Source organism: Nesoenas mayeri (assembly GCF_963082525.1).
Source record: "Nesoenas mayeri genome assembly, chromosome: 1".
Taxonomy (NCBI): domain Eukaryota; kingdom Metazoa; phylum Chordata; class Aves; order Columbiformes; family Columbidae; genus Nesoenas; species Nesoenas mayeri.
The window spans coordinates 4,635,079-4,706,236 of NC_137541.1; the positions used below are offsets into that span (position 1 = coordinate 4,635,079).

The following is a 71,158-nucleotide window of genomic DNA, read 5'->3' on the forward strand; positions in this document are numbered from 1 at the left end:
GAGTGCACCGAGATGTGTGTCAGATGATTTTGGACGTAGATAGCAGTGAGGTCTCTCAATGTGCTACAGGAACCTCCAGAACACATCTCAGCCTGGTTTGCAATTAATGACCACAGCAGAGCAGGTGAATTGCTCTAGGAGCACACACTTCTCTCCATGGACGGTAGAAGCGATCAGAGGTGACTGGCTCTTTGTAGACACCCAAAGTGACATAAATCCTTCATAAATACTGCCCACGGCTTTGCTGTGGATGGAGGCAAACACAGCAGGAGCCACGGGGGGCTTCCACACATCCTTCTTGCTCAGCATCCCCCAGGGAACGCTTCCATCCAAGCCTCCCAGATGATGCAGATCCTCCTGGGATGCTGCTTCATAACAGGGCATTTTATCACCTTTTGATCAAAAGCCCCATATCACGAGCTAAACTGCTATTAGCAGGGTTTGACAGTAGGGATAAAAAAATATCCTTTCTCCTCAGCTATGATTAATCTGGTGCATGCTGCTGCCTACAAGCGCCTCCTCCTCGATCAGCAGGAATACAAACCACCATGTTTTCTTCCTGAGACCTTTGTGTTGTAGCTTCTTGCGCTCCTTTGAAGAGATTCCCCAGCAGGTACCTGGCTTGAAGGCTCAGATCGTATATTAGGAAACATTTATTTCCAGAAAGGGTTGTAAAACACTGGAATAGGCTCCCCAGGGCAGTGGTGGAGTCACCATCCCTGGAGGAGTTTGAAAGACACATAGATGAGGTTCTTAGGGGCATGGTTAGTGTTAGATTTAGGTTGTAGTTGGACTCAATGATCTTAAGGGTCTCTTCCAACCAAAATGATTCTATGATTCTATGATTGCTTGCAACTCTTCAGAAGCCTCTTGGTCACTATGGCAATGGTGAGGTTGTCACTGGCCTGGGCTTGTTGCATCATCATGAGACGAGTCAGCCCCAGAATCAAAGCCACAGCCTCTGCGGTGCTGTGATTTAATAACCTGCAATGATGAGATAACGATCCAGGCCCTTAATGAAAGCTGGGTGTTAATAAGACATTAGGAAATAGTTCAATAGCAAAGTCCAGGGGATAACGACAGGCTGTGATTTCCAGAGGGAGAGCATCTTCTGCCTTCAAAGGGTTGAATAGACTTATCTCTAGGGGGTTTCATATCCATCATTGCGGCTCTGCAGGCAAGAGAGCAGGACAGCTGCATCCCAAATGCACCATTAACTGGGAATTTAGCTCTTCATGAGCACAATCAGCTTCAACCACTGGGCACGCCCATGGAAATGGCTCCTCTGACAATCTGTGCGCTGAGGTATTTTAGCTCCTTCCTGCTGGATCTCCACCTCTCTGCATCCCTTTCCAGCACAAATTAGGTCTGGATGAGGTGTGAACACATGGCATTTCTGCTGATTTATCCACTATGGTAACATATGCCAGCAGGATGGGTAATATTAATATCTGATCAGGCAGCTGGGACAGAGTAACCCAGCAAACACACTTTTTCTTTCAGACCAGTAGGATTTTCATGCTGGATCGGTGCCTTGTCCCAGGTGGCTGTGGCATCTTGCTTAGGGACAAGGTAACCTAAAGTCAAGTTTAACCATCAGGGGATTTACACCTTCAACCAAATCCCAGAACTTTTATAGTGTGGATGTTTTGCACCCTAAAATCACAGGGTAAATGGGAAGGTGTTCCTTTGATGTAACTAAAGTACCTGGGAGTAGGAGGCACAACCCAGCGTCAGCCTAACGTGAATATTGGCTTCTCGGACTCGCTGACAAGTGCCAAGACCTGGATTTTGGCTCTCTGACTGATATTCACCCTTCGACCCCTTCTGTTGGGCGCAAGCCTAAAATTTTGCAGTCAGATTTCACTTCAAGCAGAACTGGTATCAGATTCCCAAGACTGTAATATCCCCAACCTCTTGCCATCCAATTACCCTGTAACCACTTTTAAAAACATGTATTTGCCTCTGTAACCTATGGAGTCAATTATCTTTATGATTTACTCCATGTATGGGGTGAGTTTTGTTTTGCACTAGTCTTGTAAGGTCAGGAACTTTCACAGGACGTTGCTTAATCCTCCTGGACCCGTTTCTGAGCAGACTTGCCAGCGTTGAGAAATGTCCCTGCTCCGATGGTTGTTGCAGGTTCAGAACGTTATTTCCAAATGTTTTTTTTTTTTTGAGAATTACAGAATGTAATTCTTAAAAATTAGAGATGAAACTCCTTTCCTGGAATTTTAAATAAGGAGATCCATCTGGGAGGCTCTTTTGGGGTCGCTGGACACCCATCTTATACCTCCCCTTGAGCTTTATTGGGTTTTCCCAAGGTTCTTTCAAAACCTGAGCACAGTCAGGGGCACCCATCTCTCTCTGGGGATGATGGAGGGATCTTTGGCTGATTTTCCTTTTAATTTAGGGAATTGAATTTAAATCCTAGCCTTCATCCTTCCTTCTTCCCCAGTGTCCTGGTTTTGTTAAAAAACAAGTTTCTCTTTTAGTGAATTTGCCTGTTAGCTAAAGCTTCATATTAGCTGCATTTTCCTGGAGAACCAGATACATGTTTTGGTAAATATAGCAATGGAATGCTAACTTATTGATAAGGCCAGATTCACATCTCACGAGAGGGGCAACGAGAAACCGGTGACCAAGAAACTGACCAATGGTGTATAACATGCCATTCGTGTGAATACTCCATATAAAAGTGGGAGATCACGAGGATGTCGTCCCTCTTTGCCCTTCTTCGTCCCTTCTGCTTATGGCCGACATTAGGAGAGGACCTTGCTAGTTGTCCCTGTGAACTGAGGCCTAGTGACAGACTGAATCCAGCTCCGGTTGGCTGCAGAGTCCAGTCCAGGACTTTGGGTGCCGGCTCTGTAGTTGCTGAGACTTTCAAGATTGGTTTTGTATATTTTGTATTATTTTCTCTATTCTTATTAGTAGCATTAGTAATACAGTTTTAATTTTTCCAACTCTCTTCTCTCTGTCCTTCTTTCCCTCCTGATCGCCTGTGCTGAGTGGGAAGGGGGGAGAGGGAGGAGCAAAAGGGGAAAGCGAGGGGAGAGGAGGTTAACAATACATCTGCCAGGATTTTATTGTCACCCCGCAATCAAACCCTGGACACCCATGTTCATCTTGGCCATGCAATATGCTCACAGCTCTCCCAATTCCTTTCCTATCTACCTTTAACTCACCTGGTTATAACCAAACTCCTCTCATTAGGGCACAAATCTGCCAGGCCAAAAGAAACTATGATGTTTGAACTCTCATCCTGCTGCTTGAAGGGCTTCTAAATGAAAAGGAATTACAAAAAAATAAATTGCTTTTAGCAAGGTTGATGGCATAGCATGACAGAAGACCTGGGGCAGGTTTCTGCGTTGCACTGAGTGTGATGGTGACAACACACAGGGGAGCTCAGAGCAGAGGGCTGAGCAAAAGCAAGCAGGTCTCCAAGCTTTCTGGACAGGTTCTTAGTTGAACACAACCAAAAATCACTTAAAGAAAACTATAGGAAGCCTCATTTTTGCCAGTGGACACTGAAATTATTATTTTTTGAACCGCCTGGGTAGTACCCACTGTTGCAAGCAAGGTCATGCACTGATTTTTGCTGCTTGTTGCTTTAGTGTTGGCAAGTGTTTGAGCACAAGACCTATGGGGAGAGGCTGAGGGAGCTGGGCTTGTCTAGTCTGGAGAAGAGGAGGCTTAGAGGTGAGCTCAGCACTCTCTAGAACTACCTGAAGGGAAGTTCTAGCGAGGTGGGGATTGGTCTCTTCTCCCAGGCATCAGCAATAGGACAAGGGGCCATGGGCTTCAACTCTGCCAGGGGAAATTTAGGCTGGCTATTAGAAAGCAATTCTTTGCAGAGAGAGTGATCAGGCATTGGAATGGCTGCCCAGGGAGGTGCTGGACTCACAGTCCCTGGAGGTTTTTAAACTGAGATTGGATATGGCACTTAGTGCCATGATCTAGTCAATGGACTGGAGTTGGACCAAGGGTTGGACTTGATGATCTCTGAGGGCTTTTCCAACCCAATTGATTCTGTGAAAAGTGGCCTCGTGCGTCTCTTCAACCCCTTGGTGGCTTTTCCTGCCTCTTGGCTACCGGTAAAGACCAGATCAGCTCCCAGCACAGTGTTTGGTGCTGATACAGCAGGGCTGAGCAATGCCCTGTGACTCTGTGGGGATTTCCCCCTCTCGGGCTCAGCACTTGCGTCTGAGACTGAACCCCTTTGAATTTTCCCCTTCTGTGCTTGCAGCTATTTTTAAGAAGAGCTGCGCCCAAAGGCACGCGTGCCGCAGCCCTCGGCGCTCGCTCTGCTTGTATTTCAGCACTTGGCATCTAGCAACGAGCTGAATTTCTGACGATCGGGGAAGGAAGATGTTTTGTGAGCACATGGGGTCCGGTTACAGTGCGCAATAATTTCAAAAACTGGACGGCTTGTCCCCAGCTGGGGGAACGGGTGTATTTCTCCGGTGTTTGCAGGATGGATCAGGGGCAGCCCCAAGCACGGGATGTTCCCTGACTTGCCCCCATCTTGCACCCCGGGCAGGGTTCAGCCCTCCCAGTTGCAGACCCAGGAGCTCTCCTCTGATTTCAGGGTATGGGACTGCAAGTCCTGTGCTGAGCAGCAGCCCGTCATCACGGCAGGAAACCCTGCCTTGAAATTATATCGTGAAGAAATGATTTTGCCCAATTTCTGTTCCTCTTTGGCCAGCGGTGGGGTTGATGTTGCAGGTTTGATGCTGTTGAGGAGGGAAGTGTGTGATTGTGAGGGCAGGGGAGGTGAAAGGCAAGAAATGAAGAAGGAAAAAACTCTTTTCCATAGCAGAAAAACCCTGATGTGGTACAGGGGCTGATGTGGGGGCTCATCATGGTCCCCCGAGGCAGCAGGGCTTGGGTGGGATGAGGGAGAATGTGAAATGGGAAGAGGGAGTGGTGATATCCTCATGATACAGGCAATTCACTCCTCGTTTATTTATTCTTGTAATCGAAATACCTGCAAGGGGCGAGGGGGTGATTGGAAAGTGCAAACACAAAGGACCATGAACTCCAGCTGCCTCGCCAAACCCAAACATCTTTTATCGGCCTTTTGCAAACCCTCTTCTCCATAAGCTTGACCCCAAGCAGCTTTTGCAAACTTCAAACCCCTGCAAAGAAAACACCATCAGCAGCAAAACCAGCTCAGCATCCAGTGGGCAAGAGAAGGAGGCAACCCCTTGGATTCATCCCTGCCCTGTTTGAAAGCACCCAGTTCCTCTAATACATTGCAAACAATTTTCTTGGCATCTCCAGGATCCCACTGATTTTTTCCAAAGTGCAAAGCATTAAACTTTTAAAATAAATGTATAAATGCCTCTTGGTCAGCCCAGAGGGATAATTTTCTCTGTTGCAAGAGGGTGTTCTTAATGCACCAGCAAGAATTTGGGCAGCTGCTGCCTGACTTTTGCAACCTCCCTCCCAGGGTATGGAGAATTGTTTGTGCCCATGTCCCCGACTGGTAAACTGAGGCTGTGCTGGAAATTGCTGTGGGTTAAGCTGCCCTGCTGTTAACTGAGCACAGGTATGGCTGTATCTATATGGGGATCTATGCACAGATCCCAAACATCACTTCCAAATTTTAACCGTGCGAAGGGCTGCTGGGGTGCAGGTTGGACCTCGCGACTCAGATCCCACTGGGCATCACGCACACTGTCCCCTCCATGCCACATCCTAAGGAGATGATTCATGCTGGAATGTAGACATGAATGTGACTTGTATTGTCCTTTCATGTTGCCTTTAGAGGCAAAGAAACAAAAAAAAAGGAAAAGAAAAAAGAGGAGGATGAATCATGGCTTAGTCAGAGTTGGGGCTCGCAGGAGCAATCACTGCTGTTGCATTTTAGTGCCAGGGGAAGGGTGCCAGGGGAGGGTGGCGGGTGGCCCCTTGGTACTGGTAGGTTCTTCCAAAGAGGATGGGGATTTTAATCCAGGATTGTTATTTTTGGGCTGTATTCACAGCCTAATTCCACTGTTTGGGGTAGGTTGCTAGGTCCGTTGGGTGAGAAATAAAAGGGGGAATCGAGGAGCTTGGTGTTTTGGAGAAATCCTCAGCCTGCATACCCGTAAGAGATAGGTATCCCATCCTCACAAAAACACACATTTTCACCATTTTCTGCCAGAATCCCTTCCTTTGCTCTGCCCTCTCCCACCCCTCTGGACCTGCCACTTCCATCCCTTGGTTGCTCGAGGTAATTTTTTCCCCATCTACCATCAGGACCTTCAGACATCAAGCCCTGGCATTACATTTATACCCTTGTCCCTTTGCATTTATTAAATCCCTGCAGATTCCTGCAATGGGGTAGGTAAGGCAGCATCTCCAGTGAACACTAGGTGATTTATTCCTCCCTCCGCATCTTCCATCACCCGGCAAAGCAGAGGATGCAGGACAGCATCACTGGGCATCCCATGGCACGCTGTGCCCATGGTGGCTCTGAGCAAGCTGACATTCCTCTTACTAACAGCATTTGGCCCCGACGGTGTTTTGATTTCTCAAAAAAACGCTGAGCTAAGCACCCTGTGGGCTCCTTTCACAGCAGCTGCGAGCGACAGCTTATTTACCGGCCCAGGCTCTATTTATAGGGAGCTCTGCTTTTACATAGAGAGGGGGAAATAAACCCTCTTGGTGCACCTAGTGCTGTCCTGCTCACCACCCTGTCCCTGCGGTGAAAAAGCGCCTTATAAATAGTAATGATGCTCCTTCCAGCTGACCTCGCTTGGAGCAGCTGGGTGCTCGTGCCTTTGAAAACCAGGCCATTTATTTAGGAGTTGAAGCTTTCCGCTCCAGTTATTTGAGGAGTTTTTAAGCCAAGAATTACTAGGTGGATCTAATTTGAAGTGACTGTGATTTTAATTCAGGCGGGGTTTTTGCTTTCGGGCTCCTTTTGATATCGTGGGGGTGGTGATCTTTGAAGCGGAGGAGAGGGATGGAGAAGGAGAGCCGAGCTGCTGGAGGAAGCGGGATGCCCAGATTCCTCGCCCTGCAACATCACGTGAATTTTCTTCCTTCTTCTGACTCGGTTTTTAGCCAGGAACCAAATTTTCATTGCCCTCCATGGAAAAATGTCTGGGATTTTGGAAAAAAACCCCAAAACAACTCCTGTCTCTTCCCAAGGATGGATTTTGTGCATGGTGGTCCAGGGAGCACCGTTGTGTCTGACCCCCATCCCCACCTTTACCAGCCAAAGTGCTCATTGCTTTCACCCTCTCCCATCCCACACCCAAATCTCTGGCTCTTTTCCAGCTCCCTCATAGTAGCTGCTTTTTTTTTTTTCAGTGATTTTTTTTTCCTGCGTAGGAGAAGGAAGAATTGTGCATTTTTTACTCCATCCATCTTGACTCCATGTAAGGAGGTAGCCAAAAATACGTTCTTTCTAGATATGTTATAAAAATACAAGCCTTTGCTTCCAGAGGAGGAAAATACCCTACATATTAAAATTTAAAAAGGCTATTGAACACTTTAAGTAACCAAGATGCTCCTTATTGAGCTTTAAATTTTCAAGCAAAATTTGCTTTATTAAACCCCGTCCAAGCAGATGCTCCCACCTCTTTCTACAACCTTCCCAGCTAGGATGTATTCTAATATTTCCTCATTTACCCCATAGCTGGAGTTGGGAGTGAGGGGGTGTGAGCACCTGCACATGTGGGGCTTCAGTGTCTCCAAAGTGGTTTTTCTGAGTGTCCCCTGGATGTCCCCAACCCCTCAGTGCTGGGAAATTTCAGTGTTTGGGGGTTGTTATTGATGGGCTGATTGTCATGGCCTGATAATAAAATGAGAGTCATAGAATAATAAGTTAAATTAAAAATTTAATCACAAGTGTGATGGGTGCGGTTGAGGGACCTGGGGGGTTCAGCTGGAGAACAGGAGCTGAGGGGAGACCTTCTGATCTCTGAACTGCCTGAAAGCAGCTTGGAGCATGGAGGGGGTTGGTTTCCAAGGAACAGGTGATGTGACAATAGGAAATGGCCTCAAGTTGCACCAGAGGAGGTTCAGATTAGATATTAGGAAAAAATTATTCCCAAAAAGGGTTGTCGGGCATTGGAACAGGCTGCCCAGGGCAGTGGTAGAGTCACCATCCCTGGAGGGGTTTGAAAGACACATAGATGAGGTTCTTAGGGACATGGTTTAGTGCTAGATTTAAGTTATGGTTGGACGCGATGATCCTGAGGGTCTCTTCCAACTGAAATGATTCTATGATGATTCTATGAAGTTATGAAGAATAATATACTACAACGCGTTAGAAAATAATAAAAGGGGAATATTAAATATAATAATAAATAATAAGAATAAAATAATAAAAATGACAAAATAATATGATCATGCCCCTTTGAGAGTGAGACTTCCCTGCAGAGCATCCCCAGCGCTGCTGTCGCTTCACACCCCCCCTCGAAAGCCGCTTTTTGCGGGGAGGGACCGAGGCGCACCGGGGGGATAGTGGGACGGAACGGTCTGATCCGCCGCCGGGGCGCCCGCCCGCGCGTTTTGCGCGTCCGCGGAGCGGGGCGGAGCGGAGCGGTGGCCGCGGGCGGAGGCGGAGCCGCCACCTCAGCCAGGGCATCCCCGCCGGGGGAGGCGGCCCCGGCCCGGCCCGGCAGAGCCATGTGCGACGTGAGCGACGTGCCGGAGCGCAGACCCCGGCCCCCGCAGCCCCCCGACCCGCCCCCGGCCCGGGGGGAGCCGCTGCCAGAGCCCCCGGCGCGGGAGTGCGAGGGGGCGCCTGCAACACCCCCCGTGCCACCGCGGTTTAGTTAGTTTAGTAGTTTGTGGGTTTTTTTTATTTTAACTTGTTGTCTTTTTACTATTTTTTATTTGTAGTTATTTTTGTTTTATTTCTTTTTAATTTTTATTTTATTTTTTGTTTTCTTTTTACGTTTAATTTTCCTTTGCTAGTTTTCTGCTTTTAGGGGTTTTTTACTTTTTATTTTCATTTTACTTTATTATTTTATTTTCTTAATTTGCATTGCTTAATTATTGCAATTTTCCTTTTTTTTTGGTGTATTTTAATTTTACCATTCGCTTTTTTATTTTCTAATTTTTTTTTCTATTACTTCATTATTTTTATTGGCTTATAATAGCAGTTTTTATTTTTTTATTTTTTCTATTTTTAACGTTTTCTATATTTAATGTTTTTACGTATTTGTTTTCTATATTTTATGTTTTCTATATTTGATGTATTTCATGTTACATACATATTCATTGGGTTTTACGTTTTATTTTTTATCTATTTTATTTTTACACCTTTCCGTTTTTAATATATTTCATTCAAGTTCTTTTTTGGCTTGTGCACACCCCCCAGGCACCCTCCTCCCCCCCCCCCGCTGAACACACACTGAGCGCCGGTCCCATCCACCCCCCCGCCTTGCAGAACAAAGGCTCCCCGGTCCCAGCGGCGCCTCCTTTGTCCCCGCTGCAGTGCGGGGGGCGGGCGGCAGGCGGCAGCGCGGCCCGAGCCGAACCGCATCCCCCCCTCCGCTCCTCCCTCCCTCCCTCCCTCCCTCCATCCTCCTCCATCCTCCTCCTCCTCCTCCCCCCCCGCCCCGGAGGGCGGGAGCCGCCGGCGCCCGGCCGGCCCTGTCGGGATAGAAATAGGCGGCGGCTGCCGGTGCGGACTCATCGCAGCGCAGCGAGGGGAAGGAGAAGGAGCAGCGAGAGCAGCGGCGCCGGTTCCCTGCAGCAGCCAAGAGCCGGGCAGGGCCAGCCCTTCCCCAGCTGCCTCGCCTTGAGATTTTTTCCTCCTTTTTATATTTTTTTTGCAAAATAAACGGGATTTTTTTTTTTTAAGTTTTTTTCTTTCTTGCATCCAGATTTATAGCAAAATTAAGCGGCAGGACTCGCCCTCTCTTCCCTCCGAGCACGCAGCGGCTCTTTCTGCCGGCTTTTGTGCCCTGAAGCCCCGTCCCTCCTCTTCCTCCTCCCCTTCCTCCGCCGTAAAGCCTTAACGAGACTCCGAGAAGCATCCGAAAGCGCCGCAGCCGCTTGTTCCAACCACCCTGCACAGCGACGACTGCAACAAAAAGCCTTTTTTAAAATTATTTCCCCCCCCCCCACACTTCCTATTTTTTTTTCCCCTTCCTGCCCCCCCGCAAACGCACCAAGGTGGACGCGGAGCGCAAAAAGACCTTTGTTTTAAAAATGCCCATGGAGCTGACGCAAAGCCGCATCCAGAAGATTTGGCTTCCCAATGACAACCGGCCGGCTCTGCCCCGCCGCTGTGAGTACGGGCACCGCAGCATCCCTGCGGGGTGGGGTGGGATGGGAAGAAACAGCCCCCCCGTTTCCTCCTGCGTACCCCGGGGGGTGCTCTTTATTACGCCTTTTCCCATAATATCCATGCAGCATCCCCCTCCTTCCTCCTCCAGCATCATCCCGGTGGCCGCATCCCGCCCGCTGCCATCCTGTGACTCACTCCCAGCCTTAGGAGGTGGAGGAAGGTGTAACCATCACATGGCAGCTCCCCGGCCCCGTGGAGGATGGGGGTTGAGACACGCATGTCCCAATTTCACCCCCCACCCCCTCCCTTCCCGCCTCCAGCCTTGGGATTAAAAGGGAAGGGAGCAGGTTACTAACTTTGGCGCCTGGGTACCAGCTCAGCTGGGATTTTCAGGATGTCCTGCACCTTGATCTGAGATTTATTAGTGAATTATTAAATATTTTTTATTGAGGGGACAGGCAGGATGAGGGCAATGGATTTTTGAAAGAAAAAATCAGCAGCTGTTTGTACTTTACCACTTTACACTGTGCTGTGATAGGAGGCACGTGGAGGGAGGGCAGAATTCAATGCTGAAATTTCTGCAGTGATTTCCCCCATTTTCAAAGCATCCTGAGTGTTTAAAACTAACTTTCGTGCTTACAAACGAAAAAATGCTTGGGTCATCCCGGTGTTACTATAAACCAAATAATGAATCATAATACAATGCCAAAGCTCAAGAGGCAGCTCTTTTAGCTCGCCCAACAGCTACACTGACAACCTGCCAGTTGTGCAACTCCACGTAACTCTAAATAAGCGGGATGGAGAGCCAGGATGGAGGAGGTGGCACTTTGCAGCCTGGCAAGGGATGGAAGTGGCTTGGGCAGTTGGGTGAATCAGTCTTTCCGATGCTTTTCTTGAGCAGGCTTTTTTTTTTAAGTCACTTCAGACATTTATTTCCCTTGACCGGAAAGTTCTCCCTTTAAAAAAATAAATAATATACCCTGTGAATTTGCCACATGTTGTTGCCCCACGGCTATGGGTCAGGCACGTAGCAAGGGATGTCTGAACCCTGTGGCAGATGTTTGCACATGCAGCCTGTGCTTAGCAAGGGCAATTCTGCAGCAGAAGCTGCCGAGGAAATGGGCTTTTAGCAACAGGCTGAACATCTGGGTTGCCACGGGGTTTGGCTTTTAGTGGGACAAAATATCTCCTGGCTTAATGCTTTGCAGATGTATCGGTTTAATCTGATTTTTCTCAAGGACTGACACCTTTGAAAGTCCTTCGTGTATGCGTAGAGCATCTTGTTTTGCGCCTTTATTCACCTGGTTTCTTGGAGGAGGGAAATTCCTGCTTGGTGGAAGAGAAACCTGACATAATATTAAGGCAGCAAGGGGCTTATTAATACCATAATGTGGCTTCTAATTATTTTTTCTCATGGTGGAACTGAGGCACTATGAGAAGGGTGTTATTGTGCTTTTCTTTTTTTATTTTATTTTGTTTTTTTTTAAACTCGAGGTGGCTATTTTAAACTCGAGGTGCTATTAATTCCTCAGCAGCAACAAAGAGCAGAGCCACAAATCCATATGGGAGTGGAGGTAAAAGAGAGACGTGAGGCTGATGTGGTCCCCAGCAGGGAGGAGAGAGCAGGAGCATCCCTGGGAGCATCCTTGGAAAGCTCCCGCTTGGCTGCTTCCCGCGTGTTGAAATAATTAGCCCGATTGTCCGCTTCCTCGTCAACGGGAGGCTTGAATGGATGCGAAGCGATGCCTTCATCTGGCCTTTTGACGGCGATCCATTAAATTGCTGTCAAGCCGCACGTCTCTCACGTAGGGGCTGGGAAAGTCAAGTCGTCGCAGGCGGCTGGATGGGCAGAGCCAGGCGAGGGGAGGGGGCTCGGGTGGGATGAAAGGGGATGCTGCTGCCTTTCTCTCATCGTTCCGGCTCGGCAGGCGAGGGTATATGAAAATACGTCGGCAATGTGCATGCAAAACCACAGCTCACACGTCAGCGGGGTGATATCAGTTCTACGCGCGTGTGTGTGATAAGCAGCGCAAAAACTTGTTCCCGGTCCGTCCGTGAGGCTGTCAGGGAATTGCAATGGGAAGAAGCTGGGAAAGGGGAATGCTGAGATGAAGGTACAACACGTGGGGTGGGCTTGCAGGAGCAGCAGGCTTGTGGTAGCACTTCTCATGAGCAGACAGTGAAAACACCTGAAATGGGGAAGTGGCTATTTTATCTAACCTTTTATAGAAGCAAATTTCCTTCCCTTTGTTTTCTTCCTTCCACCCACTCTGATGAAGCACTAGACTGACTTTCTAGCGGACAGAAGGCACATGTGATGAGCTACTTATCAATATCCTGATCGAGCCTTTTGAAAGTCATCACCGACCTTGACTTACCTGCATAGATGTTGATAACGAGTAATGAATATGCACTGAAGTCACTGACAGCTTTTCAGCAGTGGTGAAAAGAAATGATGAATTAGGTCTTTGTGAAGCCCTGGGAGCAAAACATTGGTTTCTGTTACATCCCTGATGCAAAGTTTCCTGGAAGCTTTTGTGATTTAGCTGGTTTTGGGCTCAGGTTCCTGATAAAAAGCTGCACGGTTGATGCTTTGGTGTTTTTGCAGGTGCTTCCCAGGTCTGTCAACAGATACTTTTTCATGGTCCAAGGGGAAACTGGCTCTTTCCTTTGGCAGCAAACCAAATTTGGGGGAGATTCCTCAGATACAGGTGTTTGACTCCTGCTGCACCCATGTGTCCATCAGCTCTGGAACCTTCTCAGCTGTCTGGAGCCAGACAGACATGAACAATCCCAGTATTGTCCCCATCCTCTTGAAGAGCTCTTGTTTTAATGGTTCCAAATCTTGTCTGCTGGCAGGTAGGGCAAGAAGTAACTACTTTATTCAGATATTATTCCTTTCCACCTCCCTTTATTTAATGTGTGGTTGTTTATTGTGCAAAAAAAGATTTGCACCCATGGCCTGGTTGAGGATGTGGGACTGTTAGAGAGGAAAAAAAATACATTTTTCTGGATATGTTGCACAGCTGCCTTGGTACCCCAGTGTGTGAAATCAGCACTTGCTGCTGCAATTAGTGGGAGCTGGTCTGGGCTTTTGAAATGTGGCACTGGGGATGGAGGCCACACAAAGGGGGCAAATGTGAGGAATGTGGAATATTTAGGGGAAGGAAAAAACCAAACCTCTTTTAGGTAGTTTTCTCATGTCTCGCCTGGTGAGTCTGCTTCGGTGAGATGGTCAAGCACATGGTGGGTGGCTCTTCACTGCCCATCTGGTCACCAGTGCTGTGACTCTTCCTTGTGACCTTAATTCAGTTTCTTTAGCTGTTGGATTTTCTTACTTTATTAGGGTGGGAGGGAAATCCCATATGCTCCGCAAGCTCTCTTGTTCTCATCTCTCTCTCGGTTTGTTTTTCCTTCTCACATCTCTGCTGAGGAAAATCTACCTCAACACACCACTCATCCCTGGGGAGCCCCTCGCATCCCCCCCAAACTGCTCTGCTGCCATCACCTGGTCCTACCTGTGGGGACGGGCAGGCAGAGCTCTCCGCCCAGACCGTAATTAAGCTGTGTTTTTTATGTCTGCCACCAGCCTCTCACTCCCTGCATTCCTTTCCCGTGAGGTCTCTGGCCTCCCTGGGTGGATTGAAGGGTGGCTGAGAAATCCCCCGGCAGGTCTCGCCTATCGGGGCTGGTCTCTGCCTTTGCTGGGAGGGCTCTTGGTGTGTCAGGCTAATCCAAATTCCATTAGGCATCATTAAGATCTTCCTTTCCCATATTTTAAAGCGCTTGGCTTTGTGCCTGGGCCTTTTCTGTGTGCAGCAGCATGTGAGAAGCAGTTCTGCAGGGCAAACCCCAGAGAGGAGCAGGGATGGTGCCATGGGACGGGGATGCTGCCACATTACATGGTCCATGTGGTCCAGATGGTACAGACACATCCTGTGATGCTGGGACCAGGCTGTGGAGGACTAAAAATAATCCCAAACTGCTTTCCCAGTCCTGCAAGCTCAGCAATTTCCTCTGAACTCAACCAGGAATTTACTTTCTAAAGGATGAATGAGGGGAGAAGCGATTCACCTGGGCAGCTTTGCAGCTGATTTGTCTGTGTTTTGGCCATGCCATTTGGGTGAAGTGGTGAGGAGTTTCTCTTCACTTGCCAAGTCATCACTAAGTGATGCCTCTGGATTTATTTCCAGGCTCTCTTTACAACAACAAAAAAACCCCACCCAGCTTAAAACAGATTTACGAATAAAAAGGGATAAGTCACACTTACATCTTAGCTTTTGAATGCTGGTTGTTCTGTAGTCCTTTTTCCCTGTTTGTCTTCAGACAAAACAGTTAGTTGGTTGCATGTATATCAGCTAAAAAAACTAGCAAAAGGTTTTCACACAATCAGCCAAACGGTGGAAATGGGAGGTTGTGTTTGCCTCGTTGTTTTGTTTTTCCAAGTGGGGAAACTGAGGCACAGAGGTCCTCCAGGGAGCCTAGGGCAGCTGCTGGTTCCTTGCCTGCTTTGCAGTCTTCTCCTTGCCATGGCTGTCAGGCTGACTCCTGTTCCCTTGTTTGGGTTGCACCAAGGGGAATTTGGGTCAGTGTGGCTTAGCTGGGGCAGTTGTGTCTCACCAGTGGCAGCCTTGGAACCACTTACCATGGCATCTGCTCTGACATCTGTTCATTCAGCAGATCCCATTGCGAAAATGAGTCAGTGGATTTGCCTGCTCAAGGTTTTGGTTGTCTCAGCTCATGAGAGGGATGCAGAGATGATGGTGCATGGAGAACAGAGGCTTTCCTCTAGCTGCTGATGGACTTACGGGAGGGCTGGGCCAAGAGCAGCCTGATCTAGTTGAAGATGTCCCAGATCATTGCAGTGAGGTTGGACTAGATGACCTTGGAAGGTCCCTGCCAACCCAAACTCTTTTATAATTCTAAGAGCAAGTGCCTTGTAGGGTTGGTGCCTTGTAGGGTTGATACAAAACATATTAGAAGATTAATGGCTGCTCATGTTGTTCTTTCTCCTCTTCCTCATAGCCTGTGGGCCGCAGCTTGCCAATTCCCCCACCGTGATAGTGATGGTTGGCCTCCCAGCCCGTGGGAAGACCTACATCTCCAAGAAGCTGACTCGCTACCTCAACTGGATTGGTGTCCCAACAAAAGGTGAGGCTTCTACTGGCTGCCTGAGGAAAACATGAGGTCTGGTTCTCAGGATTAGCTCTCGGTGCTCAATGCCTTCAGGGTGGAACATAGTGGAGAATCTTTCCAAAATCCCATGGGCCAAATATTAACATCTTCCTGTGGCTTCTGCTGCAGCCCAAGTTCTCCTTCACTTTGAAGACCAAGAGCGGTCTCTGAGAGTTTTGCTCTACAGATGTCACTTCTTGGCCTGTTGCTAGAAAGTATTATCTGCAGAAACTCCACAGTTGAGCTGTGCTGATGCCTGCTCCTGGTTTTGATGGTCTTTGCCTTGTCCACACAGTTTTCAACGTGGGGGAATATCGCCGTGAGGCGGTGAAGCATTACAGCTCCTATGACTTCTTCCGCCCTGACAATGAGGAGGCCATGAAGGTCAGGAGGTAAGTGTGGGCATTATGTCTGTGCTTGCATTTGGGTCTCAGATGGGAGACAAAGCCCATGGCTGGCAGCATGGTTACCCAGCTTATTTTGGGGGTAATGAACAGAAAGGCTGTGCTCTAGCTTGAATTTTCACTGCCTGCCCAAGGAGGGCCTGACTTAGGCACCAAGAGCGGAAAATTGAAGCTGGACAGGCTTGGTAGCATCAGGGTCACCAACGCGTCTTCCATCAGTGGTACCCTAAACTTACCTTCAGGCTCAGTGATGTAGGGTATGAGGTCTGCCGTGGGGTTTGGCCTTTGCTTCTTTATCTCCTTCATTTAGCCTGGAAAAAAGGAGGCTGAGGGGAGACCTTCTTGTTCTCTACAACAACCTGAAAGGAGGTTGTAGCGAAAAGCGGTGATTGGTCCCTTCTCCAAAGTAACAAGCAATAGGATGAAAGGAAATGACCTCCCTTGCACTAAGGGAGGTTTAGATTGTGTATTAGGAACAATTTCTTCCTGGAAAGGGCTGTTGGGCATTGGAACAGGCTGCCCAGGGCAGTGGTGGAGTCACCATCCCTGGAGGGGTTTAAGAAGATGCATAGATCATGTTCTTAAGCACATGGTTTAGTGCCAGTGTTGGATTAATGGTTCAACTTGTGATTTTGAGGATCTCTTCCAACCAAAATGATTTTATGGTTCTATCTACCATTGCCTCTACTGTGAAGACCAGCATGCTGCTCAGCATGCGTGGCTCTTGTATTTTTAACAGGCTAAGAGTGTCCTCCGTAAATGTCCCTGAGAGAGGGAGGAGGTGATGAGGATGAGCTGCAAAGCCTGCCTTCTATTGTGGAGGTCAATGCATTGGCTGCTGTGAGCATCCTCTGAGGACATCAGGACCACACATTTCTCACCTCTTTTGCAGGCAATGTGCCCTGGCTGCCTTGAGGGACGTCAAGCTGTACCTGACGGAGGAGGCTGGTCAGATCGCGGTAAGCTCAGAGATGTGCTCCACAGGGTTTGGCAGCAGTTCTGGTCCTGAAGGCGCTGTGCCCTGTGCAGTTTGCTCTGCAGTCCCTTCTCTGAGGGGAGGGCTCAGGAAGAAACCAGGCACTCCTGGTGCTAATCGAAATCTTTGCTTTCAAAGGTTTTTGATGCCACCAATACCACACGGGAGAGGAGAGGGATGATCCTAAACTTTGCCAAAGAAAATGGGTTCAAGGTTGGTACCATCAGGGTTCGATCAAAAATATGAAACTTCCCTTGTTCCTAATTCTGAGTTCTGCAGAAGGAAAGGGTGGGAGTGGGATAGTGGGAGATCTCTCCAGTCAAGGAGGGAGGAGGTTGGGTTGAGCAAGGAGCTGGTTGAATGCTGGTCTTCAGGTGAGCTTTGTCTTGCTTTGCAGGTGTTCTTTATTGAATCTGTCTGCAATGATCCCACGGTAGTTGCCAGCAATGTTATGGTAAGCATGGAAACATCTTGCTTTTGTTTTCTCTTGTGAAGTATTTTCCACATGTTCTCAGTCAGTTTCTTATCAGAATGTCTTGATGGGGTTGGTTGAGGATTAGGGGGTTATGATGTATTTGGCCTGGGATGAGAAAGGGGCTGTTATCTCCCAGGATCCAGGGCCACCTGGAAGTAATGAAAATAAAAGTTGCTGTAGCCTTTCCCTGGTTCTCTTCCATGCTCACTGCATTTCTGTTTACCTGTAACTTGACATCAAGGGGAGAAATGTATTGAAGATGCTTTGGTGACCTCCCCAAAGTCCCACTTTTTGGAAGCGACGAGTTGGAGAGCAGTCTGGCTTGGTGTCTTCAGCCACGTGCATCTTCCCAAAATCTGTTTGGATCTGCTTTGAGAAGAACAGCAGTTCAGCTTAGAGATTTCTTGCTGCTAGCTGAAGTCTTGTCTGGGACAAGCATAAAACATTATTTCCTGGCTCCTTTGGGAACTGCTGGATCTTTGATTTCCCACCAGCAGAAGTTCTTTCTTATTAAGCATGGCTAGGGCAGGTAGATACTAATTGGCCTACCTATGCATGATTAACTTGAATGAACGTGTCCTGTCCTCAACTGAGCTCTGCTCCAGCCTTATCTCCAGTTGTACATCTGAACTTTGTGAGCCGTTTTATCGTGTCTGGGAATGTGTCACAGGATACTCAAAGTCTGTGAGAAGGGCTATTCAGCCTGGAGAACAGGAGCTGAGGAGAGACCTTATTGCTGTCTACAACTACCTGAAAGGAAGTTGTAGCATAGGAGGGTGTTGGTCTTTTTTCCTGCATAGCAAGTGATAGGACAAGAGGAAACAGCCTCAAGGTGCACCAGGGGAGGGTCAGAGGAAAAAAAGCCTATTAGAGTAGTTTAGGCAGAACTTAGTCCGTGAGAGCTCTGGATAATTCACATTGCCTATTTCTAGCATCTTTCAGCCCAGTAGCTTGTAGCAAATAATACACAGAAAGGGGTTGAATATTGTTAACCACAACCTCCTGTGAGCTTTATTCACTCAAACAAACTAGGATGTTGGGTGGTGAGATGCTTCCCCAGCTCTTGGGAGAACAGGAGTGGTCTTGTATTTATCTATACTGGTCATGAAATGGTTTATACTAGATTTTTGCACGGTTCTGCTTACCTTTGGGTCTCGTTTGCTTCTTTTGTCTTATGATAAGTGATGACTAAGAAGTTGCTCAGCTGATAGCTGAATCTTGGCAGGACTTTGAAATCTGAGATTAGGAAGCTCTCCAAAGCAGACCATACTAACCTCTCCTTGCGTCATGTTTTCTCTCCTGCTGCAGGAAGTAAAATTGTCCAGCCCCGATTACCGGGACCGTAATTCAACCGATGCCATGGAGGACTTCATGAAGAGGATCAATTGTTACCAGGCCAGCTACCAGCCACTTGACCCTGATGACTATGATCGGTAAGAGACTTTTGACTTCTGAACTGGCTTGAATGCCTGTCTTCTCCCAGAAGGGGAGTAATGAAGTATGGAGCTGTATTTTATTTTTGTCTTCAAATGACTGTGCTAGAAAAATATATGGCCAAACCTTGTCATGCATTCAGCTTCTTCCCTGAAAATGTTGATTTTCCCCAATTCAGTGCCAGGCAACTGGGCACTGAAACCTTTCCAGGCTCTTCTGGGCTCAGAGATGCTAGTTCTTCAGGTCTAAATGCAAAGGGTTTGGTTTGAGTATTTCTGAGATACTTTTGTCAGTTAAAGGAAGGGATTGCTTGAACAGGCTCAAACCACAATGTTGAGCAAGCCCTGTGGTTTCCACCTAGTTGCATGCCCTGGGAAGACCTTTGCTGTCCTGCATAACCATGCAGGCACCTCCCAGGCTTTCTACTGCTCACAGGTACCTCCATGTGCCCTGCGTGGATTATCCCTGTCCTGGCAAGGAATGTGCTCCCTGCTAGTCTCGTTTAATCCTCTTTACTGCTGCAAGGAGGAATGGCGATTACAGTGGTGTTACTTAGCTCTTTATGAATGACCGCTACCTGTTGGTTTCCAGTTGAAAATAGCCTGCAAGAAATCCTTTTAGCTGGGTGATTATGTTGACTGAGATACTTCAGGAGGCTCTTTTTCAAGAATGGTGTTTCTTTCTTTCTGCTTTCCTCGCTGACAACCCCCTCATCTTTGCTGTGCTTTTCCTAGGGAGCTTTCTCTCATCAAAGTCATCGACGTTGGCCGGCGGTTCTTGGTCAACAGGGTTCAGGATCACATCCAGAGCAGAATCGTTTACTACCTGATGAACATTCATGTCCAGCCCCGCACCATTTATCTCTGTCGGCATGGTGAGAGCGAGTTCAACCTCAAGGGAAAGATTGGAGGTGACTCGGGCCTCTCCAACAGGGGCAAGAAGGTAAGGGGGAAGGGAATAGTCCCCTGTGGCTTTTGGGGGTGATTTGGCTGTAGCAGATGCTGTGCACTGGGTTATGTGTATATTTGATGACAGCTGGGGTGCTCAGAGGATCCATCTATAGGTTAAATTTGGGCTTGGGCATGGCCTCAAAACAAGACTTTCCAGCCATCTACGTTGCATGTAGGCGTTCATGTAGTTAGAGGATAAAAAGTTGGGCATCAGAAATCTCTAGGGGAGAAAGGGTTGAGTATCTTCAGAGTTCTTTCAGACCTTGCACAGGCAGGTTGAGATGTAGAAGGACTGCTGTCATCCTTCAGAAGGGATGGCCAACTCTGAGGGCGCTTTCGGGTCACTTACTTCCTAATTCTTCAAAGACATCATCAAATGCGCCCCTTCAGGCAGGGTTAATAGCTAATTTGGCTTGCCAGACCGTTTTGAAGTCCAAATGGATTCATTTGAGGTGTGACTAACATAAAGGACTACAGGATACATCAGTTTAGCTCTATGACAAGCAGCGCTGTGGTTATGAGTGGCCAAGGATCTTCCACAGCATTATAGCAGAGCCCAGGTTGTGCTGTTTCTTGGATGCTGACATTGTTCCTTGATGGCATTAGGTTGCTGCTTTCTCCCTGTTCTCATAGCCCTTGTAGCTTCCGGGGATCAATGCGTGTGTGGCTGCTCTTCGGAGCAGAAGGCCAACACAACTGCTTCTGGAAGGCAAAAGGGGTCCTGGAGAAGGCAACATTTACTGGGAAGCAGGGGATAAGGCCAACTGGGAAGCTGTGGATTGGGAATGAGCCTTTTTTTATGTCCAACAGTTTGCATTTGCACTGAACAAGTTTGTTGAGGAGCAGAACCTGAAGGACCTCAAAGTCTGGACCAGCCAACTAAAGAGGACAATCCAGACGGCAGAAGCTCTCCAACTGCCTTACGAGCAGTGGAAGGCACTCAATGAAATAGACGCTGTAAGTATCTTTGATTGCAATATGAACAGCTGGGCCATGCTGATTCCTGCTTGGCAGAGAGGGTCATAGCACCAGCCTTTTTCACTTTTGCCTAAATATCACTTTTTGAGGGGAAATTTTCCCACAGAGTGGGAAAAGGTGCATTTTCTGCTGCAGTACTCACAACTTGGCTTCTGATCTTAGCACTACCTTGTGCAGATTCCTCAAACTGTTGTCTTGAATTAGTAGATTAAAAATAATAATTTTGCTTGGAAATACTATGTAGCTGACTACTCAGGGTTATAGATGATTGCTTTGGAGAAGGTTTTGCATTTGGATGTGCTGATGATTTTTGACTTGAGCGTGTCCATTAACCTCACGGATGTCCTGTTCTGCCAGGGTGTGTGTGAAGAAATGACGTATGAAGAAATCAGAGAGCAGCATCCAGACGAATTTGTTTTACGTGATCAGGATAAATATTACTACCGCTATCCTTCTGGGGAGGTAGGTCTGCAAGGAGACCTTCAGAGATGCGACTCTTACTTTAAACGTAGCATTCTTCTTGTCTCCATGCTGTCATCTACTCTCAGCAGTGTTCCAAGAAACTGGAATCAGGAAAAGTTAGGACTTTTGCATTGAGCTGTTGTGAAACTGTGGTAGTGAAGATCTCATTAAGAAACATGTCACTTAATGATAGTCCCTCTGACTTGATAGCAAACTAGTAGAATGACTTCTTTCTCCTCTGACCAGAAGTAGCTACTTTCTAAAGTAACCTGAAGATGAGGCTTTGTTGAACTTTGCTTGTTTTTAACAGTAATTATGTTGGTTTAGTTTAGTCAAGGACATGAAATCAATAGATGGAACAAGACAAGGAACGCTGTTTCTTGTGAGGTGCTTGTTTTCCTCATTCTATGCCATATCTCCCTTCCCTTCTTCTGTTTCAGTCCTACCAAGACCTGGTGCAGCGCCTAGAGCCGGTCATCATGGAGCTGGAGAGGCAAGAGAACGTCCTTGTGATCTGTCACCAGGCTGTCATGCGCTGTCTCCTGGCATACTTCCTGGACAAGAGTGCAGGTGAGCTCCCTGTCGCTGGGAAGCGAATTGATCCTGATGGAGGAGGGATGATAGACAGATCTGAGGAGATAAGAGATGCATTCGGGTCCATGCAGCGTCTGGAGCATGCATCTCTTTGGTGTGGGATGGCCTTAGTTGTTGAGAATGTTTAAGCCTGCTTATGGGGAGAGGGTAGGACAGGTGGAGAGAGCTGGGGGTGTTCAGCCTGGAGAAGGCTCTGGGTAAACGTTATTGTGGCCTTTCCGTACTTAAAAGTGGCCAATAAGAAAGATGGGGACAGACTTCTTAGCAGGACCTGTTGCGATAGGATGAGAGTTGATGGTTTGAAACTAAGGAGGGGAGATTCAGGCTGGAAATGAGGAAGACATTTTTTACACTGAGGATGGTGAGAGCCTGGCCCAGGTTGCCCAGAGAGGTGGTGGATGAACCATCCCTGGAGACATCCCAGGCCAGGCTGGACGGGGCTCTGAGCAACCTGGGCTGGGTAAAGATGTCCCTGCTCATGGCAGGGGTTGGACTAGATGAACTTTAAAGGTCCCTTCCAACCCAAACAATTCTATGGTTCTATGAACCCCCCTGCTTTGCTTTCTCTGCAGATGAAATGCCCTACCTGAAATGTCCCCTTCACACAGTGTTGAAGCTGACCCCGGTGGCCTATGGTAAGTGAGGTCTTTCTATTAAACACACCAAGGGGTTTGACTTGTACATCCTCTTGAATCCAAGCTGCCTCTGGGACAAGAACCAGGGGCTGGGGTGGAGCACTTCATAGCGTCCTGTACCCCTTGGGTTTGCTGATGGCCTCTTTGTCTCCTTGTGCTCCTCTCTGCAGGCTGCCGGGTGGAGTCCATCTCGCTGAACATCGAAGCTGTCAACACCCACAGGGAACGGCCAGAGGTGAGTGTTGCTTTTCCTCAGAGCCATCCCTTGGTTGTCCCCCTCCTGTCCCCTACGGTCAGCCGGCAGCGAGGGCGCCCAGGTTGCACGTGGGATGATTGCTCAGCTTAGATGCTCAGAGTGCTGGTGGAGAACTGGAGCATCAGATGGGTTCTTGCTCTGCAAAGATGTGGCTGGTTGATGGTTTTCTGAGGGAAAAGGACTATTGCATGTGCCCGTTTGCCCAGATTAATGCTGGCCCAGGGAAACTCCTCCTTGGTCTTTAACTCTCACCTGTGCAGTTATCTGCACACCTGAACAGGGAATGGAGCCGTGGATGGAGAAGGTGACTTCTTCCAGGTCTCCCAAGTGTCTGGCAGAGCCTGGACTCAACACCTTGCCCAGCATCTCCTGCCTTTGTAGTTTTTTCTCTTTTTTTTTTCTCCTGGTGTGCCCACAGCTCTGTGTGGCTACCAGAGTGCTGTTCTGTAGGGTGAGAGGTGGTGGTGCTGGTTTGGGGATGCTGTGGCAAGGAGACTCCTTGCATGGAGGTCAACCGCCATAAGGTCAGAGCTATCTGCCCTGTGCTCCACCCGGAGCTCAGAGGTCAGAGCAGGGGAATGCCAGTTCGGTGTTGGGGCTCGGTGGCCACCCAAGGAGGACCCCAGGGACCCTGGCAGTGCCCATGTCCCAGCTGCTGGGACCTCTCTGACTTGTGTGTAGTGGTGCTGGAGCCCATCTGGATGTTGGATGGTCAGAGCCATCCCTTTTTGTCCCATATCTCCCATCCTTTACTTCCCAGCCTCAGCAGGTGGCTCCATCAGAGGCACCTCTCCCTCCCCATGGCTGTAGGTGGGGAAGCTGGTCCTTCCCCCCTCAACATGGGGGCAATCTATGTCTTCCTCCACCACCCTTGCAGATGGTGGGAGAGCCGTGAGATGCGGGTAGTACCAAGACACTTGCGAAGCGCTTGGGTCCCTCTGCTCTGCTGTGCAGGCGCTGCCCCCTCCATCCCACCTCGCTTGAGTTGGAGCTTGGCGTGATGCCGACCCTCGCTGGCTGTTCTGCCCCAACCTCCCCTTCCCAAATCTTCTGTAACACCCTGGACTGGCTCGTCTTCCCTCTTCTTGCTTTCACACCCCTCCCTGGGTCGGAGGGGCTGGCTTCAAGGAGGAGACCCATGGGTGCCTCTTTCTGTTGTGCAAAGTCATGACTTTTGACTACTGCTATGTTTTTTAGCAATTAGAGGAGGTTTGTCTCATTTCTGAGTGCAGGGCATTTATTTTTATTTTTCTTGTCCCTTCTTGGGAAATCAAACTGCTTTCTTTAAAGTTTTGCTTTAGGCTTTTTTGTGGTGTCCAGAGCCTTTCAATTTATCCTTTGCACATTGACAGTGACTGGGGAAAAACAGGCCGCTTTAAGAAACAAAAAAAACCCAAACCAATCTGCTTTTTTTTTTTTCTTTATAACTGTCTCCTTCTTCCCTTTATTTTATTTTTATTTACTTTTTTTTTTTCTTTGTCTCACTCTAATTTAGGAAGCAAAGAAGGGACCTAACCCGCTCATGAGACGTAATAGCGTTACCCCTCTAGCAAGCCCAGAGCCCACCAAAAAACCTCGCATCAACAGCTTTGAGGAGCATGTGGCTGTTTCTTCTGCCCTGCCAGGCTGTGTTCCTCAGGAAGTGCCCACGCAGCTGCCGGGACAAGTTAGTTGAACTATTTTTTTTCCTTTTTTTTTTTTTTTTTGTTTTTTTCTTTTTTTTTTTCTGTTATTATTCTTGTTTTATTGTTGTTTGTCCTCCTGTCCCTCCCGAAGCTGGCCAACGGCTTGCACTTGTCACAACCTGTGCTGCTGTCTCTGAGATGCGCCTTTCTCACACGGCTCCTGTCCCTCCCTGCCTTGGGTTGGTTTTGGAAGCACTCGGCAAAGGGTTGGTGTCAGTCCTCTCTTGGGTTTTGAGAGCGTCGTAAGCTTCCCCCAAAGTTGCGTTGATTTTAGTGCCTTCACCATCTGGCATCGTGGTGTCAACCTCCTGAGGAGCCACATCTGTAGAGTGCTCAGGACCAAAGGGCTCCTGCTTTTCCCCTGGATGTGCTCAGCTCTGGTGTAGACCTGGGCATTATAATTAAGCACATGTTCTTGTGCTTCCCTCAAGAAGGAGCTGCCAAGACTCATCTTTGACTGGAGGGGTCTCCTCCTTCCTGGAGCAATAGGCATAATGGACCAAAAATTGAGCAGAAGCCTCTTGGGATGATGATGAACCTGGTTACTTTCTGCAGCCCTGGGGGAAACCCTGTGCATAGCTGCCATGATGCTCATGTGTCCTCTCCTCTTTCACCCACCCAGGACGGGCTGTATAAAGACATTGTCACACACTTCTCCAGGGACAAAACCCCCATCCCTGTGCTCATCAAGGGGCTGGGATGGTACTGGAGAAGCTGTGTAGATATACAGGAGCCCCTTTCACTCTGCTGCCCTTCCCACCTGCTGCCTGTTGGATCTCACTGTCTTGCTCAGCCCCTTTTTGCATTGTCTTGTGTTGTCTGGTGTCCTTTCGCCCCTCCTTGGCCAGGTTCTGGGCAGGTTAGGAAGGGTGCCGTGCTCCTTCAAATGCTCTGCTTGGTGGCCGCTCCGCATGAGCTTTCCTACCCCAGCAAGCATGGAGCAGGACAACTCGGTCTGTCTCTTGGCTTTCGAGGTTCTGCTTGGGTTGGTCTTCTAACAAACGCTCTGCCAGCTTCAGGTTTGGAAGCTCTTGCTGTTCAGTTGCCCCTCTGTGCCGTCTAGTGTCCTCTACCTGTTCTCGCGCGGCGTTACTGACACCTCTTTCCATTCTCTCTATCTCTCTGCAGCCTTTACTAGGGAAGGCATGCCTGTAAGTACCTTCTTGCGTCTTATTCTCCCCTCTCGCCCCCCTCCCATGTCTCTTGCTGTCCCACTGGTTGTTTTGTTGTTGCTGTGAAACCTGGCTGGGGCAGGGACATCTTGGAGTTAATATTTGTGTGTGCTTGTGGGATTTGGATGTGTCCTACTTAGGAAAGGTAAAGAAGAGGCTATGAATGATGCTTTGTCCAACCCCTAAGTGTCCTAGCTTGGTTAAATGCCCCAATTTTGTTAAGGAATGAAGCAAATCATCACTTGTCCTCTATCCAAATTCTCTGGCTCCTCCTCAGACAGTCATGGGGTGGTAGATGCTGTTGGGTTCTCCTGGAGTTATCTCCTCTGGCAGCACATTTTAGTGTAGGTTATAGACCCAGGTGGTCTGTCTTCCCAGGGGCTCTGAGTTGTATTTAAGAGTGATGGCACGAGAGATGTATCTGAGAAGGTTCTGATCTCAGCCCTCAACAGGTTTTTATCGCCTGTATGGGATCGGGAGTGGTTTTTTTTCTGGAGATGAACTGGTTCTGGATCCTGGCATGCAGTTCTGCAAGCCTGTATTTCAGGAACAGTCTGGCTAGATGTCTCAGACAGAGTAAATATATGGATATTGTCCTCTAGCTCTAAGAAAGTAAGGTGCCTAGAGCGTTTAATTGCACTAATTATGAATAATACATTCTTCAAGAGTTTTGAGTGCTGTTAGATCCTTGTGTAATAAGGACAGGACAGCTTCTGGATAAATTTGAAGCCTTTGGACTTAATTTGTGCTACATCATTGAATTAAGAGAGCAGCAGTTGTTGGAAGCTGTGACCAAATGTCATCTTGAAGACCAGGGATACTTTGGGGCTGGGGGAATGCCCAGGGGTCTTGTCCAGTTCAAATCAGCATCCCTGTCCTGGTTGGTTTTGTGGGCTGAAGATGGGGGGGGATCTGCTGTAACATGGCCAAGCCTCAGCCCTGCTTGCCCATAATTGCTGCTGAATCTCACATTTCTTCCCCTTTTAGCATAAATGTTTTGGGTTTGTTCTTTTTTTTTGTTGAGAAAAGGGAAGTTAGAAATGTCAGACTTGGTTTTGCTGGAGGATAGGTTGAGGAAGACTGTCACCATGCTCATGTTTATGCCCAGAGGTTGAGTTGCTCAGCATGGCCTGCATGTCTGTGCTCCTTCCCTTGCTGCTCATGGGCACAAAAGCCCCTGATGAAGTGCTTGGTCTCCTTGGGTTGCTTTTAAAGCATTTTTGGTTTTGTCTGTCCCTCCATCCACTTTGTTCCCCCACCCATGTTGTAATTAGAAGCACTGCATGCCTCAGTGCTGGCTGGGACACTGAAAACAAGCTCTGGTGTTGAGTTTGGGAGATGCCTGCATTAAGTTTGGCTAAACCAGGACCTCTGCTGGAGTGGGCAGTGATGGTACCCATCTCAGCTGTAGGCTGGCAGCATCAAGTTTAAAATCTCCAGCTGCTGGGAGCTTGCCTCCACCTACTGGTGTGAGACTTAAAGGCCGCTTTTGATGGAGCAAAGAAAACACCTCAAACCGTAGTCTTGGTATCAGTACCTCTCTTGGAGGCTGTTGCCTCCTGCATGGCATCTGGTCCTCACTATGCCCCACCACAACCTATATGGGGTCAGGGGAGGTGGAAGGTACCTCCTTCCCCATTTTCACCATGGGACTTGGTTGGCAGTGGGTGCTCTGTTAAATCAGCCCTCGCCATTGGGGTCTTGACCCCCATCCAGGAGGACCAGAAAACACCTGGATAGGCCGAGGACATGACTGTGTACCTAAGAGTCCTCCTGGTTATGGGATCTAGCTGTTGTGGGACCACATGGAGTGATGATTTCTTTTCCTTTTGCTTGGTTTGTGATCCAAAAAAAAGTGCACTTTTTAACAACTACCTGATCCCTTCCCTTCTTCTCCCCTTCACTTTTCATGCTTAAAGACGACCCGTTTGTCACTTTCTCAAAGTTTTCTCTTTGCTAATATTTCCAAGGTAAATGGCTGTGGTGCATGTGGCTTTTCCTAACCCTCCTCCTGTCTCCTTAGATAACAGAGAACAGCTCAGCCTGCTCTGCCTTGTAGCCTGACGGGGAATCCTGGTGCTTGTAAGAGGCAGTTTAGGTAGTAAAACCAAAACAAAAAAAAAGAAAGGGAGAAAAACCTTCCTAGTTGTTTCCTAGTCCTTTTTTCCCCACCTGGTTTCGTGCAGTTTTGTGAATTGAGAAATGTCCTTGTTGCGATCATCTCCCCTTGGGTTTCTCCTCTAGTGGATGTCTTCCTCCTCCAGCCACCACTCTCGGGGCTGGTCCTGCTTGTGTTTAGCTGATTGTCTCTGGTTTTGTGGTCCTCACCATGTGCTGGTGGGTGCCTAGTGTTGCTACCCCGCGCCGAGGCTCTGTCTGAAGCAGCTCTGGGGTCCATGAAACCTCATGGTGGGGCATCACTGGGGGACCGAGTGCTCCTGCCATACTGCTGAGGGTGGCTGTTCCTTATGCCAGCTCCTCGGCATGGCCAGTGGGAGCTGCATCTTGACAGTGCCATGGTGACCTCCTTGGTAGACAGGAGGACTCTGCCTACCCTCAAGGGGAACAAGACAGAGATGACTAATTTGGTTCCTTGAATAAATACCATGGTCCCCTGTGACCTTTCCTTGCATGGACCAAAGAGCAGCTTCAGAAGTGCAGACTGGATGGGAGAGTTGTCTTGGTTTTAGCTCTGTTTTTAGGGATATCTGTCAAATTCCCACCCTGTAATTAGAGGCATGCTTGAGGGGAGGGCTGTGGGTAGCAAGTCAGCGCATCCCCCGACCTCTCTCCTTAGGTGAACAGTGTCCTCTCCTCTGTGGTGGATGCTTTCATAGTGACTTGTGCAGTGGCTTTCTGTTACTCCCCCTCCCTCTTCTTGATGTGCATGTAGAAGATGCTGCTGGGATGGGGTCCAGCCCGAGCGCAACCCCCAACCCTGGTCCTTCCTCTCATTACAGAACATGAACAACTCGCAGAAGCCGTCATGACTCCATGGGCGCTGTTGCGAGGCCACCAGCGACGTCGTCGGTTGACGCCAGCTTCCCATCTCATTGCCATTTCCAAAGCTTGCTTACAAATTGGTCTCTCTCCCGTCTGCGGCGAGGTCGACCCTCGGCTGTTTCTACCCACGCCTGTTCATCTGCAAACTGCTCTGCTGAAGTGGGGAGAGATGCAGGAGAGCAGAGGAGAGGAGCTGAGCTCCACAGGTCACCACCAGATCTTTAGGCTGCGGCATTTGCTCTCTGCTCCGGCGTCACGTTAGATCGTAGCAAGCTGTAAAGTGCTTCTAGCGCACAGGAGTTTAATTTTCTTCCTCTGTAAGCGGTTTTGATCTCCTTTTGTATAGATGACTGGTACCCATCTATCTGTGGGTGGGGTGTGTATATATGTGGATGATGCGGGGTTAGCAGAGAAATAGGGGGAAGCGGGAGGGAAGCAAAGGGGTTTTGCATTTTTTTTTTAATTATTATTATTAATTACTTTTCAAGAAAAACCCTGATGTGCTGTGTTTGCAGTCCTTTACCCGTGCTACAGCCTCTCACACACACTAACCCAGCTCATCCAGGCCCATGAGCCAAGGCAGTTGTGTGAAGTCCTTTACAGCAAAACTGCTGCGTTTAACCAAAAAACACCCAAAAACATTTTTTTTTTTTTTCTTTTAATCAAAACACCTAAAAGGGGTTTGCAGAGAATGTAGATCTGCTTCTAAACCTGGTCACAAGCTGCCTTTAGTGTAGGGGAAGTCATGGTGATGCTTTCATCTCGGGTGATGCTCTCATCTCAAGGAGTGCCCAGGGATGGTCTGAGTTCAGATGTGTGTCAATTTTCTGGGGAGACTGAGCACCGGTTGAGGTGCTGTGCCAGTACTTCATCTCCTCTTTCCTCTTCCTTGGATGAAAGTGGAGATTTTTTGGGGGGAGGTTGGAATCCCTGCATCATCGCAGGATTCAACAGTTAGGCTGAGCAAGACAGTTAGGCTGAGCAAGATGTATTTTGCAGACACACGTCTTGTGGAGGTGGCCAGAGGTCTGGCTGGGATGCAGGAGTCCCTCTGTGGCTGCAAAAAGCCACAAGAAGGGACAGTTTTGTCTGTTTTCTCTTTTTTTGTTGTTTTTAATTTAATATATATACATGCACACATAAATGTGTGTATATGTGTATACCTAGAAACCGCTTGGTTTTTGCACTTTATTTGTGGCAAGAGCATATTTTATTTTTCAAGTTATGCCCCTTGACAGGGGAAGCCTGAACACAGGCAGCTTTTTATTTTATTTTGCATGCTAAAAAGCTGGGACTACAAATAAACAGTAGTTACAGCATTCGAGGTGTGTGTGCGTGGGGGGAGGGAACAAGGCGAGGTCCTAACTTAGACCATCAGCCAGCTCCCAGGGGTTCGATATGAAAGATCCCTTCTTGGCACCTGTCCTGGGCTGCAAGACAGCGGATAAAAATGGCAATTAACCACTATTGCTTTGTGCAAAAGTCTGTGGATTTGGGGGGTTTTATTTTTTTAGGGGTTTGGTTTGTTTTTCCCACTCTGTGCGGCATCTTCTCCATCTTGTGTAACTACATCCCTACGGATGGGAGCAGAGAGGTTTAGGGGGAAATTATGATGATTATTTTTAATGTGTTTTTTGTGTGTGTGTTTTTTGGGGGGTTTGGTCTGTTTTTCCTTTGGGAAAAGGCGAACCACAGTGCCTAGCGCTTCAGCCTTGTGCAACCGAGTATGTGCTCGGAGTGGCACCGATGCCAGGAGGGGACTGGGACTGCACTTGGTCCGTATCCGACCGAGAGAGACATTCTCGGTGTTGCCCTGCCTGTGTGAGCTTGTTCATATGTGTATTATATTCCTGTACAAATGAAACAAAGAATGCTTCCGCCCTCTATTATTTTAATAACCACATTAAAAGCAGACTTGGTTGACATCTGCCCTTTTGGTTTCTCTGAGTTTAAGAAAAAAAAATAACACATGAATATTTTGGGAAGGAAACCACTTGTATTTTCAGCCTCCTTCCCCGGGGAGTGTTATCTTTCTACTTCTGCTACAAAAAGATAAGCCTGCAAAGACAAACATGACGTTTGGCTGCCCCATGATCAATCCTGTAAACATGTAATTCTGCAGATGTTTTGGCATGTATTTATGTGTGTGTGTATATACATATATATATATAAATATATATATATATATATATAAATCAAACAGCAAAAAAAACTCCATGACCCTAAACTTTCTACCCTTGGCAATAACAGAAGTCTTAGTAGATCCTACAAAAAAGGTGAAATTTGAACCTTTTTTTTTCCAGTGAGGGCAAAATTGGTCTCTGAGCAGTAGAGAAGTTCTCTCATGCTGGAGGGGTTGGCGGTAGGTGGGACAGTGTCAGCCCCATCCCATCGCACTGCCCCAGAAAATCACTGCCCATTGTTTTTGGTTAATGGGCCAAGGACCGGGCAGTGATGCTGCATCATGGCAGGTGGGGAGAGGGGACCTGTTGAACCACACCAATGATTTCTTCCCTCCCCCTTATTATTTTTTCCTGGTTTAGTTTTCCTTTGTGATACTTGAATTTTTTTTTTAATAGCAAAGCGCTCTTTATTTATTTAATGCATACTGCAAAGCTTGGAGAGAAGGGTAGTTACTTGGGATTTTTTTTTTTGGATTTGTGGTATGTTAACTGTTCTGTATATACACCTGGAATAATTGCCTGATACAAAGCTGTGCCAGCTTAAAAACAGGGTATGCCTTTCAGAAATTTGTATATTTTGCAGTTGCTGGACCAATAAAATACCTTGTTGAAATACAGACATGACCTGGTTCTTTCTTGTGTTAGTAATTATGCTCTCAGGCTTGTCTTGTGTGCAGCTTGATGACACCAAGGGTGACCATGTCCATGCAGTTCTTGTCTGTGAGAGAAACCTTTTGGATCCCATGGCTTGATCCTTGTTTTTCTGACCATGTTACAGCAATTTTAAAGTTTTGGTGAGTGAAGATCTCATCGATGGAGCTGGGTGTCATTTCTTCAATGAAGGGCTGACACCCACTTAGGACCAGCTCTACATCCTACATCACTGTTGAGTACAACGGTGATATGCTGGAGTATGTCCTGCCTAGATCTTCATCTAAGCTGCAAGTTAGGCTGGATTAGCCATTTCTTCAGACCTGGTACACTTCTTGAAACCAAATACCTGCTTAAAATTACTTGGTTCTAAATAAAACTAAAGGGCTGGACAAGAGCTGTCCTCTGAGATGATGGTTGTCTTTGCCCTGAAGGCAGGAAAACAGTCAATGCCACCTGCAAGGAAAGTTGTCAAATTTCCTGCAAAGTGTTTGTGGTGTGTGGTGGTGTTTGTTTTCCCCCAACTCCAGAGAAAAAGTGGGGAAGGAGGCAGGGAAAGATGTTATTTGTACTCTGTGGTCTGGAGCACATCTTAGGTGGATGCTCCCTGTGTGGCTGGAGGCTCATCCCATTCAAACTGTTGTGCCTCTGAAAGTTTATTAATATCAAAAGGAAAAAAGTGTGGACTACTGTGTATTCAAGCTCAGCTCTGTGGCTGGCAGCAGATGCCTGACCCTTACTCTGATCTTCTCTGGGCTTTCAGAGCAGGTCAGGCCTTGCTTTGGACTGGGGTTTGCTGTGATGCAATCAGGATGGGCAGAAATGGTAGAATCATCAGATAGTTTGGGTTGGAAGGGACCTTTGAAGATCTTCAGGGACATCTTCACCAGCTCAGGTTGCTCAGAGCTGCATCCAGCCTGGCCTGGGATGTCCCCAGGGATGGTTCATCCACCACCCCTCTGGCCAACCTGGGCCAGGGTTTCCCACCCTCACTGTAAAAAATTCCTTCCTCATGTCCAGCCTGAGTCTCCCCTCCTTCAGTTTCAAACCATCCCCCCTTGTCCTGTCACAACAGGCCCTGCTCAAAAGTCCATCCCCATCTTTCTAACAGGCCCCTTTCAAGTATGGAAAAGCCACAATAAAGTCTCCCCGGAGCCTTCTCCAGGCTGAACACCCCAACTCTCTCAGCCTGTCCCCATAGAAGAGGATCTGGCTCCCTTCTCCTAATTGCTCTGTGCAACAGGGCCCTGTTGCAGGGTGAGGGGTCTCTGATTTAAAGCTTCTGTGGCATCTGAAATCCCCTCTTTTCTAGGAATGTATGCAGACATGTGAGGCTTTAGGGCGATGCTCACCCCTTCAAGCATCCTAGAGGCAAGGAGGACCTGTGCTCTCCTGGAAAGCTAGAAACCACAAGACTTTTTTGTTTAATTAATTATACAGATAAATTTTTAAAAACCTCCAGCAACCTGGCCATCTCCTTGACCCAAGCAGATGTGAAACGCTCTTGCCTTATTTTAGAGCAAGGAACACAACCTTGCACCCATTTTGCAGAGAGTCCCGCAAGGATGCGGAGGCTTTGATAACACCACGGGGCTGAGATTATGTGTAGCCACAACAGCAGAGCTGCTCCCCTGCCTGCCCTGGGGGTTGAAAGGGCTGTTTTAAAGCTGTGATAACCTTGTCCTTGTGGGGAGAGCAGCGGGGGAGGCTTTGCCTCGTGGAACATGGATGTGGAGCAACGCTTTCAAGGATGCTCTGCAAGAAAACAGCTCCTTTGAAAAGCCTTTTCTCCTAATTCTAAGTGCAGGGGGCACGGTGGGGCTTGTATCATGATGCAGGAGAGATGTTTAAGGGAGGGGGTTCATGGGCAAACTCCATCCCAGGCAGCAGCCTTTATTTTTCTTCCACGTGATGCGTTTTGTAGCATCTTGCAGCATCGCAGAGAGGAGACGTTGCTCGAGGCAGGGCGGCTTTAAAGGTTAAACTTGACAGCGGGAACATTTCTCTGCTCCCAGTCAAGTCCCATTTTCATAAAAAAAAATAATAAAACCCCAGCTCCCTGCTGGCAAACGAGGCCAGAGAACTTGTGATTGCTAAAAAAACAAAAAAACAAACAAAAAATAAATAAAACCCAAACCAAAACAAAAAAATAACCCAGACTGGTCACGCTGTCTGACTCAGCTCTGATTGATGGCTCAGGAATGTGTCTGATAACGTGCAAGGGATTAAATAAACCACGGGCAAACATTTACAATGCAACATGTTGGCTGGACCACGGCCAGCACCCCACTCACCTGCCTCTGGCTGGGGAGCGACTGCCATCGCATCATGGGGTCTGAGGGGTTTTAATCTTTTATCCACCTGCAAATAAAAAAGCAAAAATAACTGAATATTTTTGGGGGGTTGTTTTGCAAAGGGAAACAGCTTGCTGCTCGTGGCACTAATGGGAATTATTTGTTCCAGGTATCTAAATGCATTTGTGCACTTTTGCTACAACAAAAGCATTCTCGGAAAGCATCTATTTCTACTGATATATGGAAAATACATTTTGCAGCGGTGCACGGACCTATGTAAATCACAGTCTCGCTGCTCCGTGCCTAAATTCTGCTAAGTGTTGGCATCCCTTCCCCATCCCCAAGGTGGTTTCAAAGCCCAGGCTTCGTTGATGGCTGCGTGGAGATGAATATTTGACCCCTGCATTTCCACATTGTTTGTGTGTTCATCTGTGTCCTCTCTCATCTCTGAGGCTGAGGGGTGTGATGGGTGTTAGAGACACATGGGGCAGTGCCAGGCTCCTCTCCCCAGGATTATCATAGAATCATAGAATAGTCTGGGTTGGAAGGGACCTTCAAAACTCATCTAATCCAAGCCATCATCTTCACCTAGCTCAGGTTGCTCAGAGCCCCATCTAGCCCGGCCTGGGATGTCTCCAGGGATGGGGCATCCACCACCTCTCTGGGCAACCTGGGCCAGTGTTTTACCACCTTCATTGTAAAAGATTTCTTCCTCATGTCTAGCCTGAATCTCCCCTTCTTCAGTTTCCAGCCATCACCCCTTGTCCTACCACAACAGGCCCTGCTAAAAAGTCTGTCACCATCTTTTTTTAAGCCCCTTATAAGTACTGACAGGCCTTTTTTGCAGAGCTCCTGGTCTCTGTAGTCATGGCAAGACTCTGAAGCCCTTAAAGGTTTGGTCACTTGGCTTCTGCTGGGAGTACTTCTGGGAGGGATCTGGTTAGAACAAGTGAATTGAAACCAAATCCAGTTGTCAGCAATGCTAGAAAAAATTACATCATGTGGCTAAGAGCAAATACCAAAATGGGTGACAAATGAACCCCCCAAATCAACGTATAGTAGCTACATCGACTAAGTTGGCTTCATGTCTCGTGTTCCTGCTGAGAGTGCCCTGCTTCATCCTGCTAATCATAGAATAATTTTGGATGGAAGAAACCCTCAAGATCATAGAGTCCAACCATTAACCTAGCACTGTCACTAAATCATGTCCCTAAGAACCAACTCTGTATTTCTCTTAAACACCTCCAGGGATGATGACTCCACCAATTCTCTGGGCAGCCTGTCCTGCTCCGTGGTCCATCCCCAGGGCCTGTGTTTGGTCTGGGGAGGCCATGGGGGGAACCAGTCCTTGTTGCCACTGGGGCCAATCTGGGCCACTTTCACTGTAGGTTTTGCTCTGTGCTTTCCTTGTGGCCTGATGCAGCAGCCAGCATGTGTCAACAATGGACAGTCCACAGAGCAAGAGAGCAAAGAAACCAATCAAGGGTGTATTGAGTGTTGCCAGTCCTCACATCTCCTGGTAGTCTCTTCCCTCATGAGCCACCACTGTCCCTTGAGGACCCAGAAACTCCAACTCAACTGACGATGGGCTAAATGCCTTGAGAGGTCTTCTTCAATGTTATCTCCCACAATCCTATCAGAAATCTAATTTGCAGCCTCGTTAGAGCATGACAACATTACCTAGTCTGGTGATCTTCATGACAAGCCAGACAAAACCCAACTGATACTTCTGTCCACCCCACCTGTTGGCAAAGTGAGATCATCAATCCTTTCTGGTCCCAGCACATGTACCTCAGCTGCAGAGCCAGCATGATCTGAAGGGATGGTGACAAGACAATGTTCAGGATCACCGAGGCTTTGTGACTGCCTTCTTCCTCTAGTACAAGGTATAGAGTCTTGGCATGGCATCCACTCCAAGTCAGACATCCAGCAAATGTTATTTGGTCTTTACTGCCATGAAAGGTATCTGAATGTTCTTATTGCTGAAATCAATGTTGGCAAAAATTCATGCCAGACAGCGAACTGGTGAAGCAGTTAGAAAAGTGGATGGCAGCAGAGGTTGTGCCCAAAAAGCATGGCTGAATTAGACTTATGAAGAGAAATAGCAATTAAGACCTAACAAATAATTACCATGGTGGGGGGCAGATCAAGAATGAGCACAGCCCCAAATCCAGATATTACTAGCTGCAGCTCAAACCCCACAATTAAGCTGTGATTTTGGTCATTATGAGGAGGTATTTCTAGAGCTGTGTCTTGTGTTTTGCTGCCTTTATCCACCAAAACAACTGACTCAGCATCAACAGAAAGAAAACCCAGAATTTTGATAAATGTCATCCAAACTAGACTGGAGAGTCTGCGTTGGATGCCAAAGCTGGATGCCAACCTGTGGGCAGAGCTGCCTTTTCCCAATGAAGAGAGGAGAAGACTTTCTGCCTAGCGGGGGATGTGTTGGTTTAAGAGAGGCGGGGGTTACCTAAAAATACTGATGTTCTCCCTTGGGAGCAGGAGTTCCACCATATGGCAGCACGGAGAAGCAAATGTCACCATGCATTTCTCTGGTTCTTGGTCCATCCCAACCCACCTGTTACCCCACGGCACTGATGTTCTGATGGAGAGAAGGAAGCTGGAGCTTTCTATAGGTTTCTGGTCACCCCATCATTCCATGCTGCAAGCACATTGTCCCTGGGGGTGTATCTACAGGCAGAACACACCTAGATTTCAGGGTGATGGTACAAGTGTTAATGGCTGATTTCCTTCTTGGTTTTCACACTGATGATGCTACAAGGACTGTGACTTACTCTGACTGTTCCAGGGCTGCTCTTTTGCCTTCCAGACAGTATTAATGTCAGTCCCTCTGATGGGTGACACCACCCTCTCAAACAGCCAACCTGACTCACTCTTCCTTCTGCCCAGCCTTGATCCATGTGTGACAAGAGGCAGACGTGCTCTTCTGCCATGCATCCACCTCCTTCTTTCTAATTGCCCCATCCTTTGGCATTCTCCAGGCATTTGCAGTGCCATGCATTCACTTCTTGCTCTGTATTTTCAGTGCAATGTGTAGGCATCTCCCAAGCATGACCTCCTTGTTCATTACCCCAAGGCCACTTTTTATCCTTTGCAGACATCCTGCTCGTTAACCCACCCACTCTATAATTGCTCAACCACTGCCAGCAGCAACCCAGTTTCTGCTATATGGGTACAAGGGTTAGATGCCAGGAAGGCGAGAGGAAAGATCTGGGAGTCATCCCCAGGGCAGGTTCCTGGAGAAGTATGTTGCCTTTTTTTACTAGAGATGTACCCATCTACAGTAACAGAGCCAGTGCCACAAAATCCAGCCACTACTTTGATTTATCGTTGTAATAATTTATATATAGTTTTTTTTTCTCCTAAGAGGTTCTAATCTGTTTGGGTACATTCTCAGTGACGTTTCTGCACCATTATAGGCCCACCTTTTAGAAGCCATTAGGGCAGGGAAGTTATTTTCTTATTTAGCTATAAATTACCCATCAGGGACTGGCTGCTGTATAAGCAAGGCATAATGAAATAATAAAACACTAATAACCACCACAATTAATTTGAAATAAAGGCTAGAACGTCTTTTCAGACCTGTTAAACCAACGTGCAGGCTTATAGTGAGTATTATTGAGCATGGCCATTGCGGAGGGACTAATTTCAAGTCTCTTCTTCTGGCATGTTTTTGCCCATGACAGGGTCTGTTGCAGAGGTGGGAGAAGTACATCTGCATCTGTTACATAAAATCACTTGCAAGAGTCAGCAAAGCCTGAAGAGAGACGAGACGGGGAAGAAAAGCGAATTAAGTCAGAAGAATTGTAATAAAGGGTTTGCAAGACTCATGGTTAAAACTGGCTGGAAACCAAGGCTTTTGGTTCACCAGAGATCTTCTCTTTTAAACGTAAATAAAAATAAAAATACCTTCCTGTCCAAATGGGATAGAAAACAGTACTTTTCAAAATTTCTGGAGCTTCTTTCAATCCCAAACTGACATATTGTTTTGCTTGTTTTGCTGAAGATGTTTTAAACCAAATGTTAGCTTTTTTTTGACCAAACCTTTTTTTTTGCTGGAAAGCACCGCACCAGAGTAACTTGCAGCAGTAATGCTGGGGGAAGAAGCAACACTGATGAGGGAACAGGGGATGGCCCTTCATCACTCATGAGAGATTAAATGGGGGTTTCATTGCCCTTGTCTTGCATGGGGCTGGTTATCCACCTTACCCGCATAACCTGTCACCTCCAGGCACGTCCTGGGAGACGAATGCAGATATGGCTCAGGAATGCAGATATGGCTCAGCGTGGTGTCTCCGGCACCTCACTACTATCCCTTGAAATGCTCTTGGAAGCTACGTGAGCTTGCAAGGTCAACAATGCCCCAGACAAGGATAAACGTTGGGAGGGGTAGGCTCAAATGAAAAGCCCACCTGTGTGTCCTAGGTCATTTTAATGCAAGTATTAATGACCCTCCTATCTGCTAAGCCGATCTGAGCCTGTCTGCGGCCAGCTGCTTCCTCCTGAAGCTGCTCTTAGCAAAGCTGGTGCTGTCTGCGTACTTGCAGGGCTGCTCTGAGGGCTGGGAAGGATGGGACTGGTGCTGATTAAGGGCTACAAGGATGTCAACTAGCCCAGGGAGGTTTTTTGCCATGGCTGTGAAGCCAATTTGCTTGCAGAGAGGCTGACTCAGCAGTGCTGGGAGGGTTAAGCTAAGCCAAGCAATGCCATGCCTGCCATGGGGAGAGACCACGCACATGTTACCACGCACGTGTTGGGCAGCCAGGCTTGGCTTCGCAATAGCTCTAGTCATGTGTCTGAGCCTATAATGTGAGTTTTGCAGCTCCTTTGGGAAGCTTTATTTATTTTTGTTTTCTCCACAACCTGGGAATCTGAAACCCTCTGGTATTTCCCCATGGCAGTGCAATGCTTTGCACAATATTTCCCTTTCTGGTTGTGCTGATGCGGTTTTGTGCTGGTCTGGGAGGGAGGATTTGGCCTCGTGGCTCATCTTCAGTGGCACAGGCAGGGTTTTTGCAAAGTGTTATGTTTGCCAAAAGCAGGCAGGAATCCCCGCTATCAAAACGTCCAGCCCACCCACTGGCAGTGGGACAGCAGGACTTCTCACGTCTGTGCGTCTCTTGCAGGTTGTGGCTCAAAATCATTGATTATAGAATCTTATGATATCTTAACTTGGAAGGGACCCACAAGACTCATCAAGCCCAACTCCATGCTCCTTGTAGGACTAACTAAAACTAAATCAATGCTAAAAGAAATACAAGTAATAACCAATAAATACTTACCGTCCAGGAATTTGGTATTTTAAGTGCTGATATGCACAAGCAAATTGGCCATCTACTTCAAAAGGGGCTGCATTTGCCTCTGCGCAAAGGTCAGATGAAATATTAAGCAGCCTTATTGTTTTGAATAACCCTCTATTGTTTTGAAGAGGTGATTTGAGACAAACAGCTGTGGGACCCATTGCTGGAAGCAGTCTGGGTCCGGTTTCATAGGAAGATATTCAAATCTCCTGCGTGGGAGATCCATGCTAACGCACAATCAAATTGTGCGCTTCAGTACACAAATGCCAGAGGTCAAGATACCTCTGGATGAGTAAACATTTGCTGGTACGGCTCAGGAATAAATCCAACAAAGGAAACAAGCCTAATAGCTATTGCAGAATCAGGTCTTGTCTTCTCTCTTGAACCGGGTATGTTTTAGATAGATCCCATTAGCTGCAACCAAGCCACTCTCAGTTATCATCACATTGACTTGTGGCAGGTGAGACAAAGCACAACACTGAAGAATTCAGTTGCAAAACAGATATATTCCAGGGTAGAAATCCAGTAACATCTTCTTTCAAGTAATTAACCAGGGGACCAGAGCTAATATGCAGAAAGAGCAAATTGAATCACTGTGGCTTGGTCACACCTGCAGAAAATCAAACTGTCAAGGAGGTTGTTTCTTACACTAGGTGGGATTATTTATCATAGCGCTGTCTGTAGGATCCCATCTGAGCAGGCAGGGAGCACAGCAGGGGCTGTGTTTGCTGGGAGAAATCAGCTGTGTTCAAGTAAGGCTGGGAACACAGGCAAAGCCAGGCAAGATTCTTCTTCTGAAAACACTGGCCTCACAGAATCACAGACTGGTTGGGGTTGGAAGGGACCTCTGGAGATCATCCAGTCCAACCCACCTGCTAAAGCAGGTTCACCAGAGCAGATTATACAGGAATGTGTTCAGGTGGGTTTGAATGTCTCCAGAGAAGGAGACTCCACAACCTCTCTGGGCAGCCTGGGCCAGGCTCTGGCACCTCAAAGTAAAGAATTTTTTTCCTCATATTCAGATAGAACCTCCTATGGCATTCATAGAATGATTTTGGTTGGAAGATGCTTCAGTCTGTGCCTGTTACCTCTCATCCTATTGTTGGGCAACACTGAAAGGAGTCTGGTTCCATCCTCTTGACATCTGGCATCCACCCTTGAGATATTTATAAACACTGATAAGATCCCCTCTCAGCTTCCTCTTCAAATTGAAGCTTTCTGCAGCAACATGCCAGGCCATGTTTATGCTGGTCGGGGCAAGGGTTGGAGCTGGGGCTGCGACAATCATGATGTTTTGGTGTATTCCCTGGTGAGGTGTTGGCCTGGGCTAACTGGGACCTGAGGCTGATGGTCATAGGGGATGGTGTGGTTCAGGGATGGCTCCTGGATGCAGCCACACTACAGCCACCACCCAGCTTGGGTAAGTGCACCGGCTATGTGGTTCTGCTCTACAAAGAGACCCTCCTAAATTAAATCAGAGCGCTCAACATAGCTCCTTATTTCATAGACTCATAGAATAGTCTGGGTTAGAAGGGACCTTCAAAGCTCATCCAGTGCCACCCCTGCCATGAGCAGGGACATCTTCACCAGCTCAGGTTGCTCAGAGCCCCATCCAGCCTGGCCTGAGATGTCTCCAGGGATGGTTCATCTACCACCTCTCTGGCCAACCTGGGCCAGGCTCTCACCACTCTCATTGTAAAAAATTTATTCTTCATGTCTAGCCTGAGTCTCCTCTCCTTTAGTTTAAAACCATGACCCCTTGTCTTACTGTAACAGGCCCTGCTAAAAAGTCTGTCCCCATTTGAGGCACACTGAGCAAGATCTTAACTACAGATGCAGTTCATCGACTGCAGGATTATGTGGATTATACCTGCAGGGTATATATTGCTGAGGGCAGCAGCCTGTTGTCAGCAAGCCAGTGTCCATCCATGATGGCTGAACTGGGTAAGATTGGGAGCAACTGGGTGAGGACCAGAAAGGGGGGGCCATGTGAGCATGTTGCACACCATGGCCATGCCATGCACAGCCCTGGGGAAGTCCCAAGGCTCAGAGTGAAACTCTATCCCAACATCCATATCCCCACAACTTCCACATGGAAGGAGACAACTGTGGGAAACTACTTGTTTTGCAGGGTTTTGGGGCAGAAGCAGAAAATGGCTTCACCCTCAGCTACAGCTCTGGTTAACTGTGAGGGTGGGCAAGCAGTGCCGTTCCCCATCTGGAATTTTGCATATCTCCAAGGGGAACCTCTCCTTCGGAGGCCATCACCCTATGGAGCAAAGCTGACAAACCTCCGTGCTGTCCCTGCCTCTGTGCCCATCACCCCCATTCTCAAACAGCAGCCCCCAGCTGGGGACATGGCTGGGGTCATTGCACCACCGAAAGTTGCCTGTTCCGGTCTCTGAGCTTCATTGACAACTTTCCCTTGATGGATGGAAGAGTTGTATTATTACTTCTTTTACTATTATTATTGTTGTTATTACTATTATTATGTCTGGGACTGGCATATGCTCATATGAGCATCTCGGGCACTGGGAGGTGAGGGGGTTCCAGGCTGCACACTGGATTCAGTATAGCTCTGTTTGAACCCAAAGCCTTTATTTGGTTTCTTTGTCTGGGAAAGGAGGTGGTAAATTGTCTCTTTTCTCATCCTCTTGGGATCCCCAGGCACATTTCGTTGATCCCTGGAGGGGTAAATTCCTGTTGGAGCCTCTAGCAAGAGTCACATACCTGCCTAGTTCTCTGGTAGTTTGAGTGGCTGATGAATTTGTATGGGGAAGACATCAAAAACCAGGGTTTAGATGTGAATTCTATTCCTCAGGGCATCTCCGAAGAAGCAGCCAAGGTGAAAACACATCCTTCCTGCCTTCCAGAGCCAACATCCTACTTCCTCCCCCATGGTCCCAGTTATGGATTTTCTGCAATCCTGAGAGCTGGCATTAAGCAATCGTGAGCAAATCACATTCCCTCATCAGCCTTGTGCTCTTACCTTGCTCCAGTCACTACCTCCTAGTTTAGGATTTGCTGGGAGTGGGGGATTGCAGCAGAAGTCTTTTCATCTAAGGGGGCAGATGATGGACCAGTGGAGTCACAAATCACAGGGAAGCCTGTAACTGGTGTCTAGTCTGTATACTTACCCTGTCTTCAGATTCTTGACATCACATTTATTAGTGCCAATGCTTTGATTTACAACTTGTGCCTTGCCTGGCAAATGCTGCCACTGGCAAAACTTCACAGCTTCTTTTGCAGCTGCCAACCAGGCTTTAATTATTGCATTGCCTAACTCTCAACCAAATTGGAAAATGTTATCAGCCAGCCTAAACAATAAGGCTGCTTGACTACAGGTGCATTTTGTCCATCTGTTTCTAATAAAGCCTGTAGAAAACATGCAGGGTTGGCTCCTCCCTTGAAGGAGAAACTCTGGAGGCAGACAGAGGCTTTGGGTAGGGTAGTATTTAAAGCCGTGGGTAGTTATTTTCTGCCAGTAAATGCAGTTCTCTCACATGTGATGAGTAGAAGAAGTGACTGAGATTTGCATCACTGCCTTGTGCTGGCTCTGAGGCAAGAAGCAGCACAGCTGCTCAAAATGAGACAGCATGGGAGAAGAGGGGAAGGATGTCACCATGTGTTGCTGATAGCCATTTCCAGTAATTGGTGTGTGCTACATGCAGGAGTAATTACATTTATACAATCCTAAAATTACATTTGGCCCTTAGAAGGCAACCACGAGACTGAGGTGTCCCCCAGTGAAAATTAGTTTGACATCCCTGGCTTAGGCAAAGCTCATGTTTAATTTAACACCAGACAGGTGTTGGATAGGTCTCCTGTTACTTGGTCACAGGGCTTGAAGTCTTCTTTTTCTTCTCTGCTGTTGACCCAACAGAGGCAACCAGCAACACTGATCTTATGGTCCATCTCTACCGGTGATCTTCTGGTGAGAACATTCTTGCAGTTAACTCATTTCAATTGTTGGCCCAACAGAACTGCTCTCTTGGCACTGGATTGCTGAAGACAAGTGTTGCTGGACCTAGATTTGGTCCTACCAGTGCCCCACATTTAAATTGCATGAGATGGGGATCAGGTGCTTTGGGTTACCTGCAACAGGGCTCCTGGCACAGCTCTTTCTGGTTTGGCTCAACAGGCTGTTTTCACAGGTCTCAAACACCCTGACATCCCTGGCACCTCCAAGGACTCTAATGCCTTTGGAAACTTGAGTCCTTAAGTCAGAAAATTACAGGTGAGTCCAATTAAGTAATGAGGCCAATGCCTAGAGGCTGGCCAAGTTGCAACCATTATTGCACTGAGCCTTGCATGGATGTCGAGCTGTAGATAGGCCCTTGCCATGCTGAATTAACAGTCCAGAAAGTTTTATGCAGAACCCAGAAGCTGTAGACTGGGAAGGCAGTGTGGGTGAGGGGGTAGGAGGTGAGGAATCAAACCATGCCCATTGTTTAGGTGCATAGATCAAGCAAATTCCTTGCCAGCTAGTGCTTGCTTTACAGAACACGCTAGCCACAGTGTTTATTAGTTAAGCAAATGTGCATGATTATGAAAATAAAGTCTCAGATAAGCCAAACTACCCTGTCCTGAGGTCCACACACACACACGCAAAATGGTTAGAGAGATGCAAAAACCTCCCTCTGCTTGGAGCAGTGAAGCTGGGAGAAATGGCATGGTTGCTAGTCCAAGACTGCATCCAGCCCTGTTTGATCTCCCAGACAATGCACCAGCTCCTTGTCTCCTCCTTCTCTTGCCCCAGGGATGTTTTGACTTCCTCGTTGAGCAAAGAGAAAGGCATATGTGACCTAAATCAGGTTTTACTTCTGCTCACATCCCTCCAGCTTGAGTAAACAGCAGAGGATGTGACTGAGAGCACATAGGTACCTCCTCGGTGCCTCTTCTGTACTTCAGGTTTTCTTCTCCCTGCCCCAGAAGTGAGCTTGACTCATTCTGTATTTCCAGAGATGCTTCCCCTCTCCCCACACAGCTCATTAAACCTCCATAATCAGCCAGTCTCCAGCCTACCTCTGCAGATTTTGTTGTTTGTTGCATGGAGTAGCTTTGTCCTACAGGACCTACCTCCCAAGCCAAACCCTACTTGAGGGGTGGGAAAGGATGGGAAAAACCCTGGAGACTGACAAAACAAACACACATGAAAAAAGGTTCCCTTGATCAACCTGAGTGCCAGCCCCACCCTGGGGTGTGGGATAAACACTGGCAAGTGTTTATTCATCACCACTCAGCATCCAAATATTTGGTTCTCTGTGTCACATGGGCACACGCTCCTGTTCACGCTGCATCCACGCTGCCTGTCAGATGCTTTTGCAGCAAGCAAGGGCAGACTTCTGTCTACCAAGGGGAGGAAAGAGATCCTGCCTGTGAGATTTGTTATAAATAGGCTGGGATTGTTAGCAATTCCATGGCTAGATGCACAAGGATATACAAGGATATTTCTTTTTGGATATCTGGTCTTCCACCTAAACACTCTTCTGCACCACACATTTGTCTATCCATTTTTATTCATGCACTCAAATTTTTTTACATAGATGTGTGCCTATGAATATGCACTTATGCATATACGTATGTCTATCCACCCACATTCACCTACATATGAATAAGCAGTGCTGGAAATTATAATCTGGATGCCTTGGCAATAATAATGCGCAAATCTGATGTTTGCAGAAGTGAATACGTAGCACATGACGACATTTTAATCTTTGCATGCACACATACACATCTTTTCTTCATCTGTTTAGTTATGAACATGCCAGGACATAGGTGTGCTTAATATCACTATGTTCTTATATGGGAATGTAGATGAATTAAACTAGCACACAGCGCTGGTTATCTCAGCTAGAGTATAGTCAGCAGAATCATTTAACTAAAAATCATATGGCTGTTGTATTTGGCTGGACCAATATGAATCCAGTGTGTATATCAATGTACTGATAGTTTTGCTGTAACTACCGAGAGAGAAGAAATGTCCTTGTATGGCTAAAGAGGAAAGGTTCCTGGTTGATCCCATGACGACTAAAGAGCTTCATCCACTGATAGGCTGAATAAGGCTGCAGATAAAATGTGGAGGTGTGGTACCTGGGAGAAAAACTTTATGCCAGTAATGGTGAGCGCCCATAACATGTGACAACTACACTTTGATCTGTCCCAGCTTTATGGGCATAAGGGGAAATGTCTGTAGGGCAAGGGAATTCGAAATATTGACCACGGTGATTAGATAAGGGTGTTTAGAGAGGAGAAGCTCAATTTCCTGGCTAGAATGGTCATGATGTGCTGAATAATGATGGGCTGCTTGAGGTCAGGGAACTGGCCCCAAGGGAAGGTTTTTTTTAATGTCTCCAAGGGTGTTTAAAGGGAAGGAATTTCTCAGCTAATCTGAGTTCTTTATGGAGCTAAGATTTTATCCAGACATGATCCTTGGGGGTTGGAGACTCATGAATTTGGTGACTCAGAGGAATGTTAAAGGCAACGTGAAGATTCTTGTTCTGGCCCATGTCTGGCTGTCTCTATACCCACAGGTATAGACATGTTTTATCCTTATCAGTGACAATCTACTTTCATAGCTTTTATGACAGCAATTTGCTAAGACTTTTATTGAGATGTCTCACTGTAGCACCTGCAAATGTGCTTCAGTGCCAACATCACAGTTTAACTTCAGGAGAAAGGTGGGTGATGCTCGGCTCCCAGTGAAAGCAGTGGGCATGATGCACAGTTTAGACATCAATGACATAAATGTCCACATGTTGTTGACTCCATTGACTGGATAGGGAGCTGAGGTCAGGAAGCTCTGGAGATCTGCTCTGTCCTGTGTTTTTTTTTTAAGATGGATAGAATGTACAGCTTGTCTTAGTCACAGCAGAAAGTGTTTCAATACGACACATGATCCACCTGAAGTCATCCTTTCACTGCTCATTGCCGTGGGCGCCTGTAAATGTGCTTTTCTCCCACAGGTGTACCTACCCACCAGTGGAATAGACACAAATTTGCATTGTCCAGCTAGGAAACCTCTGTGGTTCCAGAGCCAAGCCATCATAGAGCATGGTGCTCCTCCAGCTGTACCATGTGTACATCACCTGTCACATAGCAGGCCAAAGGAGTACCTTCCTCTACCTTTTTCCTGAAACCATCAGAAGAACAAGCAGGGACGTCAAGGTAGTTTTTCAGTCAGATGTGTCAAGTTGCATTTCAGATACAACATGCTCTATCAGATAAGAAAAGGTATGATGGCTCCTGACCTGAAATTCCATGGCACGGCATGTCACAAGTTCCCAGTGGTCTCATGGTAACAGTGGCAGACAGTGGCTTGCACTTCTATAATTGGAGACACACCTCCAAAGCTATAAATGTAATTGCATCTCAAGAGATTACTGAGATCAGAGAAAGAAGGTCATCAGCTGCTTTGTGACCATGCTGAACCTTCCAAATAGGCTGTTAGCGAAGTCTATTGAGAAGCATTATACATGGCTACTGTCCAGAAACAGGGGTCTTCTGTGGTCCATGGCTTGCTGCCATTTTCATACTCCCAGTTAGACCTTCTAACCATCAGTTAGAGACCCTCTAACCATCAGTTAGACCCTCTAACCATCAACCACAGTGTGCGATCTCACTTCTGGTAAGAGTATCTCTGAACTTAGCATAAGTCAACCCCTGCTCTGCACGGAACCCAAAGAGGCCGAGGTTTCAGTGGCAAGGTCTCCCTGTATTCCTTTGTGGTGATGTTACTGTAAGAGTGAAACAGAGGGAGGGAAGGCATTTGGGGAACCCCTTCAAGGTGGGTGTGGGTTGACCAAGGCTCCTTGACTGGCTTCAAGGTCTTCAGCGCCATCTACTGCCATGCTAAATCTTGGCTCCCTTGTCATGGCTCCAGGAATGGGTTTAGAGGACACTTTTAGGCACATCGGATGGGGATAATTAGTAGCTACGTCTATTGCCCTCCTGTTCTTATAGGCTGAGTACAAATTAATAAACATGCAAGTGTCTGCAGACAAAAATCTGGTGCTATTTGCTGTACAAATTCATACAAAGGGCAAGAAAAAGCAAATATTTGAGGGTTGTTGTCTGGCAACAAGCAAAAGCCAGGCAAAAGATAATAACTGGGAGCTACGGTGCTCCACTGTCAGCACAAAGTTACAAAGTGAAGGTTGAGTAGATCATTCAGCAAAGGTCAGAGGGAAACAGAGATAGAGTGGTTATCACTATGGGTTCATTGACTCACCTGCGACCAGATAAAATATCTCACATTAAGCAGCAAAGAAGTGTTAGATGAACACATGACAGGATAGGTATGGCTGAAGCAATGTGTCTGCCTTTATATTATCTTCTAACCTCAATCAACTTGAAGCAAATCAGCTGAAGTCAGTGAAACTACACTGAATTTACAGGCCCTGTGTTAAGTGCAGAATTTGTTCCTCGTGTTCTTCCCAGGTGAAAGAATATAGAGGTTCAAGTGCTCTGCCAGGCCTAGGAAAGATCTAACTTATGGAGCAGGATATCAAGTCACCTCTAATGTGTCTCAGGATCTTATCTATGTGAGAAAAGCCTTGACAACCAGCCACAAAACACGTCTTGTCAGCATTTTGGAGCTGGTGTCATTCTAAGGCATTTTGTAGGGTATGTTCCTCCCCTGCACTCTCACATGTTAGCAGTGGTTTGAAATACATATGTTCCTATCTGCACAAGAACCTGGCTATTCATTTTATAAAACGGAGGCTCCAAATCAAGTCTGTTCAACTTTGCTTCTTCTCTAGATGTAGCTACAGGCCATACAGAAGCTTCAGCATCTTCCAGGCCTCAGAAACCCACACTCTAGGCAAGGGGGAACATGTATTTCGCATCATCTCTAAAGATATCATAGAGCATCATAAAGATTTAAACATAGTGGAAATGAGCAGGATTTGGGTATCTTCTGTATGGACTCTGGTGTGAGCAAATGTGTCTGGGGCTCTAGAACACCTGCCAATCATCTTTTAGAAGAACTTGCCCTTAATTAAGGAGTACAAAGCCTTCCAGACACATAAATGACTGATCCCAACTCAGCAATATTTTTTATTCCTGTTTTCCAATGGCCAAGAAACTAAGGTACATTTGTCTGTATTTGATTCTGGTTAACGAAACCATTATTGGGAACTGGGATCCGTTTGAGCTTATGAGGCTGTGGGATGGCTCCAAGTCACAATTTTGACAACATGTGCACATATAACTTTAAATACCTCTCTTGTGATATTTGAACAGGGCAGGGAATCTTACAGGTGGCCTGGACTCCATCTGATAACTTGGCTGATAGATTTGGGAACCAATCTCAGCATGCTCCCACACCAAACACTTTGCCTTCGCCAAGGTCTGATATGCTGTCAAATCCTCTGGGACCTGGAAAAACAGCTTTTGAGGAAACTGTAACCCCAAAACAGGGGAGATTTTGAAGGAGAAACTGTTTTTAATTAGCTCAATCTCCAATTTTCAGTTTTTCTAGCGCCACCAAACGTCATCTAGGAATGCTTGTGGTTTGGGAGTTAAATACAACCTCAGGACCTTTTTCAGGCTCTTCTGGTGAGGATTTTACCAGCCTTGTTGTAAGGAAAGCAGTAGATATTAGAAACAATTGGGATGTTCCCACTAATGAAGGTTCAGAACATAGCCTAGCATAATTGCAGCCTAAATGCCTCTGCTAAGCTCCAGCTGGTGTTGATTCATCACCAGCCTTCTGCTGCAGATGGTTGGGTAGATTACAAGTCCCCTGTATAGCAACTTGCGGGCTTTTTCCAAGAAAAACAAACAAAAAACCTCAGTGTGGTATCTACAGGAATGAAACTCCAGTTGAAACATTGGTTTTGTCTCCACTGAAGAGCAGTCTCATCAACAACTTCTGCAAAGGGCATGAGTAATAAGGACTTCTCCCAACCAGACATAACCCGAAAAGCTCTGATTTTCACCAAATTCTTAGCAGCCTCTCTTCTAGCTCATATGCATGTGTTGCTCCTCCTGGCATGCTGAATGGCAGAAGAACACACCCAAATTCCTAGTGGGCATCGCCCAGGTCTCCAGCTGGGAAATTTGACAAGCAAAATGTGACCCCGATCACCTGCTGAATACTCCAGGGATGACGTGTTGCAATCAGCCTTCCTGGGATGGCTGGTAGGCATGTGATAAGCTCAACACGTGTTAATATCTCACCCATCTCTCTTTGGCAGTTCTGCCACATGCAGAGAGCGGGGTTTTAGGAGTTCCTGGTGATCTTGCAGAGCATCTCTGATCCCAGACATATCTATGACTGAAAAGGACAGGCCTGGGGCTGAATAATTTGACTTTCCAGTGTTTCTGTTTACCTAGATGAGAAATGGTGATAAGGAGTTCTTGGAGATCTTTGCAAACTGCTCCATGTCTTGCTTATGTAGGAGTTAATTATTCTAATTATTATGCCTGTTTAACTACTGGTGATTTAGCACAAAGGAATCTACCTGAGGTGATGGGACAAGAAACTTTTTATAGTGCTCAATCAGCAGGATTTGGAGAGGAGGCATCTGAGCTCTGTTCCTGAATCTAAAACTGTGACTCCTCCAAGACCTTGGCCAGGATACCTAAACATCTCTGTGGTGTTTATTACCCATTATCTAAACCAGAGCGAATAATTCTGGGCAATTTGCAGAAAGGCTGAATTTTACTATCTGCAAAATGACTAGAGAAGCCTTCAGTGCCAGGGAATACAAAAATGCCTATCATTTTCCCTCAAAATGCAAACATTATTATAATTTTCCTCCTTGTGGCTTCAATTTGTGGTCTCAGCATCCATGCTGTTTTCTGGAGAGGCCTGTGATAGCGAGTTTGTATTCGGTTTATGACAACCAACATGTGCAAGAGGGATCCACACTGCTGGTAGAAAATGCTCCAAAATCAGGGGAAAAAAGAAAAAGCTTGGACTACTCTGCCCTATTCTAAACACATAGTAATGGAGAATTTTAAAGCTCCATATATTAATAGGCTCTAACTTACTGGACAACTGACTCTTTCTTCCCGAGTAGTCATGGCAATCAAGTTCAGCTGAAGTGATCGCCTGGTCTGAGCTAAGAGTGCCTGTCGTGTTGACTCTACCCATGGGTGGTTTCCACAGGGTATTTCTCCACTTAGAAGTTGCTTCTCTTTTACTCTGACACAGCCTTGAATTAGTCAGACTGCAGCTTCTCACATGGATGTTTTTGGACTTAGGGAGATAAGCATGACCTAGCAATGAGTTAAAAACAGTTAAAATTTCCCCTGTGGGAGAAAAGGGACATGTTTAATCCAATCTCGTCCAACACAGGTTCACCTCTTAGACCTGCCCTTCATCCTTTGCTGTCAGGAGTGTTTTAGCATTTATATATTACTTGACAGATTGTAAGGGCAAGAATATCACTATTATCACTTTAAATTCTGCCTTCCAGGCACGTGAAGTAGCAAGATCCCAAGGTCAGGGCAAAAGAGAACTATAGACCACATGCAGCAGTGGAATTTGGTCCTTGCTGCAGGGTGAGCTGCTAATTAGGGGGGAACTTTGTACCGCCTTTGTCAACATTTCTAGTCACAAGTTGCTTACAATAATTGAAAATGGAGTTTTAAAGGAAGCCTGGGATCAGAAGCTTGAGATTTAATTTCAAGAAGTTCTTGAAGACACAAGGCAGGATACCACAGTTCTTAGCAAATTAATCTCTTGGTGTAGGAACTGGCCTGGGCTGATGGATTATTGGAAATTTTTCTTCTCATCTTTCAAGAGTTTATTTATTTATTTATTTATTTATTTATTTATTTTACTTTCTGCTTTCTTTTCTTTCTATGCTGGGAATTCAAAGAAGTCAAACCAGAAGTAAAAGCTCATTTGACAAATGAGTAGCTAAATGTACTCAGTCCTGACTCATGATCACAAAGCAAGGGCTCAATCTGTATGTGAGAGCTCATTGCTCATGCTTGAGGACCAGTGGGGCATTAATTTAGGAGTGCCCTTAGCCATGAAGTGATCCAATCTCACACTGTGGTTTCCCCTGGCTGCAACATTAACTAATAAAAGAAAAGAAAAAGCAACCTTGTCTTTGCAAGGAGCACCACAGGGTGCTTCCTGGAAGGTGCAGAGGTCTTGCAAAATTCACCAGTGCAGCATTTCCACATGTGTATTCACCTCCTAAGTGACGTCCAGGGCACCCAGGTGCTGGTCACTGCTCCAAACCAGTTCTGCACCCTGAGCACTGTGGAGAGCACTAGGAGGGCTGGTGCGAGTGGTTGTTGCACAATGGGAAAATGATCAGTGTGAAATCCACAGGAGGAACAGAAAGAGAAAGAGCAAAGGCAGCCCATGCTGGTCTTTCTTGAATGCTTGATCACAGGACTCATCAGACTCACTGACTAGAAATGCTTAACCCTCAGTGGGAATGGTGATGTGAAATGAAATGTCTGTTTGCCTCTGGCTCTTCCCCTTGGGCATTGCACAAGACCCTACAGGTAAAAATCAGGTTGTTTGGTCCCAGGCCCCTCTGTGGTGAATAGGGCATCAACCTGAGCTGAAAAGTTACAGGTTGCAAAGCTCAAAGCACTTTCTCCTCTACGTTGTCCCCCATCAGTGGTCTGGAGTTGGTCCAACTCCTCACGCTTTGTGAGAAATCCTTGGGCTAAAGTTCAAGATGATAGGAAGAGACAGCTGCTCTTCTGGAGATAACCAGCACATGGAAGGATAATACATCTACCCGGACCTTGTGCACCTTGTGTCTGCTACAAGAAGTCTTCTGTGAACCCCTGAGAGATAAAAACTCACTGTGACTGTACAGCAATAACAGGGTGCTTCCCCCATGGTCCTGCTGTTCCCTTGGGCCCAGCAGAGCTTGGGAAGGAGGCTTTTCCTTTCCACTAGCTCCCTTCATCTCGGTGACAACAACACTGGGAACAGAGCAGATCCTGCTCTTGTAAACCCATTCAGAGGTCTCCCTTGAGACCTCTGTAGGAGCCCTACCAGATGGGTACATTGCTGGATGAACCCCATGTTTCTCCTGAAGAGAAGTACATCTACCACCTAGAGCTCCACTTCCAGTGAGAGACCGTGCTAGGTCATTAGGACTTCCAGCCCTGTAAAGTCAGGGCAAGACTGGAGAAGATGAGACATGCATCCAGTGTGGAGCCTGCAGCCTGATGGTCTTAAGTTATTTCTACATGGCTGCCTTAGGCTGTCCAAAGGCTATAGGTTATTTTGTGTAAGAAAAGGAGACAACATAAATGAGAATCAGTCCATGAGCCCTTTTGGTTAGTGTCATTCAAAGAGGAAGGCTGGACTCTTCTTACCTGACACTTAGACCATTGTGTCATATAAATTCTTTCGAGACCGTGTTGCCACTAAGCAGCTGACAAGGACAACAGGTTGGAAGACAAATGAGAAGGCTCATTTTCTCACATTACCGTGTTCCATTTCCATCCAAAAGGAGAGTGTGACATAACATAACCTGCTGCAGTTCCAGCCTTTATGGGAGAAGGAGTTAATAATTAAGATCATGATTCATGTGTTGGGTGTGAGTTTCTGTTCAAATGCTCTGCCAATTAGTGCACACTTCCTGATCAATAGCAGGGTGATTATGAGATTAGGGTTAATAGGTCAGACTAATTGAAGGCTGCTAATATCAGATTAACTGTGCCCTGCTCTCATTAGTTTTACCTTTCCAGATTGCTGGTTACAGAAGAACAAGGGGAAGAAATGGATTGTAACAACTTCTGGTTTGCACAGGAAGACCCCTACATGGAGGTTTTTAGATGTGAGAATTGTGTTTAAGCTCCCATTAGTCAAGATCTAACCAACAGAGCTAATGATGTCTTCAGAGAGGTTCATTCTGCCCTGAAGAGGACAGCTGGGGTGGGATTCGTTTGCCTAAATGCGGCTGCCAAGTGCAAGGTTTGCCCTGGACATCTGCACAAAATTGGCTGATATTCCACAGGGAGAACCATCTGCCCTGGACAGAGGACAGACGAGACTCCCTGAGACACCTCAACTATAGACAACAAGGTGTAGGCAACTTAAGCACCTGGCATGTCCAACCAAGTGAGCCATGAGGGTTTCAGACCAGCTCTTAGCTCAAGGCAGTCAGTTCCAAGGAGAGGGGTGGGAGTAAACCTGAAAGTAGACACCACATGAGTGTTTGCAGCCTGTCTCCAGGTGACAGAGACCTCTGAGCCTTGTCACATTCTGGAGTTCTGCTCCTTCCCAAGTCCACAGGTTTTACACCCAACTAGGAGAAAACCCTCTGTGGAGATCATCTTCTACTCTGCTGATGTAATTCAGGCAACCAAGCAAAGCCAGATGCTGGGCCTGGAGCTGAGGTGTGTTTGCTTTCCTTAGCAGAAATAGGAGGAAAAAAAAGTAAGGAGGTTTCATTACAGAGAAAAGGAAGGACTCCTATGACCAGCAAGGTCTCTCTGAGCTGTTGACTGAGTAAAACCAGGGAAGAAGACCCCATATGGGAAAGGCAGCACTTGAATGAGTTGAATGGGAACCAAAATCCCTTTGATACTGATGGTGAATATCAAACAGAAGCACTGTCTGTCTGATTATGATGATCTCTGATGCCCTGGAGAGAAACTCCTCCCAACCCCAGAAATAAGACAAGAAGAAGCAAGTTCTTGGTATTTACAGGAAAGTTTTGTTGCCTTTGGAAAGAGGAAAACACTCACAGGGACACTGAGGAGTCTCCAAGGACCAACTCACTGCCAAGAGGGTTTTGCTTCCATGACTATGCCTTGGCCCAAACTTCAGGCCTACTAAGATCTTCCAAATGACAATTTTCTCATCTCCATTGAATCCTTTGCTTCTCTGCTACGTGGCAGGCAAAAGTGATTTCTCTGCAGGGTTATTCCAATGAGGTGTTGTGAGGTGACCTATTTTGCTACGGCAAGCTCTGTTCAAGTAGCAGCTTGGCTGAGAATGAGAAATTCATTACTAAGGTTTGCAGTGTTCATATTTCCCTTGCAATGGGACCTTAAACAAACCTTGACATTGCTGTCCAGACAATGCCCCGACAGTTTTGGGTAATTTAAAGTATTTTTTTCCTGTAGTTTTTAAGGTTTAAAGAAAAGTGATTTGATCATGCCATATTATGTAGGTTCTTTTTTTTTTTCACACTTCCTCAAGTTTGTTTTACACCCATTAAGTTCCAAATGATTTGATTCTCTTTAAAGGCTCAGATATTTTTTCAAGAGACACAGCCACATTAGAATCATAGAATAGTTTGGGTTGGAAGGGACCTTCAAAAGTCATCTAGTCCAACCCCCAGAGGTTGTGTTGTAACATCTCTTCTGGGATATTTGCAGCTAAACACTAAAATAAGCAACAGACCTAGCAGCAAAATCTAGCATCTGCCCATGAGGACATACAACACCGACTTGACTACTTCTGGGGACACGAAGACTTTCTTATCCAGCACATCAAACAGCTGGATTTGCCCTACACTGCTCCCACTTCAGTGCAGCAGGACTGGCTTTAACAGAGCTATTCCAGATAGCACAACTTAGGCAAAATCCTATTTGTTTGACAGTAGTGGTCCCATTAGTCAACACCAAATAACCCAAATCTGACCATAGAAAATTCATAGTTTTAACATCTGAGGCTTTCCTGTGCTGTCCTGTTTCTCTGGGACCTTTACCCCTACCCTGGAGAGTACTGTTCTTGGGGCTGCAGCAGCTCTGACTCAATCCCTTTAAAGAACAAGGGATGAAAAGCAAAGTTGTGCATACCCGTGGATATTCTCCATTACCAGGGACATATTTTCCATCACCAAACATGCCACAGACAGAGTCCTGCTGCTTTTAGGGTTTTGAAAGTTATTTGGACAAATTCACTGGGAGAGCATTCAGGAAAAAATGTGACTCTATGTTTATCTTATCACATTTTCCCTTAGGTCACTGCTGTCAACCATAATACTGGGCTAGATGGCCATAGTGTAGTCATTTTTATGTTGTTTTGTACAAATAAACACAACACTTGTGTTTGCACTCTCTGGTTCCAGCCCACAATGCACAAGATGAGCACAAGAGTGGAATGAGAGAGGGTCAGTCCAATGCCATCCCTGAAATTAGGGGAGGCAAATGTGTAAGAACATGGTGAGACCTTATTGCGGCCTTTCAGTACTTAAAATGGGCCTGTAAGGAAGGTGGGGCAGACTTTTGAGCAGGGCCTGTTACAATAAGACAAGGGGTAATGGTTTTAAACTAAAGGAGGGGAAATTCAGGATAGATATGAGGAAGAAATATTTTACAATGAGAGTGGTGAAACACTGACCCAGGTTGCCTAGAGAGGTGGTGGATGCCCCATCCCTGGAGACATCCCAGGCCAGGTTGGATGGGGCTCGGAGCAACCTGAGCTGGTGAAGATGTCCCTGCTCATGGCAGGGGTTGGACTGCTTGAGCTTTGAAGGTCCCTTCCAACCCAAACTGTTCTATGATGAGCATGAAAGCAAATGTACAAGAACAAGTTGATGGTCCACATAGACCATATACCAGCAGCGATAGTTCAAAATATGGGAGTCTTCTCTCAGGGCACCTTTCCAGTGTTCTTTGGCTCTGAACCTCGTAGTCATGGACAAGCATTGTCAGTGACGTGCACAGTGAGGAGCCCATCCTGGGTCCTGGTGTTTGCTAAGCTCACACTGAAGTCTGCTGCAGCATCCTTGTGTTGTCATCCAGACTAGGTAGGTCCAAAGGTGCATCAGTCCCTGCTGCAGCCTCCTGCTGTCTTTGCAGTGGAGACAGACGTGGTGAGACCAAGACACATAGACACAAACACACATGGGAAGGGCTGAGGCTGGTGGGAAAGTGGGTTATTTCTGTCTTATGTCTTTGGCTTGGTCTGAGCTGCTTGGGAAGTGGAGTTGGATGGCTTTGGATGCAGCTGTTGGATGTTTTGAATCCTGTTTCTTGTATACTCAGCTGTTCAGTGTAAAGCACCTTATCAGCAAGGGAGCCATGTAGGAATTAACAGGGACCTTTGGTACCGTGAGTGATCGGTGTTGAGGCGGTTTGATCCGCATTAGACACTGGAGGTGATAAATCAGGATTGCTGAGAAAGCTCAGGACAGAGGGCAGGTTTACATTTGCACACACGGAAGAGTTGCTTTAATTACCTGCAAGCCCAGACCCAGAAATGTGGGGAGCATCAGGGAGTGGTGCTCCAACCTCCATTCGTGAGCAGAGCAGCATCACCTAAGCAAGGACAGATGGACAGTGAGTGCTACTGACCCATGGCCAGAGCTGGTCAATAAATCAGCCTAGAGCAACACCAGCCCTGGAGGAAAAACAGCAAATTCCCTGCCCTGAAAGTTCAATATTGGCCAAGATCACCCCTCCAAACTCTAGGCAAGAATTCCCCACCTGGTCCTATTTGCTTTGATCTCTCAACCTCGAGCTCCCCTTCATCAAAAAAAATAAATACAAAAAAAGTGCCCCTTTGCATCTGCATGAGAACACTATTCTATCTTTTATGACCAGGGTGACAGTTTTCACAGAAGAATAATTCTGGACAGAGTTATTAAAAGATTAAAAAACACACCCATAAAAAATTAAATCCAGGCTGAAAAAACAAATATCCTTACCAGAACTCAGGGGCGTTTCTTATAACGTCTTGCTAATGTTATGAGGTCTGATTTTTATTTATTTTTTTTATTTTTTAAAAAAAAGCATGAGGTAGACTTGATTAACTTTGCCGAAGTTCATATGACCTGCTGATAAACCAGTTTACAAGTCTCCTGCCTTGTATAGTGCTGCAAGAATCTCTCCAGCTCTGTAATCTCGTTTTTTCCTGTACCGACAGGAGAGGCATTGCCCGGCTTGCATTTTTGATGGGTTGGTGCCTTATTCTCGTGACAGCTCGTAATTCACCCTCTGTGTGGGTGTGAGTGTGTGTTATCTGTGCTACAGCAGGTCCCTGTGACTCCTGGCAGCGTCACAGCCCCAGGTAGCGTTTGCAATGGGCGGCTGTTCACCTTGTCCTGGAAAGGAAAGGTGATGCGGTTATAAGTGGCTCTATTGAAATCTGGCTAAAGAATTGAGATTTCAGGGCAGTGAACCCGAGAACTGCAGGGAGAAGAAAAAAAATATTAAAAATATATCTTAAAAACTATAGAAAATCTGTGATTTTGAGTAAATCTCAATGTGAACTGAGAATATGTAAAAGGATGAAGGACTTTTTATGAGTTGTGTTTGGGCTGGTGCAAAATTTGCTGCACTGAAACCTGCTGTAAACAGCATCGATACCAATGTGCTGTGTCAGGCTTTGCTTCTGTAGGATGAAATAAATGCTTCTTTTTAAAGGTAAAAGTGAGTGTACAACATCAAGCAGGGAAAGCAAATGTATTTATACAGTTACTAATGTTTGCTTGAGCCGGCAGATGCTAGGCATGTCTCAAATACCTTTACTGTTTCTTTCTGGCTTTTTTTTAAGTCGCCGAGTCTCATGGGGATGAAATCACTCTCAGAGGTGACTTCGGGACACGGAAATCACCTCGAAGCTCTCCTGGACTTTTGCCTTATGTCTATACCAGGTGTTTTGCAGCACGGTTTGCTTTATACATACTTCTCGTCTCTTGAGATACCGGGAACCAAAATAAAGCAGGGTGTTCCATTTTCTCTCCTTCGGCCATTAAAATTGTGCTGATTCCTTATAGCAGACGTGCTGCAGCTCAGTTCTAAATATGGATTTAGAGGAAACTCAACATCCTCACTCTAAAAAAAAGCTGAAAAACCCTCTCCCGTAATTACAGTTTGACATGAGTGAGTGGTGTTTATTAATTTCAGCTCTCGGAGCTGATGTCACCGCGGAGCTGGGGTCCGGGAAATTGCTGAGTCACGTGGAGATGCAGAGCCAGGAAATACCAGCAGAAGAATAAAAAGTAAATATTATGGCAAAAGGCACTGGAAACTGGTGGCAGTTTCCTGAAAGAAGCCACGAGAAGTTTGGTTGACAAATTAAGGCAGAATACCTCCCTGTTGTGGTTGCCTAATGATGCAGAGGAGGAGGGAGGTGACACGCTAGAATATGACCCACGGTCCTGGAATGTAAACTGTCATCTTTCTTCTCAGCTTCAGCTAATTGAAAAAGCAATCAGTGCCTCTGCTGGGGCGGGGGGAGGGGAAGATGGAAAGTGTGACCCATTTCCATCTCCGTTAATTTTCCCAGCAGACCCAATATCAAAATATATGGATTAGGGGCTGGATGATGCTGAGGGCTTTGAGCTTCAAAGGCTCAGAGACTTGGGCTGAGAGGGTGCTCTTGGTATGGAACACAGCTTCTTGTATTTTTCTTCCTCGTTTTCACCCAGTTGATTAGTGGGAGGTTTTTTCATCACTAGATCAGTAGAAGAAAGGGGAAGAATCTTATGGGGGAGAAGAGAAACCAAGGACCCATGAGGACCTGCTGCTCTGAATTGACTATACATGTAGGCTGAGCTGCCCGTGGTCCGGGTGGCTTGGTGGGGTGTCTGAAAACACATGGGATTACAGCAAACCTGCCTGGACATGTTCCTGTGCGACCTCACCTAGGCGTTCCTACTCCAGCAGGGGGATTGGACTAGATGACCTTTTGAGGTCCCTTCCAATCCCAAACATACTGTGATACTGTGATACTGTGATGACTTTGGAAAAGTAGAAAATAAAAACAAAACTCAAACCAATAATAAAGCCCCAAGTATTTTAAATTTTATTTTATTAAAAAAAACCCCCTCAAAACGTTTCTCCTATTGTAAATTCCGGGTTTTCCTCATGAGATCATCTTAGTTACATTGATTCTGGGCTTTGTATAGACAAGCAGAGACCTAGGTAAACAGAGAACAAGATTTCTTCTCTGCTAAGTCAGTGAAGAGAAAATGACTGTCTGATGACTTCAAGTGAATCTGTCATGTTTTTTCCCGATTTGTTGAAGACATTCAAGTTTCACTTCGCTGTGGGAACTTTGCCTGTGGTCTGAGTTTGCTGTCACTTGCAACACCACGTGGTTTTTGATGCAAAGCTTTTGCTTGCTTGTGCTGAAGCACAGAAAAATTCAATTTGATTTTTCTTCTGCAAATGCAGCCATGGCTGGGGAAATGGAGTCTGTGAGCACTGGGGGAGTTTAGATGTTCGGTTTTGACACTGGATGTGCCTGGCCATGGAGTAGAAAGGACACATTCTCACTGTTCTCTCTCAGCTCCTTGTATTATTGCAGCCTGCAGCAAGGAGGAAGCTGCTGGTTTAGGTTTCCTTTCAGGTGTGTCCTTTGGCAGCATGACTCAGCTTGCGTTCATCTTTGTCACACATTTTTCTTTATTTTTTGTTTTTCCCCTTCCCTCTCTTTAGTCTGAAAACAAACCCAACAAACCTCTTTAATCTTGGAGGACATATTTTGCCCCTGAGGGATGGTCTCTTCTCCCAGGCAGTCAGCAATAGGACAAGTGGGCATGGGCTTAAACTCTGCCAGGGGAAATTTAGGCTGGCTATTAGAAAGCAATTCTTTGCAGAGAGAGTGGTCAGGCATTGGAATGGCTGCCCAGGGAGGTGCTGGACTCGCTGTCCCTGTAGGTTTTTAAACTGAGATTGGACATGGCACTTAGTGCCATGATCTAGTAAACGGACTAGAGTTGGACCAAGGGTTGGACTGGATGATCTCTGAGGTCTTTTCCAACCCGGTCGATTCTGTGATTCTGTGATTCTGAAGAGAGAGAAGGCATGTGAACAAGTTTAAGAGGAATGTCGTGACGAGATGGTCCTGTGCCAGAAATCATGAACCTTTTCTCCAGTTCCCTGAAGTCATTGATAGAAGCTTTTCACAATCTTCAACATCTCAGAAATCCCCAACTTGATGCTGGCAGCCTTCTAAGTGGTTTAGTGAAAATCTTGGTTGCATTTCTTCTAAACTAAACTTTCTAGAAGGTAGAGTACAACTTTAAGGAGATGCTTAAGGATGGCTTCTTTCCTATTGTAATCATTAGTGTTATTTCACAGAACTTGAATGTAAGAAGTTACTTCTAAAGACAGAAAGGGCCTTTAGAGAGACTCAGTGCCCATGTCAAAGACCTTGAGATCACATCCATGGGGGCATCTAGACCCTGGTGAGGTTGCAGACATGTGCTCCTCACTGCGAGGGAAGGAAGGCCAGCAAAGAGGTCATACCAAGAAGAATGACATCTTGTTTTCAGACCTCACCATCAGTTCCTGAAATTAGGTGCATACACTGTCCCTTAGGTGAAGTCACCAAACACTTTTTGCCTTCCAGAAACAGAGGTGCCCTGGCTGTTGTTTTAGTGGTGCAGGACTTGGACAAATGGGAGTTCTTCTAGACAGCCTACCCTTCTACAAAGTCCGAAGTGAGCAGATACAGCTACATTTAGGGACATGGTTTAGTGCTAGAGTTAGATTATGGTTGGACTCAATGATCCTGAAGGCCTCTTCCAACCAAAACGATTCTATGCTTCTATGATCTCACTTGCCTTTCTGTTCAGTTTCATGCATTTGCATTTTTGTATCGTAGGTCCTTCTTGCCTTTCGTCCTCGTTTTGCTCTTCCGAACTCTTTCTGACCTCTCAGGAGGCTTATCTCTGCCTCCTGCTGCCTTTTGATACACTCTGGGAAGTCTGTTTCTGCAACGGCTGACTCTGGGTAAGGCAGTGAAGGTTGGCTTAATATCTTATAAGCACAAGTGGAAATAAAAACATTGAATAAAATAAGGGGAATTCAGGTGTTTGCAATTTCTTTTTTTTTTTTTTTTAATATCTCTAAAGAAATATTTATCCTGTTTTGAAGCACCGTGAAAACAAGTGGAAACACTGGTTCTCTTAAATTCATCATATTTGATATAATGCAAGTTATTTTAAAATCATTCACAAAGTGAGCGATCCCAAAAGGCTGGGATCAAAGCCTTTTGCAGAGTAATTCATTCGAGACTCAGATTAATGCTGTTTACAAGATGGTTAACAATTAAAGGACAAGTTTAACATTAAGCTTGCTGGTTCATTAATGCCACATGAATTCAGATCTCTCCAACAGCTTGACCACCCTGCAATCCCAGTCTTATCTTTAATTTCTGTAGCCCAGCTGGAAAAAAAAGTAAAGCCATGGGAGACAGTAGCAGCATTTCTGGTTGCTCTCTCTAGGACAAAGCCAAAACGTGGCACACTGTGTATTTCTGTGGGTAGGTAACAGGGTGTCCTGAGGGAGGAAGTAAGATGAGGATGGAGATATGCAATATCTCTATTTTTGAAGCAAAAGCTGCATGGATGAGGAAGGGTAAGAAATGAAAGCAGGTGTGTAATCTTACCATGACTGGAAGGGAAGGATGAAAAATGTGAACTTGATGCAGAAGGGAGCCACAGAGTCAGAAGACAATAGATATTATCTGCTGTGTTTTGGATAGAGAAGTATGGGGGAATGGGTGGGAAAAACGTTCTGATCTCTAGGACCTATGTGTCTGCTATAGAGCTATTTACATACTATAGGCTATCATTCTGAACTTTTGCAGATAATTGCTCCAGAGTGGGATGAACTGTGTCCTGAAAGGGCCTATTTTCTCCACTGGTTTCCATATGGGTGTAGATAGCATCTCAGATACACATTTCTACACTCTGTGGTGGGATTCAGCTTCAGAGTCAGACACTTCCCTTTTCATAGTTACGGTGTCAATGTCTTCATGTGGGTCTGGTATCTGAGTTCTTAAATATATATCAGAGATCTAGGGTGGCTTTCAGTTGTCTGGGCGTAGATGCCTGCTGTCACCTTAGGCACTATGGTATATCCTGTCTGGTCTTCACCTGCTGCTGTAGAAGAGCAAATGTCCTCTGTGGTCTTGTGTCATATCTGTCATTACTGGGTAAATGCCTTGAATATCCTGGGACACCACAAATTTTTCTAGACCCAGACATTCAATCAACTCTATCCTGCCCTTATTCAACATATTCAACAGGATCCAGAAAGCTAATTCCACACATAATTATCCAGGACCACATGAGCTGGACCCTGTATGGCCTCAAGGTGACTCTTTGGCTTTCCCTGACCTCCCACAGGTGCTGTGTCACATCTGCAAGTCCTTTGCAGATATTTCAGGCACTCAAGGGTTTCTTAAATGGCACTAGATACCTCTACACTCTTGAAACAACCAAGTGAATTGAGCCCCTGGATTCAGTCCCAGATACCTCCACAAGGCAGAGAGGACTGGGAAGTGAGATTTTTGTGTCTGCTTGGAAGAGCTGGTTAGTGAGATCTGGATGTGTCAAGGCTCAAGGCAGCAAGGGACTGTAACTGTTAGTGAGAGCAGGTAGGAAGAGTAGAAGGGAAGTGGTTTGGCAGGAAAACAAGGAGGTCTCAAACTTGTCTTGTGGCTCCTTCCTCGTTTGACTTGTTTCCTGTCCAAGCACTGGTAGCACCGTGGACCATGCAGAAAACTGGGTGGCTTGGGCACACATTTTGCATTGTGGTTGCAGTCTTCCTTCCTGCTAGTCTAAGAAAAAGTCAAAGGAGAACACAAAGCTGAAACCACCACCCATGCATGAAAAACTTCTCCACTTGGCAAAGAGTCATCTTCACTATTTAATGATTTTGTAAAACTATGGAGGGCTGCACTAAAGTTTAAGTTATGGACATGATGCTTAGAGACAGATATGTTATGCAATGCTTGTCATTTGAAGGCTGTGAAATAGGGCCTGCTGGGCAGAAAATTTGAAATCTCGGGCTTGGAGGACATAGAAATTGAAGCAGAGATGAGTCTGGGTAAGTTTATAGCTTACAACACATGCCACCCTGGCTGGGATTGGGCTTTCCTATTACTGAGAGGCATTACGCAGAGTCAATTGTCTCACTTCACTTCTGGACCATGATTCACGTGCTCAAACTTGTCCCAAGTACAAGACATCCATGTGGAGCTGGCAGATATGACCCAGGATCTACAAGACAACAAAGATGCCATTGAATCACACAGAATCACAGAATGTCAGGTATTGGAAGGGACCTCGAAAGCTCATCCAGTCCAATCCCCCGGCCAGAGCAGGAACACCCAGATGAGGTTACACAGGAAGGTGTCCAGGCAGGTCTTGAATGCTTCCAGAGTAGAAGACTCCACAACCTCCCTGGGCAGCCTGTTCCAGTGTCTGTCACCCTCAATGAGAAGAAGTTGGCAACTGGAGTCCAGACAGGTCATGTTAGTTGACACTGGGCACCCCCTTCTTCAAGGGATTTCCATACCATAAGGGTAGTATAGTGGAAATTTAAGGGTTGGATTCACAGAGATAACAAAGTATGGGACATCTATTAGAATTTGGCCACCCACAGGTCTTTATCGAGGCTTTCTCTGACTCTCCTTCACCCATGGAGAAGTGGCTGTTCCAGCTATAGCTGAGAGACGTTGTCAGAAAATCATTACGAACCTGCCCTGAAAGCCCCAAGGACGACTAAGAGATTAGAAACGCAGCGTGAAAAGGAAGCCTCTGCTCTGAGTTGCCGTGCATGCAGCTTGAACATCAGCTTTGAAGAATGAGGTTCCTGACCTCTCTCTCAAGCATCCCACAAATTAAAAAAAAAAAAAAGAAACCAACAAAAAAACCCAGAAAAGAACTACGGCTGTAATTTAAAAAATAAAGCTCTCTATTTTTTATTTTTATTTTTTTTTATTTCCTTGTAGCTAAATTGCTTTCCTTATTCATCTCAGTTTTCCCAGACTTTTCAATGCAGCAACAGAGTCGTTTTTTATATTGACCTGTTTCCACCGACAGTACCTTGCTTCCAGTAAAATCACAGCACATTCCCTTTGTTTTCAGACTCATAGACAATCACATTTATCTGTTCACTGCTCTTCAATAGCAGGCAGCTTCTAATGGATTTCTGTGTGAGGACTGTACCCCCTACTCACTAATTGAAATTCAGTGCACAGAGTCACATCGGTGCAGTGTGATGGTGGAGAATATCAATGCACAAAGCCAGGAGGGGGAATGGGCAGAGAGAAGTTTTGAATCTTCAGAGCCTTGCAGCCAACGCAACTGAGACTTGTGCATCAACACAGTGTAATATGGTCATGTGCATCAAACCTTCCTCTGACAGTCTCAAAATATTAATGAGGTGGACATCTGCCCTTCAGTAAGTTCCAGTGAGGCTTGACTTAGAGGTTTAGATAAATTGAATGTTGGAATCTTCACAACTTTTCAACCTACAGTTACAGGAATAAGGGCAGCCTTCAGCCAGCAGCTGGACTCGACCAGCTCCTGGGCTGGATCTGAAGATCAGAGGCTGGGATACACAGTTTGGTTAGAAGCCTGGATTGATGGTCAAGAGAACTGGGCTTCGTTCCCAGCTATGCCTTTTGGATGACCACAGGCATCTCAGCTCACCTCTCTGTGCCACGCTTCCCTCATCCATGAAATAGCTCATTTTTCTTTGAAAAGTTGTTTGGGGTGTTGTTGAAAAACAGTCACAAGAACAGACGAGCTGATTATTTTTTATTTTTTTAAATAGCAACACTCAATATAAGAAAGAACATTAAATATTTTGAAGATCCAAAAGGGAATGGTACACTGGAGGCTGGGATTTAGTTCAGACATTAGGGACATGATTCATTTTCCCAACAGAAGTGCCTCGTGACATGTATTAGTCCCTACAGTACCTCCCAGCCTCCAACTGCCACTTCAGAAGGCGGTAAGTTTCCTGAAGGTCTTATGTCTTATCTATTTATGCTGCTTAGATGTTTCAGTTGAGCCAGAGCATCACATCTGGCTCTAAGCACCTCTGAGTGGGCACTTTGGTAGAGCCCTAGGTCTCCACTGACCATAACAGGAGGTTGTGTGTCCACCTTACAGGGAGACACCTGCACATAGAGCAGGATCTGTTGCTTAAACAGAGGCTTCTGTTGTCACTTGAGATGTTCCCACATGGGGCAGGCAGGTACGACAGAGGCCTATGAGAGATCCATGCCCTTGGGGAGCAGCAGCTGGAGACCTGATGGGAAATTGTGGGGTGGAAAAAGTGAGACATGATGCTTATGTTTAGTCAAGTCCTGTGCCTGTGTCATTTCAGGCAGTTAGGATCTCTCATATACTATTCTGGTGCTCTAGAAAACAGATTCTTCTTTTAAAATAATCTCTAAAAGAACAAAGTGGTCTGCAGTTTAGGGGCTGTGATTGACATGGACTCAACCCCCTACTCTACTATGGGCATCCCTTAGGAGATTAGGCCAACCTTAGTGGGTCTTACCTTGAAAGACTGACTTTAAGAGATGGGTTCTCCTGGGCCAGATGGCACAGGCACTGGCTTCTGTAATGAAACCGTCCTGTCACCAAGCTCCAATTTAGAAGCAGCTAGGTTTCTGTTCTTCTGAACTAGGAAGGCTGAGCTTAGGGAGATCTTCTTGTAGGTTTTGGGGCAAGTTGCTTTATCTAACTGTGCCTCAGCAGGGGATGGTAATACTTCACTCTTTCAACCTCTTGTCTTCTAGGAGATAAAACTCAATGATAAGAGCAGCTATGTCTCAAACAGATTATATAGGCTGCGCTTAGCATAGCTTTCTTGCGCACCCTGAAGTCACCTCTGCTTGTACACACATGGCAATCTTGCTGTTAATAATTTTTTTTTTAAAAAAACCCTTTGTTTTTGTCCTGGGAGAAGGGACTGACTTTTGCAATATTTGCAGACAGTCCTGGCTAAAAGGAGATGTGATCTCAGGCATGGTCTCCAACCAGAACTGTAATTCCAGTGATGATAACAATAATAAACATGGCAATAACCATGACCAAATATAGCACTTGGCACTGTTTTTCCTGTTCAAATATCAGTTCCAGTGACTGTCATTCTTTGCACGCTTCCAAATGCTGGCATTTGGAAATTGTGGTCGCTTCCAACAGCGCCTTTTGTCCAGAAGAGATTATTGCCAGTAGACTGCACTACAAACTGCGATGCTGCACTTCATCCCTCCAAGGCAGAGATGGGGACAGCATGTGACTCATGCCTCTCATATGATCCCGAAAAAAGAACGCATCATTGGTGCAGGCTGCAGCCGTGCAAACTAATTTAACCTTATACTTTCTCCTTCAGTACAAAAAGAAATCCACTGTCATGAGAGGATGTTGGGGTGCTGGTTGATGAGAAGCTCAATATGACCTGGCAGGATGTGTTTGCAGCCCAGAAAGCCAACCATGTCCATTGAAATAAATGTGACAAGCAAGTTGAGGGAGGTCATTATCCCCCCTCGTGAGAACCCACCTGGAGTACTGCATCCAGCTCTGTGGTCCTCAAAATAAGAAGGACATAGACCTCTTGGAGCAAGTCCAGAAGAGGTCATGAAGATGATCAGAGGGCTGGTGCACCTCTGCTATGAGGACAGGCTCAGAGAGTTGGGGTTGGTCAGCCTGGAGAAGGCTGCAGGTAGACCTTAGAGCAGCCTTCCAGGTACCTAATAGGGGTCTGCAAGAAAGCTGGAGAGGAACTTTTTACAAGGGCATATAGTGATAGGACAAGGGGTGACAGCTTTGAACTGAAAGAGGGTAGATTTAGATTAGATATAAGGAAGAGATTCTTCACCATGAGGATGGTGAGTTCCTGGCACAGGCTGCTCAGAGAAGCTGTGGATGCCCCATCCCTGGAAGCGTTCATGGCCAGGTTGAATGGGGCTTTGAGCAACGTGGTCTAGTGGAAGGTGTCCCTGCCCATGGCAAGAGGGATTGGAACTAGGTGATATTTAAGGTCTCTTCCAACAAAAACCATTCTTGGATTCTAGGATTCTGTGATTCTATCAATTCCTCTTTTGGTTTTAGAAGCTCTCCAGATACCTTCTTTCTCTGTTTTTCTTGCAGTCCTTTCCTCAAACTGTTTCCTTGCTCCACCTCTTGTACTCACCAGGACAGGAGCCAGCCTCCAAAAAATGGGAGCATGGGGGAAATACATTTCTCATGAAAGATGTGGCTTGCTCAGTTCCCAGAAGGTGTGGAGACCACTAGAAGTAGGGTTGCATTGCATCTAGTTGAAACAAGAACTGTGGGCAAAGAGGAATGCCATTGTTTTCTTCTCAAGTAAGTCAAAATCAGATTGAAATATTATTGAAATATTAGCATTTTCCAGAATAGCTATCCCTCCCCTAGAACATGCCTCTGCAAAGACCTCATTTTGGTATTCCTAATCCAAAGGAAATATTTTCAAATTCCTGATTTTTTTTTCTTTTATATTTTGAGGAGGTGGTGGTGTTTTGCCATAAGAATTAACCTGAATCTTTCTAAGCTGTCACATTCTGTGTTCTGGTTTAATTGTATCAGACTCCCGTCTCCCCCTGGCCAGGCACTGCACTCACTTCTCTCACTGGATTAAAATGGTCATGATGGGAATCAAGGTCCAGGGTGTACCATGGAAAATGTTGTCCATACTGGTAAGTTGTTTCACAGCTGAAGAAAAGGGTCTAAGACTCTGGAAAGCACTTTTATGAAGTCCCGGTTTAATGAAAATAGAGCATGAGGTCAGTATGACCCAAGCGAAATGCTTCCTTCCCACTTAACAAAACAAAACAAACAGATTCAAGTGAATTTAAGCAGAAATGAAGTTGTTTGTTTTCGTTTTCCCTGAGGGAAAATAAGTAAAAGTGTGTATGTGTGGGCATACCAATTCACAGGAAAATTATGGGAGCGTTCGGTTATACAGAAACTGCATTAACCTAATGCGCAGGAATGGGTAAACAATCCTCAAGCTGATGGAGTGACGAGATTGCTGAGACGTGTTTGGTTTCATGAGCATTCAAGAGAAATTAATGTAAATTACAGGGAAATGTCAGGAAAGCCTTTTAATCCAGCAAGAAGAGCAGACTCTCAGCCTCACTTGCAACCTGGAAGGCAACAAGGAGGAATAAAACAACATCAGCAACCTCCCAAATGAACAGAAATGTGGTGGGCTGAGAACAGAGGTGTAAAGGGAGAGGAAGGTCTAAAAGAGTTTGAAGGAAGAAATGGGAGGGGATGAGTCCAAAGGCAACAATTCTCTCCTTGAATTGGTTCAGATAGAATTTACTGGAGACATAAAAAGGAGTGGGCAATGCTAAAGATGCTTTCACTTCTTCTTTGGGATTGTCTTATGCAGGGACAGGAGCTGGACATGATGATCCTTGTGGGTCCTTTCCAACTCAGGACATTCTATGATTCTATGATGCCCCACCGTGCTATGACCGTCTCACGCTGACAGCATGGTGTGGTAATCATCACCAGCACCATCCAACTCTGGTGGCTGAAGTTTCTTATTTGCCCAGATGTGCTCAACAGCTGTTTGCTGGGAAGCATCTCACAGAACCACAGATTGGTTGGAGTTGGAAGGGACCTCTGGAGATCATCCAGTCCAACCCACCTGCTAAAGCAGGTTCACCAGAGCAGATCACACAGGAAGGTGTCCAGGTGAGTTTGAATGTCTGCAGAGAAGGAGACTCCGGAACCCCTCTCCCTGTTCCAGGGCTCTGGCACCTCAAAGGAAAGAAGTTTCTTCTCATATTCAGATGGAACCTCCTGTGCTTCAGTCTCTGCCTGTTGCCCCTTCTCCTGTCATTGGGGACTACTGAAAAGAGTCTGGTCCACCCTCTAGACATCCACCCTTGAGATATTTATAATATCTGTTGGGATTTAGACCTGTAAATGCTGCTGTCCAGGGAAGCCCACATCTCAGGTTAGATATACAGACACCATACACAAGTCACACTCAAGACAGGACCCACGTTGGCCAGACTTGAAGAAGTACCTAGAAGTTGCACCTGGAAAAGTCCTCCCAAAGCCTGGAGTCACCTGCTCTAGGCTGGTTGGAGGTGACTCATGTCGTCACAGAAGTCACAGCCATGAATTGCTCTTGGTATTACAACACCTGCATCCCTTGACCTCGCTGCAGGGTGAAAGGAACGATCAATAACTTATCACTTACGTCCAATACACTTGTAACTGCCAGGATTTATAGCTTCCCTTATCAATCTGAGCATTTCCCAGTGCCTAAAACCAATGAGCAGGTTCTGGGCACATTGATGTGACAACAATCATTCCGTCTCTCACTTAGTTCAAGGAAAGGCAATGGTTTCTTTTTTGTTATTATCATACCTGATTTCCTGGATGGCAGGTGGAACAGGTCAGACACATCTTTGCACATCAGCATCGAAATACAGACAAGTGGAAGGTTTGGGCTCTCTGGCCCCCTTTGGAGTGCTGTTTTTTAAATAATCATATGCAGCTTTGCAGGCCAGAGAGCAGCATCTTGATAATCTAATCTGACCTTCATGCCTATCAGAAGCCAAGTGGTTTTACTCTGTGTTTTCAGTACCTCAGCAAGGTCTTTGGGTCAGCTCTCCCTGGGGTTGCAGATGAACCTATGGCCCAGAAGAGGAAAGCTCTTCTTTTTTTTTCCCCAGGCACGGAGGGATTAGGGAATCATAGAATCGTACAATAGTTTGGGTTGGAAGGGACCTTCAAAGGTCATTTAGTCCAACCCCCCTGCAATGAGCAGGAACAAGGAAGAGATTTGAAAGTATTCTCTGGTCCTTAACCTGGTATGTTCACCTTCTCAGGAGGTGAGAAGGCATTCTGGACCATAAAAACTGCTTTGAAAAAGGAAGTAAAGGGATAGAGCTTTGCTTTTCCTTCTGAAGTAATTCCACAGCATCCCAGTCATTCGTGCCTCTGCTCATCATAGAGGGGGTGGACTAGATGACTTCTCAAGGTCCCTTCCAAACCAAACTATTCTATGATTCTATGATTATTCTATGTCCTTACCCAAGACAAGGACTCTCCAATGAAAAGGTTCTCCTTCCCCTCTGCTCTGCCCTGGTGAGACCACATCCGGAATATTGTGTTCAGTTGTGGCCCCTCAGTTCCAGCAGGACAGGGAACTGCTGCAGAGAGTCCAGCGCAGGGCAACAAAGATGCTGGAGGGAGTGGAGCATCTCCCGTGTGAGGAAAGGCTGAGGGAGCTGAGGCTCTGGAGCTGGACAAGAGGAGACTGAGGTGTGACCTCATTCATGGTGATCAATATGTAAAGGGTGAGTGTCAGGAGGATGGAGCCAGGCTCTTCTCGGTGACAACCAATGATAGGACAAGGGGTAATGGATTCAAACTGGAACACAAAAGGTTCCACTTAAATTTGAGAAGAAACTTCTTCATGGTGAGGGTGGCAGAGCCTGGCCCAGGCTGCCCAGGGAGGTTGTGGAGTCTCCTCTGCAGACATTTAAAACCCTCCTGGACACCTTCCTGTGTAACCTCATCTGGGTGTTCCTGCTCCACTGGGGGGACTGAACTGGATGATCAATTGAGGTCCCTTTCAAGCCCTAACATTCTGTGATTCTGTGAAAAGCCGACGTGGACCACACTTGACCTGTTGGTTGCACTCACATGGGAAGGCTGTTTCCCTATATGCTGTTCTTGGTAGGGGAGGCTGAGGGACAGTTGGGAGCTGGATGGAGGCAAGGACAGACTGGATCTGTCTTCCAAAATCTGAGGAGCTCTGGGAATCAAACAGGGCAGTGCTTGAAATCCTGCTATCCAGACACCAGCCTGTGTTCCCTTCCAGCTGTCCAGTGATCCCAGTGAGGATCCTCCAGAAATCCACAGAATTTTGAGAAATGATATGTGTAACTGGGAGGACAACATATAGGTGACTTCTCTTCCTTAGATGGCAATGTTTAAGCAGCTAAATGACGCACTTGATGCTTACTGTTTGGATGTCACCTCTGAGCTGACCACTGGTGGTTCCTTACTGGAAAACAGCAAGCACTTGAAAGTGTGATTCCATTTCCCTGTTCAGGTTAAATAAGCCACAATCTGGACATGGTTGTTTCTCTATATTGATGATGGAAGCAACCATTTCAGCTGCTGCTAGAGCCATCTGTATTTGATCCACTCAGTCCTATTCCTACACCTTGAATCAAGCTGGATGTTTTCCCACAAAGTGGTCCAGCTCGATCAGGAAAGCAGGGATGAGTCACTAGCAGGCTGATGACACGGTCATAATGACCCGCCTCGGGCTCCAACCTTTGCGTCTGAGAATAATCACTGCTGAGTGACAAAACCATGGTATTAATGAGATTCAGAGCAGTTTGCCTGTCTCAGATCTCAAAGGTCAGCTGTCATTGTGCATCACATCCATTATGATTTGAAGTTAGACTCAGTAGTTGCTGAGCTGAACGATACACACTAAGGGTGGCAAGCTCTCCTCCTCATTTCTACCTGCCATGTCAGAGAGTAACTGTATATATTTGTACAGGAAGAGGTGAATCATAGAATCAAAGAATGGTTTAGGGTAGAAGGGACCTTAAA

General features: G+C 46.4%; 1 protein-coding gene across 2 annotated transcripts; it reads left to right on the top strand.

Annotated features, from left to right (window-relative positions):
* Positions 1-8,188: 8,188 nt before the first annotated feature.
* PFKFB3 (6-phosphofructo-2-kinase/fructose-2,6-biphosphatase 3) lies at positions 8,189-31,246 on the top strand. Of its 2 annotated transcripts, XM_080351571.1 has the most exons (15): positions 8,191-10,240; positions 15,266-15,391; positions 15,711-15,807; positions 16,712-16,778; positions 16,934-17,008; positions 17,193-17,249; positions 18,579-18,703; positions 19,439-19,646; positions 20,465-20,611; positions 20,990-21,094; positions 21,535-21,664; positions 22,261-22,323; positions 22,494-22,558; positions 24,075-24,245; positions 28,397-31,246. In XM_080351571.1, the coding sequence occupies exons 1-15, from the start codon at positions 10,162-10,164 to the stop codon at positions 28,424-28,426; spliced, it is 1,545 nt and encodes a 514-aa protein (XP_080207697.1). In that variant the 5' UTR covers positions 8,191-10,161; the 3' UTR covers positions 28,427-31,246. The 2 variants fall into 2 exon arrangements, with proteins under 2 accessions (XP_080207698.1, XP_080207697.1); XM_080351572.1 differs by lacking the exon at positions 24,075-24,245 and having other exon boundaries at positions 8,189-10,240.
* The last annotated feature ends 39,912 nt before the right edge of the window (positions 31,247-71,158 follow it).

Bases quoted from the DNA above. Each gene is read 5' to 3' on its own strand.
- PFKFB3 (XM_080351571.1), top strand. From the start codon at position 10,162: ATGCCCATGGAGCTGACGCAAAGCCGCATCCAGAAGATTTGGCTTCCC. The intron at 10,241-15,265 runs GTGAGTACGGGC...TCTTCCTCATAG, and splicing joins GCCGGCTCTGCCCCGCCGCT to CCTGTGGGCCGCAGCTTGCC. The intron at 18,704-19,438 runs GTAAGAGACTTT...TGCTTTTCCTAG, and splicing joins GACCCTGATGACTATGATCG to GGAGCTTTCTCTCATCAAAG.